At 45.7% G+C, this 72,089-nt stretch overlaps 2 protein-coding genes across 5 annotated transcripts in view; both read right to left on the reverse strand.

Annotated features, from left to right (window-relative positions):
- Nucleotides 1-18,833: 18,833 nt before the first annotated feature.
- On the reverse strand, nucleotides 18,834-46,776 carry LOC307084081 (uncharacterized protein). 4 transcript variants are annotated; one of them, XM_079748236.1, is made up of 16 exons: nucleotides 46,729-46,776; nucleotides 40,658-40,754; nucleotides 40,397-40,513; nucleotides 40,115-40,237; nucleotides 39,924-40,040; nucleotides 39,701-39,767; nucleotides 39,321-39,549; nucleotides 35,691-37,503; nucleotides 35,141-35,314; nucleotides 29,485-29,658; nucleotides 26,781-26,954; nucleotides 25,368-25,541; nucleotides 24,712-24,885; nucleotides 23,222-23,395; nucleotides 23,000-23,046; nucleotides 18,834-20,807 (listed from the first exon to the last, which is right to left on the reverse strand). In XM_079748236.1, exons 2-16 carry the CDS (start codon nucleotides 40,738-40,740, stop codon nucleotides 20,218-20,220), a joined length of 4,230 nt encoding a protein of 1,409 aa, XP_079604362.1. In that variant the 5' UTR covers nucleotides 40,741-40,754; nucleotides 46,729-46,776; the 3' UTR covers nucleotides 18,834-20,217. The 4 variants fall into 4 exon arrangements, with proteins under 4 accessions (XP_079604362.1, XP_079604363.1, XP_079604364.1 ...); XM_079748237.1 differs by lacking the exon at nucleotides 46,729-46,776 and adding an exon at nucleotides 41,040-41,368; XM_079748238.1 differs by lacking the exon at nucleotides 26,781-26,954.
- Nucleotides 46,777-63,998: 17,222 nt separating this feature from the next.
- LOC307083653 (uncharacterized protein) overlaps nucleotides 63,999-72,089 on the reverse strand; it is a gene marked incomplete at its 3' end in the record, with an annotated part of 14,051 nt that continues 5,960 nt past the window's right edge. Inside the window, exons 5-6 of the mRNA XM_079747603.1 lie at nucleotides 71,632-71,937; nucleotides 63,999-64,036 (exon numbers count right to left, since the gene is read on the reverse strand). Coding sequence (XP_079603729.1) covers nucleotides 63,999-64,036; nucleotides 71,632-71,937 — 344 coding nt within the window. The remainder of the gene's footprint in view (nucleotides 64,037-71,631; nucleotides 71,938-72,089) is intronic.

The raw sequence follows: 72,089 nt of genomic DNA on the forward strand, positions 1-72,089 counted from the left end.
GCTCGATTTTTCAAGGAAGCACATCCAAGGAATCCTGAAGTTTTCTGCAAATGACTTGAATTGTATTCTTACTCTGCCCTTTAACAAAGGATTCGATGTAAGCTTCGCAGCGGCAACATCCCTCAAAGAATTTTGGACACGCTACGACACGGTAAAAGACCAGTTTTCAGCATTTGAAGTGGAGAGACTAAATGACGATTCCATTAAAACCGTAATCGTCAGGATGTTCAATGAAACGGTAAATGCTGATGATATTTGTATATGGCTGGCAAGATACTGCACTGTGAGGGCCCAGGCCACCAAGGTGAGAGATGAGGACGGCATCTGGAATTGTTCATGGAGGGTCCCCATACAACAATGGCGGGACCCACATGGCTTCCAGGGCCTGAAACATCTCCCATCCATGATGGTTCTTGGAAAGAACAGGGGCTACATTCACTACCATGGACAGCCCAAGCTCTGCCGCAAGTGTGGTGAGCAAGGGCACCTGGCGGAAGCGTGTACCAAGGTTGTTTGCGGCAAATGTAGAGAAATTGGACACTCTTTTGAAGAATGTACCAATGGCAGGAAGTGCAACCTCTGTGGAGACTCAAACCATCTCTTCAGAGATTGCCCGAAATCTTTTGCTAACAAAGTAAAGCAAAATGCAAGGAAATTGGCAGACGGGGGTGCACAAACAATTGAAGACACCAGGCTGGAAGTAATAACTCTGATTGGGGGAGAGGGGGCGGGGCCTGAGGTTGCCCCACCTAGTGGTGAGGTGAAAGAGGCTGGTGGGGCCCAGGCAGCCGGTGGAGCTGAGATGGACTCCACTTCAGACTCTGAGAAATCCGTGAGTCTAGAAACAGACAGCCAGGGAGAAGAGTCTGAAGTGGAGACCAGTGAAGCCTCCCTCCCAGGAGCCCAGCCTGGTAAGAGAGCAGTGTCAGAGTTGTCAGAGTTGTCCTCTGAGACTCAAGGAGCCTCAGAGAAAAGGGGAAGACCTGGCTCCTCAGACAATCCATCTTTCGAGTGTAACCCTTGTCCCATGTAGTTAAATAATAAATCTAGAGTGGTTAATACAATAAGACTGGGCCTGGGCTCGTTGTAGGAAACTACAACTTTTGATTCATATGTTACTGTTAGATAATTTTAATAAATGACCACCACAACTGTATTTTAAATGTAAAAGTATTCATTCACATATTTATTCACAAAAATGAAATACTAGTTGAATGTATTTTAGGAAAAGAAACAAATAAAATCAGATGCACGGGATACCCCTCTCTTGGGGATCCCAGAGTACCTCGATTGTCCTCGACACAACATTCACAAAGCCCATTTCTCTTCTTCTGACCAAAACTATTACCCTCATGACCCTACTAACATGCCTACTCTACAAAGTATATTGTGTTGCATTTAAGGAGTTTTAACCCACTTATTGTTTAACAAACAGACACGAACCAAAGCTTCCACTAGTCTTGCTTGCAGGAATTATTCGGCGGTAACGTGTCCTGTTGTGTTAATGATCCCCTGGGCGCCGTGCGCCATCTAGTGGCTTGGAGAGTCATTCTAGCGAACGCGACATTATAAAATTTGATTATTCGATTATTATAGTCGAAAACAAAAAAATAAAGTGTCTACTTTTATATTTTTACTTATGCCCCAAATGTATTTATATTTTTAACCCTTTACACACATTGTTGTGCATAATATGCACAACAATCAGTTCTATACATTGCGCCTTTCTTTTGTTTGGCGCACAGGACTGGCTGGCTCCGCCTGCCAAAAAAATAGAGCATAGCCTATTTGTGAATAAATGTTTTGAATTCTGAATACTGGACATGGTGAGCTTAAATTGTAAAACAAATCAAAATTAGATTTTTTTTCATTTGCAAATTATCAAACTATTTAGATTCACAAATAGGCTATGTTCTAGTTTTTTTTCAAGCAGAGCCAGCCTGTCCTGTGCGAGTGTGCAAATTAGCCATGTGCGCCTTGATCTGCAATAAAAATTATTTTAAGTAACAGTTATCTGCACGTCTCTTGAAAATCTCTTATCATCATGCTGCTGATTTTGTGTTTGTGCGTGTGTGTGCTTACACTTATTCAGAAATGTCTATGATTCTGGCCAGTTTGTAATCATGTACGACAAACAATTTCTGATATCTGTACACTCGGTTGCGGGATTTTCTTACGACTTGTGAAGTGTGGCTGGCTCAAAGGGTTGCACGTGCGTACCAATAATCTTGTGAAGCGGTTGAGACATGAGAAGACATGAAGGTTAAAGAGTTACTCTGACTTTGTCACTTGGCCAATTTATTTTTGGACAAACTATCCACGGAGGAGAGAAAACATGCAACTCATTTCATTTTTCCCGGAGCCTTAACATTTAACATTTAGCCTTAATATGTCAAGGGCAAAGTGCCACCGGAGCTGGATTTTGACGGTGCAGGCTTTAAAGCGTATTGAAACCTCACTGAATTGATGCCGACAAGGGACCCCCTCACTGTCATCGGACTGATGCTAAGTTCGACCTGATCCTTACTTCGCAAAAGCTGTCAACATCATAACACAGAACCGTAGCCTAGCGCAGCTAACTAGCCAGCCAGCTAGTGCAGCTAACTCTCCAACTGTTAGCAGACAAACGCAGGGACTGGACGATAAACGTGGTTTTGGAGGAAATACGTCTTGCAAAGCATCCGTTCTTGTTCACCTTTCGATCGACGAACGATGTCTGCCGCAAGCATGGACCCCAAGCGAAGAAATGAAAACAAGCGTGCAACGCGGAAGTGGGGTGTGCATGCTGGACTCGGATGATGCGATGCTGCCATTTATGCCAGCCTAACCAGCCTGCCTGCTTCGGGATTACAGCAATGAAACATCGAAACACAGTGCTCACCTGGGATGTTAACGTGGTTGTATTTGTGTGAATGAATCATGTATTGCATAGAGAACCAGGATATCATTGCACTGAATGAGCTGATGTTTGTTGATGCACAACATGCATCAACAAACAACATAACAGGCATACACTACAATAATCTGAGGCCTCAGATGGGAGTTCGCCCTGCGTCTTACTTCATACTCTAAAGCAGGGGTATTCAACTAAATTTCAAATAGGTCCAGTTAGAGATAATGTCCTCAAGCAAAGGTCCGGATCATTATTTCTAACTTGCGTTATGATTCAGTGTGATATATATTGAAGTAGCCTAGTAGTTGTATCAACGTCTGCATGTAATCAACAACTGACAGATCAATATAGGAAGAACAATTCAAAAACCTTTCGACAATATTTATTGTCACTTTTATACAATTATACAGATAATACTGAAGATATGTTTTATTTAAGGAGGTTCAACTGACTCAACTGAAACTAATCTCTTCAAGTAAAAGGGCTGCATTTAAAATCAAAATGGTGAACGTAAATTTAATAATAATCTTAAAATAAAGATAAAATATATTATTATTTTTTTTTAAATTAAATAAAGTAAAGCAGCAGCTTGAGTGTCCCCTTTTTCTTTTTGAACGTTTTAACAGTCTCAACCAATTTCAAAAACAGATATCTCAACACAATTGAACAGTTTTAGCTTCTCTTTCTTTCCATCTTTTATGCACCCCCCGCCCCCCACTTTCTGTTGTTCAGTGACAGAACTGAGCTCTAGCTTGTCCTGCCAGGAGTTTCAAGCTAGGCTGGAATGATGTCAGGGCCATTCTCATGCACATGTGCAGGTGCTCATTGGTGAGCCTGGATCGAAATTTACTTTTAATTATGTTCATTGCAGAGAAAGCTGCCTCGCAGCTGTATGTGGAGCCAAACATGGTGTGAGAAAGAGTTTCCTTCACGCACAATGTTGTTGGAAAAAAGCACATTTTTTACTTAAAAAAACAAACAATAGCACAACGGTCGATTCACTTGCACAACTCGAGCCTCCCCCAATCTAGAACTCTGGCCCTCTTAAGGAGCACCAGAATGGGTGTGGCTCAATTAACCTATGAGCCACAGCTGCAGACTATTACGGCTAACAGCCGGACAGGGTCATGTACATCTTTTAAAACCTGGTTTAACACAGTGAAGATGCCATTCACATCTTCACATTACCTTCCCCCTCTTTTAAGCTTGCAAACACAGTTTCAAGCGCAGTAGATAAAAAAGGTAAAATATTGTGTGGTAAGTCATTTGTGCTAAATAAACAGTTCAAAAAGACTCTCAGGTGACCTCCAATCTTCATTCCAAGAGCACTCCTTTTTGGCCAAACACTGCACTCTTCACAGTAAACAGCCCAGCTCTGAGACTTCCTCCATCCAGACCTCCAGACCACCTGCAAAATCCGCTCAGGCCTCTGCAGTACCAGCAGATAACTTGGCCTCTGAGCACCGGCCCTTTCCCTGGGCCGCAGACTGGTCCACCACTGGATCTCATCAGGAAGTCCTCAGCCGTTGCTGTCCTCCGCCACTGCTGTTCTGTCAAGGCTTGGCGATAGCTCCCCACAAGGCTCACGTCAGCAACAAGGGGTTCCCAAGCTATTCCTCCTTCAGGCTCTGGCCAACCCCATAGGATAGCAGTTCAACTCCACCAGTGATCTCTTCTCCTAGCAGGTCTCTTTGTCTACCTGCTCACCTTTCACTGCGGTCCACCCTAACCCTAACCCTAACCACAATGTTTATCGAAATGTGGGTCCCCTCCACTCGGCTAGAGGACTCATCCCACCGCTGCCACCAAATGTGAGAAACAGTTTCTTTGACGCACAATGTTGTTGGTAAAAAGCACATTTTTAACTTAAAAACAAACAATAGCACAACAGTCGATTCACTTGCACAACTCAAGCCTCCCCCAATCTAGATCTCTGGCCCTCTTAAGGAGCACCAGAATGGGTGTGGCTCAATTAACCTATGAGCCACAGCTGCAGACTATTACGGCTAACAGCCGGACAGGAACATGTGCATCTTTTAAAACATGGTTTAACACAGTGAAGATGCCATTCACATCTTCACACATGGTCAATGTGTACAGGGCTACTTTCCTCAGACCTGGGAAAGCTGTCTCAGAGACCATTTGGAGGCAGAGAGTGGCGGGGTCAGTTAAAAATAGAACATAGCCTATTTGTGAATGAATGTTTTGAATTCTGAATACTGGACATGGTGAGCATAAATTGTAAAACGTATCGAAATTAGATATTTCTTCATTTGCAAATTATCAAACTATTTACATTCACAAATAGGCTATGTTCTAGTTTTTTGGAAAGCGGAGCCAGCCAGTCCTGTGCGAGTGTGCAAATTAGCCATTTGCGCCTTGATCTGCAAAAAAAATAATTATAAGTAAGTTATTTGCACGTCTCTTGAAAATCTCTTATCATGCTGCTGATTTTGTGTTTGTGCGTGTGTGTGCTTACACTTATTCAGAAATGTCTTATGATTCTGGCCAGTTTGTAGTCATGTACGACAAACAATTTCTGATATCTGTACACTCGGTTGCGGGGTTGTCTTACGATTTGTGAAGTGTGGCTGGCTCAAAGGGTTGCATGTGCGTACCAATAATCTTGTGAAGCGGTTGAGACAAGAGAAGACATGAAGGTTAAAGAGTTACTCTGACTTTGTCACTTGGCCAATTTCTTTTTGGACAAACTATCCACGGATGAGAGAAAACATGCCACTCATTTTATTTTTCCCGGAGCCTTAACATTTCTTAACATTTAGCCTTAACATTTCAAGGGCAAAGTGCCACCGGAGCTGGATTTTGACAGTGCGGGCATTAAAGCGTATTGAAACCTCACTGAATTGATGCCGACAAGGGACCCCCTCACCGTCATCGGACTGATGCTAAGTTCGACCTGATCCTTACTTCGCAAAAGCTGTCAACATCGTAACGCAGAACCGTAGCCTAGCGCAGCTAACTAGCCTCAGGCTCCGTGAATAGTGGGGAATAGCCCCCTCAACCTTCGGTCTCGGGGGCTATTCCCCACTATTCACTTCGCCTTCGGCAAATAATTGTTAATTAATAGCCTAGATAGATAGATAGCCTAGTCAAGTCTTTATCAATACCAAAGTACACATATCGTCGGGAATTCATTTAGGTGGGTTAGGGTTAGAGTTAGGGTTAAGGTTAGGGGAGGGGTTAGGGGTAGGTGTGGGGAAGGGGGAGAGGTTAGGGTTAGGAGAAGGGGAAGGGTTAGGGTTTGGTGTGGGGAAGGGGGAGAGGTTACGGTTAGGAGAAGGGGAGGGGTTAGGGTTAGGGTTAGAGGTTTGGGTTAGGTCAAAATTAAAGCCGGCGACGGCGGGTGCACGGGCCATCATCAGACTAAACCCCGAGATCCCCGACCCACACCCACATTCAATCCCACAGGTTGCAGGGAGCCCAGTCTGGCGATCCAAATCGCCTCCACTCTGCGGCGCTTGGCGACGGACCAGACGGGGTTGGCCTCGAGAACAGTAGCCATAAGGGCAGGCCAGCCATGTAGCACGAAGTGGTTCACCAAAGGGAGGTGAGTAGCCTTCTTGCTTCTTACATCTATGCATCTATGTTGTGTGAATCTGGTCAGGAAGACTTCTGCAGAGAGTTTGATGACGGACGTACTCCCTCGTTGCGTGTTATCAGACGCGGGAGCGGTCAGTTTAAAGCCTCAACCCAGTGGTCCAGGATGAGGCTAGCCGTATGCAGAGACCAGTGGAACCCGTCCCGGTCAACAACAAAGGAGTTCCTAGCCAGGGCGGGGACTGATTCGCACCGGGACTCGATATAATCATTGAGTCGGCGGAGATTCTCTTGCTCCCTGTGTGGGAGGGAGCAAGAGAAATTAACAACCGGTACCAGGATGCTGGCCCGGGGGAAGGGCGCACATGCCTTTTTAAGAGCATTAACTTAATTACGAATGCCTGTCTGAGCGGCCAGATGAGACCTGTCGTTGAGGCCGAAGGCTAAAACGACTTTAAGCACGTTAGAGGTGATGGTAGTCTTGGCCAGAATGGAAGCGGCGTGGGCGAAGGTGGCACCGGGGAAGCTATCTACCTGTAGATTGGGGTGTTGGAACGGGGGGAACCTGGAAAGGTTAGAGTCACCGATGATGATGTGTCGCTCCCTAGCTCGGAGGGACCACTCTATGTCCTTGTGTGCGGTGTTGACGTGACGCGTGGGCCTCCGGATGGGCGTGTCCGGGGTGACGCCGTCGGCAGGAATCTCGGGCGCGAGTCTGGCGTGGGCCGAGCCAAGGGGGGTGGTGGTGGCGACGGCGGGGGGGGGCAGCGGAGACGTCACGATGAGGAGTAGTCTGGGCAAACCGAAAGCCGGGTGTCGTGCCGGGAGACCGAGGAGACGTCCAGAGGAGAGCGGAGACGCCACGACGAGGAGCAGTCTGGGCAAACCCAAAGCCGGGTGTCGTGCTGGGAGACTGAAGAGAGGTCCGGAGGAGAGCGGCGAGGGTCCGGCGCTGAAACCGGGTGGAGGCTCGCGCCTTCATCGTCTGCGTCAGCGGTGCGGCCGGACGGGGTCTCGAACCTGCAGTGGAAGGTCGAGGAGATGGAGGAGGGGGGGAGGGCAGGGTCAGAGGGAAGGGGAGGAGGGGAAGGGAGGTAGGGAGCCTGGGGGTGGGGCAGAAGGGAATAGACAGGGAGGAGGTGAAGAGAGAAACGGAGCGGGCTCGGGACGGGGAGCGCTCGAAACATCCATCGCTGTCCAGGGGTCCGGGGTCTGATCCGACCGGTGGAGACGGGGAGAGAGGCGGCTGGCCGAAGGCAGGCAGGGAGCCGTCCATGGAGAGCCCGGAAGGAACCGGGGCGTCAAGCTCCCGTCGGAGCAACGAGCGGACGTCCTCCAGGGTCTCAGGACGGAGGTGGCGCCCGTACTGGCGGGTGGCCCAGGAGGACGCCACCTCAAAGTTCCGATGCCACGACGGGTCTGTGAGTTCGGCGAGAGCACTCACCCTGTTCATGATCGTGGCCTGGTAGTGGTCCCGCAGCACCATGGTCGTGGTGTGTCCCCAGTTCCGTGCGTTGGCGTCTATCCACGCCAGGGCCTCAGCATTGGGAACCGCAGGGCGGAGAGACGTCCTCAAGACCTCGGTGAGCCTGGCGATGATCGGGAGGGGCTCAGGACCGGTGGCGTTGGCGAGATGGTGGGACGACTTGATAACCGCAAAGACCAGTCTATTTTTAAGTGAGAAGTCTGGGTCGTCTGATCGCGAAACGTCAGGAGTACGAGGCGCAGCGTGTGTGGGTGGCAGGCGCGAAGGCCTAGCACGTGCGTTCGTTGCCTCATGCGGTCCGGGACGTCTGGGGGGACGGGGTCGGGTCCGGGGTCTGGGATCAGGACGGGGAGGCGCCTGGCGTTGGAGCCGTGAAGCGTAATTAGGGAAGTCTCGGTCATATGAGTTCTGGCGGAAGGCCTCGTGCTCGTCAACTAGGCCTGTGTGGCGTTCATCGCGACGCGTTGAAGGCGCGGGCCAGTAGGTATGAGACATGAGAGGAGGAGGGTAACGGGTTGGCCCGTGAGGGGACCGACCCCTAGCGGGACGTGTATAGTTATCCCACGCCCGTGGAGAAGAGTCACGGGGGTCCCAGTCGCGACCGTAAGGGTCCGCGACTGCTGCGTATGAACGCCTCATGGTAGGTTCTCGTCTAAATGATTGACTAACCAGTGGTGGAATGTTCTGGGGTCAGTTCTGGCGTCGTCCGCGCTGCACCAGTGTCCATTCGTCATAACGGTTCGGGGCAGGCATCCTCTACGGTAAGAATGTAAAAAATAAAATAAAATAAATCGATGATGGAAGGTTCAAAGCAAGAAAATGCAAAGTGGTCCGATAAATTCTGTGGTTTATTACAAACGGATAGATATCGTTGTTGTAGTACAACGTTTCGTCACAATGGGTGACTTCATCAGGTACAGGGTTACAATTCAAACCGTGAAATAGTCCGAGCACTTTTCAAAAAACCGAGCCGCGGTGACAGGACACAGGTAGACGCACGCAGAGACAGAACAGTAGTGACAACAGGAAACACGAAAAGAAGTATATCCGAGAGCTCCGCGTGACCCTGAGCCAATCAGGGCCCCCCACGGGGGCGGGGCCGTGGGACGGTGGAATAAACAATTATGTTTTAAACCTTGGAGCAACGTATTAAAAAATAAAAAATACACACCAGCATAATAATACTACTGGTAAGGGGACAGGGGGGTCAATGGGGCGTCATATCAGGCAATAGAATTAAATTTTAAAACATCGTAAATAGTAGTGCCGCGTCACAAGACCAAGATGGCAGCCCGGGGTGGGTGACCGATCAAAGATCGCGACGGGTAAACCAAATGGTATTAAATATAGCATGAATAGAGCAATGGGGAAGACACAATGTGTGTCACGATGTTAAACAAGGCTTCTACCTCATAAAATGGATATTGGGTTATTTAAAGGATGTTTGATCAATGGTAGTCATTATCATTACCCCACAGCTCTCTCTGCATAACGCTGGACTCGTTTCAATAATAGCAGGAGGCTGCAGTAGCACGCGTATGCACACGTGTCTCAGATTGAAACAGGCGATGTTTGAAAGGACATAGATTTGACTTATTTAGGTCATTAATTGTATACAGATTGAACAGTTGACTTGAAGGTTAAAACTGACAAGATTATATATTATGTGTCTACATTGAAAGATGGCCTATAGGCATTTAAACGGCCATACCATTACTTATGATGTGATAGTTCGCCATGTAATTGACCAATAAGATGTTAAAGTCAGGTATAGATTTCCTATGTCCAGTTTGCTTTGACATGATTCATTCAGTGCAATAAGATAGATAATTGACTGTCATTTTCAGTTAAAGCCTATTGTGGCAATTCGGACACAAACTGTAGCCCTTTATGTTCTTTTACTAATTCTGCACAGGTTCAGGGGTGCTTCAGGCAACAGTAACAACACCCCAATAAATGACTCTTTAATATTCTTGTTAATGTGATGAATTTTCACTTGTATGATTCATACCATTAATAAAGGATTCAACTATCATATGGTTAAAAGTTATTTCATGAAGAAATCTGACCAAAATCCTGTGGGAAACTTCATGTATGTCACTTGTCACGTCCTACAGAGACTATAAAATACCAAGGATGTCGATGACACTGATGATATATCTGCTTGTTGTTCTATACATATACACAATTAGCAAAGGAACCAAGCAAATAATACACATAACGGATAGTTAAAGTATACTTTTAATAATGACCATGATCAAATCTAAGAATGTGATAGTGAGCTTTTATACAATGTATATTTAAATGTTTGGGGGAGGGTGGGGGGTAAGAGGGACTTGAACATTTTTATTTTAATATTTTGTAACCATTATATAACTCCTCAAGATTCCTCAATAACAAACATCTGTCTTTCACGCCCGCATACAAACATACACAAGGACAGGACACACACATTCACCTGTGATTATAAGCAGGGCTGCTGACAGGTTTGGCTTGGCCCGGGACAAAATTCTCCCCCCCCCCCCCCCCCCCCCCCCCCCCCCCCCCCCCCCCCCCAAAAGAAAAACCACACACACCTCTACTTTCTCAGTCCCTACCCTACCCTTAAATGACGGAAATTCAAAAAAATACTCATTACTCAACAAACAATTTATTTGAACATTTTAACATTAACTTTGTGTGCAACTATTTAGGTGCGAAATGCCATGCGCCGGACTTTTGTGGTGGCAAAGTCATCAATGAGGTCATTGAAGTCCAGCTTCTTTGCAAGCTTGTGCTCTATGGAAAGCATTGCCAGCCCGTTGAGCCTCTCCTGTGACATCTTTGAGCGCAAGTAGTTTTTTATTAGCTTCAATTTGCTGAAGGCTCGCTCACCTCCAGCCACAGTCACAGGCATGGACAGGAAGATCCTGAGCAAAATGCAGAGGTCCCCATAAATGCTCTGAAGCCCCATTTCGTATATGGCATTCAAAAGATCCAGGGATCCAAGATTTTCTTTGAATGTTGCACTGTATATTTTTTTAATGTGCAGGATTTGGTCTTGAATGGACTCCGTCAGGTCACTCTTGTACTTTTCAGTGAGATTTTTGCAGGCTTCCTTGATGCTGTCCTCCGGCATCTCCCTGAACTTCCAGAGGACACAGAACTCACTGCAGATCTAGTAGTTGCCTCTTTCAAAAAATTGTTCCAAGAGGAACGCAATAATGCAATCTCCCCCTCCAACTCTTTAATATTAGCTGCTTGGACATCCAATGAGATTGTTGAGGACTGACTTATAATGTTCCTGTCCTCGATACATTGTAGCACCTTCGTCCAAAATGTCATTGCTCAGGTTTCCTGTTGAAATGAGTGTGTCAAGTGCCTGTATCACGCTTGGCAAATGTTTTGCCACTGGGCGCACAGCTTCAATCCGAGCACTCCATCGCGTGTCTGATAAGAGGTGAAGACAACATCCCAAAACTTTTTTGAGGATTCCCCACCGTTGAGGACTTCCACTGAACAGTTTGTACAGCTGATTTACAAAGCCAAAGAAAAGATCAACTTCTGGGCAAGCTCTGGCAGCATGGACACCAACCAAGTTTAAGGTGTGAGATGCACATGGGGAGATTCTGGCCAAGGGGTTCTTATCTAGTATGCGCGCTTGCACCCCTTTTACCTTTCAAGCCATGTTTGCACCATTGTCATAGCACTGACCCCTACAATCAGCTAGGTCTATTCCATGCTGGTCAAGTGCTTCCTCCATCATGTTGGCTATTTCCTCTCCTGTTTTTTTTGGAAAAATCTTTGAACTGAAGGAAACGCTCATTAATTTCCCATGCATTTTCAGTGGAGGTTTGACTGACATACCTCAGTAACAATACATTTTGCTCCACATTAGAGATGTCTGGGGTTGCATCACACATAATTGAATAAAATGAGGTCTCTTGCCTTTCCTTCAAAATAGCCTTCAGGACACGTTGTGCACAAAGTTCAATGAACTCGTTTTGGCTGTCAGGTGAGAGGTAATGTGCTTGCAGCCTTTTGCCCTGTAGCCGCTGCTGTCTGATGTTTTCCACATGATCCTTTAGGACAGCGTCATACCTCGATAATAGCTCAATTAAGCCCATGAAATTACCATTATCTGGTTCATCAATTTTGTTTGAGCTGCCCCTGAATGGCATATTTCTGAAGGCCAAGTACAGGGTCACATCCAGCAGTCGCTTCAGTAGTGCTTTGTTTTTTTCAATTTCTGTGTCCAGCAATATCCGTTGTTCACTATCAATTCCAGCTGTATGCAAGACAGAATGTTGCAGGTTTTTCCATTTCCAATAGCAATGTTTGTGTGCCACATTTCTTTCATGTTCTGGGAATCTTTCATATAATTTTTTGTATTTGACTTTGGAAATCTGCATTCCATTTGTAGAATTTAGTGCACTTGTTGACCTTTTCTCTACTTCATGAGAGAAAAGTAAACATGGAAGGCAAAATAAGGCTTTCTTCGTCCTGCTACAGAGAATCCAGTCCCTATCGTTTTTTTCCCGTCCATTGTGAGAGGAAAAATATGTTAAATAGTGGGGAAATGCCCTGCCTTCTGCATCTGCTGGCAACTCTTTTGCCATCTCTGAAAATGGGATTCTTTTCGCCATTGCACGCACAACGGTTACTCTGTCAGCATCTTCCATTTTTGCTGGCCATAATGCAGGGTCATGGTAATCAGGGGAATGAGCCCCTCCTCCTTCGCTGTGACTTTGTCTCTGACTGGTAACCTCTGACTCTTCCTCTACTCTGGGGGATGGATCCACTCCTCCTGAATCACTGTGTCTTTCTCTCTCTCTCCCTTCACTCTCCTCCCCTTCTCTCTCACTGGTAGCCTGTTCTTCCTCTATCTCATCCTGTTTGGTAGCCTGTTCTTCTTCTCTCTCATCCTCTCTAGCCTCTCCTATAAAGGTGAACATATTTTGATAAAAAGGGCTATATCTAAATTAACAGGGGTCAAAATGAACCATTTAAAAAATAACAAATTGAAAACCCCTTAATTTGACGATTTAACACAGAAAAGAATAGACTGATCAACTTGGCTAACTCTATCCCAAAGACTACAAGTTTAAAAATCTAAGGTTTTTTTTTTTGTTCCCAAAATTGTCAAACGCCGAAACACAACCACAGAATTCCCTTGTGCAGCTCCCAAACACATGACGTCGGGATGACAAGCCCATTTATTACGGATAAACCAAAAGGATTATTTACAACTTTAATTGGATAGGCTATGGATATGGACTGAGTGAAGTTATGGCTTTCAGAATCATACCACAATAAAACTCACGCTATTGTATTCACTAAGAGCTCATTAACTGCACATTTCATCGACCATTTTTCACTTGACCAAGGGGAATCATGTCAAGGGTACTTTTATTTATCGCCAGACCCGCGTCAGAAACAAAGTTACAGGCTACCCCAAAACGTCACGTTTATAACCAGGGCTCTAAATTAACTTTTTTGATCACCAGCCAATGTGGCTGGTAAGTTTCTGAAGTTACCAGCCAATCAGAATTTCCACTAGCCACATTTTTTCCCGTGCAAAAAAGACAGATTATGAGAGCCACTGAATTCATTTGATCATTTTATTAACTAAAGCTTTAAATTCATCTTACAGTGAAGTTGGGAATGTATATCCAATTAAAATTAAATCCTAACCGCCAGAAGGTGGGGCTGGGGCCAGCGTTTTTAAACTTAAAACTTTAAACAGCTCTAAACATATTTTAGTGCAGATAATGTACAAAATTACACAAATGTATTATGTACAAAGAGACAGGTTAAACATCATCAGAGGCAGAGCTCTCTGAGGACTCTGACTCAGAGCCCCCATCTACATCAGTTCCATTTTTCTTCCTCACAAAGTGTGGCCGGTGTGTACGCACACTGTCACCATGCCAGATTTCTATGGCTTTGCGTGGGTCGAAGTCTTTGATGTCCGGTGAGCACAACTGTGTTTTCAAAAGGTCAGCTAGTGTCTCCCCTTTCAGGCTTGAGCGCCAGTCACTCTTAACCTGCTTCATGACACTAAACCCCCTCTCACAGTCAGCTGTACTTGGTGAGCAGGGCATCAAACAGGTGTAGGACATCAGGACACTCATGGCGCAGCATTCTGTTTACTGCAGTTCATGTCTTCTCAATGGTCCCTGTTGCAGGGTCAGACAGACAATACAAAATGAGATGTTACGGTATGCACTTTCAGTGACTTTCAAGCACATGGAAAACAAATGCAAATTTAGTTAGTAAAAGATGGCATCACATTTGGATTGTACCTTTAACAAATGACCTACTCAAGACTATTTTTAAAGAGTCACATCAGACTTCATTTTCTTAAACTTCATTCAACAGTACCTTGGCTGAAACCTGCAGTGTAAAGTTGTGTTTTCAGAATGGTCCATTGATCTGGAATCAAGTCAATATCCACTCCAGCTGTCAGTAGAAGAGGTCGGAAGTGACTAATAACCTGGTCTACATCATCATCATCAAAATCTGAGAACAAAGGGGAAAAACATTGATACAAAGTTAAAGCTGCAGCCTATAACTATTTTTGTGTTATATTTGTTATATTTATATCTGTGGAGAGGGTCTTAGAAAGCAGAGCTGCAGCACAGCAGAGAGGAAGGAGGAGGGACCTGGAGGTTGTACTCATTCAAATTTTCTGGCTAAGTCCACTTTAACTACAGACTGCAGCTTTAAGGAGTTGTCTTAAAACATAAAATGGGAATATATTTGTTCATTACATTTTAATTATTACTGACCTGCACTTGTGTCTGTCTCTGGCCAGCACTGGAAATTTATCAGTCGCATTGCCTTCAGGACACCACTGTTTACATCGGCAAACCTAGAAGCGATGCACTGGCACATGGCATCTATGAGATCATTCTTGGACTTGTCATGCTGGTCAGGCTTTGTCGGTTTCAGAAGGACTCCCTCATAGATGTCCGTCTCCTGTGCTGCTCTCAGCTTAGGCCCGGGTCTACAGTTGTGCAGAGATGAATGGATGGATTTGATTAATTATCTATCTTTACATACATATTGTGAAAAAAGTGTGAAAACACACTAACACAACCTAAAATCAAATAATGAATTGTATGACATATGATACATATCTTATACATACATATACATAATACATACTCACCATATTTTAGATGGTGATTTTAATTAGTATTTATTGTTTTTATTTATCATTATACCGAGACCTGAGTTCTGCATTTTGTTCTTTTCATGTCTCATGGGCAGAATGAAAAAAAGTATTCTATTCTATACCTTGACTTGTACTTTTCTATGACAGCCTGAGTGGAGGACAGGCAGCTATGAGCCTCAGCCAGGGTTACTGCTGACTTCTGCAGTGACTTGGAAAGGTTGCTCAATTGAAAGATGATGTCATGGAGAAGACAGCAAAACCGTAGGACTCCGCCATCCTTTGCTATGTTAAGGAAGCCCTTGGCCTTTGCCCTCTGAACACTGACAGTGGTCTCCTCCTGGGCCTACAAACAAAACAACAGCATTAAATCACAGACAACATTTACACTGAATTCCAAATTATTATGCAAATATGATTTTAGTCTCATATTTATTTTGTTTTTCCAATGCAATTCTTGGCTTGTATTGTGTCTCCTACCTGTTTATATCACTGACAGACATGTGTTTGACATGTAAATGTATTAAGCAAGGCACAAATATTAAATTATCCACCTACACTGTTGGTTTTAGTAGGCTATAAATTATCATACCTTTTCCTGTAAGTGGCGTACAACAGCAGCATAGCCCCTGAGGAAATGGTCTAGTGCTTTGAGGAGATGTGGCAGCCACCTGGTTCCACCTACTCTGGTTGGCATCAAAGCCTTCATGTGGAGCTCCCCGAAGTGTTGCTTTAGGCTGGCCCTGTTTACTCCACTCTTGTGATACAAGGTGTAGAGTCCACTCAATAGGTGCATCTGAAAAGGCGAGCTCAAGTCTATGGGCCATGCAATGGATCCCCAGCACATACGATCGGTCTGCACGCAGCTTGGTAACTACACCATTGTTGACTCCTGTCATTACAGCTGCTCCATCTGTGGTGATGGCCTCCAGCTTGCTCTTCCAATCAGTGCTGACTTCACTCTCCATTACATTACACACAGCTTCAGCTATGCTTGTAGCATCTGGCTTTGAAACAGCTTTTATCCCGACAAAATCAACTTTGATCTTCCTTTACTGGCACTCCTGGCATAGACCATCTCTTCTTCAATCACTGCACTTTCCAGGGATCCGTCTGACATGACAGAGATGAAATTGACATCTGACAATCTTGCCCTCATCTTTCTCCTCACATCCTTCGCTATGTAGTGAATGAACTCTTTTGCCTGATAGTCATTTGTGTATATCTCTCCTATCTTCAAGCCTTTCTTTCTATCAACCCTGAAATAAATAATAACCAAAAACACATACTTAAAAATGCTTGTATGAGGGCAATCGTGGTGGCCACATGATATATTCATGTTAAACCTTTGCATGTTATGTGACTGATAAAGTATGAGGCTGAACTTTAAAATAGTTACTAAAATAGTACTGTCAATATACCGTATAAAATGAAACATGTAAATAATAAAGTTAATCCACTTACTGACACAACCATGTGAACTCGGTGAAAGGCCTGCCTTTTTTCCCGATGGCGTGGGCATTGCGAAAAAGTAGCTCCATCTTCTCGAACTCGGACGTCTTCATTAAGGCAAGGCTCCTTCCAGCTTCACTCTCTTCGATACGACACGTCTTGGCGGTTTTCGTCCTCAGGCTCTCCTGATGACTTCGGGCACTCTCATGATCCTTTACTGCTTCTACTTTGAAATTATTGGTTGCTACCACGAAATTATTCGTTTTGTGTTTTTCTTTAGCATACATTCGGCAATCCTGACAGAACATTACGCTGTTTTCGTGATCATACACGAGCCACTCACGACCAGTTAGCCATTTACAGTTAAATTTCCTTCTTTTTTTTTCGCGAGGTCCAATATCCTCCTCCTCCCCTACCTCTTTGGTAGGAATATCCTTTCTCTTGATGGCCGGCTGTCCCAACCATCGCCACATCTTGTTTGTGTTTGTGTCTGTATTTGTATTTGTACCGGCGTCTATCGTTTTTTCCAACCCAAGAGTGACCTACCCCCCCTCCCCTAGTACGGCAGCCTCGACGGACGCGTTCCCATAAAAACCGTGCTCACGCGTCCCGCGAAATAGATGGTAAAGTAACTCATTTATCACCGGCCAAGCCGGCTAGTGAGTTTTTTTTAATACACGCTAAAATGAATTTTCACCCGCATTTGGCGGGTTGGCGGGTGTTAATTTAGAGCCCTGCTTATCAGTATAAAAGACACCTGTCCACAACCTCAAACAGTCACACTCCAAACTCCACTATGGCCAAGACCAAAGAGCTGTCAAAGGACACCAGAAACACAATTGTAGACCTGCACCAGGCTGGGAAGTCTGAATCTGCAATAGATAAGCAGCTTGGTGTCAACTGTGGAAGCAATTATTAGGAAATGGAATACATACAAGACCACTGATAATCTCCCTCGATCTGGGGCTCCACGCAAGAACTCACCCTGTGGGGTCAAAATGATCACAAGAACAGTGAACAAAAATCCCAGAACCACACGGTAGGACCTAGTGAATGACCTCCAGAGAGCTGGGACCAAAGTAACAAAGGCTTCCATCACTAACAAACTACGCCGCCAGGGACTCAAATCCTGCAGTGCCAGACGTGTCACCCTGCTAAAGCCAGTGCATGTCCGGGCCCGTTTGAAGTTTGCTAGAGAGCATTTGGATGATCCAGAACAGGATTGGGAGAATGTCATATGGTCAGATGAAACCAAAATTGAACTTTTTGGTAAAAACTCAACTCGTCGTGTTTGGAGGAGAAAGAATGCTGTGTTGCATCCAAAGAACACCATACCTACAGTGAAGCATGGGGGTGGAAATATCATGCTTTGGGGCTGTTCTTCTGCCAAGGGACCAGGACGTGTGATCCGTGTGACGGAAAGTAGTTATGGGTAATAAATAAAGACGGGGGGGGGGGGAGAGGGAGACTGGAGGGGGGAGAGGGAGAGGGAGAGGGAGACGGGGGGGGAGAGGGAGACGGGGAGAGAGACAGAGGGTGTCCGGCCGTCTGTCTGTGGTTTCTTTCGACAACCGACACAGAGACACTGAGAACCCCCCCAACCAAAACCCAGGGAGGAAAAACATTTGTGGTTTTATTTATAATTTCTGATTAATATTAGGTCTGTCAAGCGATTAAAAAACATAATCTAATTAATTACAGCATCTGTGATTAATTAATCTAAATTAATCTCATACTTTCATTTTTCCGAGAAGGTATTTCAAAAATAATTTAATTCAAGTAAATTATGGCAGATGAGTGTCTTTCATTAACATACGGTGCATGTTAAGATCAAATGAATAACATTTCCATCTCACTCAGGATTCAATGCATCTCAGTCGAGTGTGGCTTGACGAGGCTGGCTGCTAGCGCCAGCTTCAGGGGCGGTGGCAGCTCGTACCTGCCAGCTTGCTACCAAACGTTTTGCGTTGAGGTGATATTTAAGGGTTGATGAACTCGGTGATAGGAAAATTCCTTACTACAGAGATTGCAGATAACGGTGTTCCTATCTACAGTTCCGTCTGGGAGTTTAAACTTTAACTTTTCCGTGCACGGACCGAGCAGCGTCTTCTCGTCTGTCTCCATTTTGTTTCAACGCAAATGACGCACCGGGTCAAAGGGCACTATAGAAGCGTGATTAATCTGCGTTAATTTGACAGCCATAATTAATATATTATTTTTCTTAAGGCACTTATGGAAGCATTATTCACTAAAAAAACGAGAAATCATCAGCTGAACACACAAGAACATTCAGTTGGATCCACCGAGTTGTTTATTGCAATTATGTTTCATTAATAAATACAACAGAAAAATAGTCCCTTTCATGTACAGAATAAACACAAGGACTAAAACAACAACATGTTCTGCGGCCGTTTTTTTACCATCAGAACACAAAAAAATCAAGATTCAGTTTAAAGTAATTTACAACATACAACATTATCCCATTAACCTCTTGGTTATTATGAATAAAATATAAAATCTGCATTAAATCAGGTCGTACATCAGGATTATGTGACTTTCGGGGAAATGAATGGGTCAATGGAGGCTGAGGGAGGGACGTCCTACCTGAAGTACTGTCAATAGGCGATAGGGGGTGCTAATGTCCCTTTACAGAAAAATAGTCCCTTAAAAAAAGGACTTACTCAAAGAGTCTGACAAGGAAACTGAGAGTTGCTTTAGTGGTGGAGGGATGAGACACTGTTCAGACAGTGACCCGTGATGGGCACCTTTTCGAGGGAGAAGTTAATTGTTATTTTTTTAGATTTATAGCGCGTGAAGCTGACTTTCATGTGGCGTAATATAAGTCTACGAAATAAAGTCACATGTTCGTCACCTGACATGGAAAAAGATGTTACAGTCTATGGTTAGTAAAACAATAGAAGCAGCAGACTTTACAAATCATCAACAGGTTTGGACATATCTTTAATAACTGAGCATGTTCTGCGGCCGCTTGGTTCTCAACAGAACACGAAAAATCTAAAAAATCAAGATTTAGTCTTAAGTAATTTACAACGTGCAACATTATCCCACAGACCTCTTGCTTATTATTAATAAAATATAAAATCTGCTTTAAATCAGGTTGCAAATCAGGATTATGACAAAAATGATGATATCAGAGCCCTTAAGACCAAAACTGGTGATGTCTGAAAATATACAAACATTTACCATCAATAGGTATTTTATATACATTTCAAATAATAAATGTGCTTCTCTAACTATGGAAGATCTTAAAAGTCTTTTCATGGTTTATCATACTATACTGTCTAGAAGAGGGAGAGAGGGAAAGAAAAAGAGAGAGAGAGAGAGAGAGCGAGAGAGAGAGAGAGAGAGAGAGAGAGACACACACACAGACACAGACACAGACACACAGTGAGAGAGAAAGAAAAGAGAGAGAGAGAGAGAGAGAGAGAGAGAGATAGAGAGAGAGCCTCTCATCCTCTTACTAGTGTGTGTGTTTGTGTGTATGTGTATGTGTCTATGTGTGTCTGTGTGTGTGTTTGTGTATGTGTCTGTGTGTGTGTAGGTGTGTGTGTTGGTGTGTATAGGTACGGGGGCACATTTTTTTTTTCTACAACCAACGCAGACGCTGAGGCCCCCACTGAGGGCCCCCACCCTAATCCCCCCGCTGAGAGATCACAGAGATGCTGGTCCACAGCTTCCGTACGATTTTTTTTCTACAACCAACACAGACGCTGAGGCCCACCCCCATACCCCCAACCCAGGGAGGAGGTCCTCCTGGGTGAAGGAGGACCAGAAGGTGTGGAGGTGTGTCAGTGTGTCTGAGGACCCTCCTCCACCTGGGGACACTCTGTAGAAGGACAGAGAGCCAGCAGGCCGGTCCAGATACACTCCTACTCTGGTGGAGCCAGCGGGGGGGAGAGGGAGGACTGTTACTGTACCGTTGTGCTGGGCAGAGTAACCATCATCATAACAATAAAGACACCAGGACTTGTTGTTCAGTCCAAGCCTGCTGTCATCACCCCGTCCTCTCCTTGTGATTCCTCTGTATGTCACTCCTATCTCAACAGGTCCTTCCCTCTCTACCTCCCAGTAACAGCGGCCAGTCAGAGCCTCTCTACCCAACACCTGGAGCCGGGAATCAAATCTCTGTGGTCGATCCGGATACGACTGGTCCTCTCCAAACAGCGTCACCTTCCTGTTGTCCTCAGACAGAGAGAGGAGTCTGTGGGCCGTGTTGGGATCCAGTGTGAGTTCACAGGCATCTGAGGGAGAACCAGACATGATGAGCTGCTGAACCGCTCTTCATACTCATCATCATCATCATCATCATCACTTGTACTGTTCTCCTGTGCTCTTCTTCTCTTTATTCTCTTTCAGACTTTTTTTGTGATCGCTCTCTTCTTCAAACATTAACATAGAAAGACAAAAAAAATCATAGGTACTATATTGGAATCAAGTGCTGTATATTTTCCAAGCAATAGGACACATTGTGTTTAAGATAATTAAAGTTAAAGTTGATTGGAAATCCCATGTGCGAGTGAGTGGCTGTCCCAATCAAAACATTGAAATGAGGAGAAATTTGTAGAGTGCATTTACTCCCTCAATATTTACTTCACATTAACATATCATACATAGGAGCTCCAGGTGACGCATCCTTCAGATGCCCTACTAAGTGCATCTCCACGCGTGCCTATACAATTCCCCTCCTTTTGCTTCATAGAGACTAGTTCAAACCTTTACCAAATACAGTTAGCTAAAAGCGATCCTTACTTGGCAAACTATTTCCAAAAAAAACACAGCGGTATGTTTCTATGTATGTATGTAGGTAGGTAGGTAGGTAGGTAGGTAGGTAGGTAGGTAGGTAGGTGGGTGGGTGGGTGGGTGGGTGGGTGGGTGGGTGGGTATGTATGTATGTATGTATGTATGTATGTATGTATGTATGTATGTATGTATGTATGTATGTAGTTTAGTTTAGTTTAGTTTATTTGTTTATAGTTTTGTGGACAGTCCCCTTTGAGAAGGAGCAGCTTTAGCCTATTTGGCTAATTTCCAGCTGTAGTCCCCAGCCAGTTCTCAGTAGGCAACCTTCAATACATAACAGTAAAAAAAAAAAATACATTACATATATAATTACAGCAGGCCTGAGCAAAAAGGGGAAAAAGACAAACAAACATATTGCACACAGTTGGAACAAGAACAAACAGGCAAGCACAGATGATGGCAAAGATATCAAGGCAGTTCATGCAACAACAACACAAACACACAGGAGACAAGGGAAAATAGGCCACAAAGATCACATTGAAAGCACATAGGGCAGAACATGCAGGCAGGTAGCAGAGATGGAGCGGCAGCAACAATGACTAAGACTATGTTACATCAAACGCACACATCACGTCTGACAGAAGTTGATGTGTGCAATTATAGTTGTCGGACAGCCATGTTTTAAGGTGTGCTGTAAAGGTGGAATATGTATGTATATCATTGATAGTGGTAGGCAGTGAATTCCAATTTTGCATTGCTCTAACAGAAAATGATTGTTGTCCAAATGTGCTTTTTCTAAATGGGATTAGAAGGTCACCCCGTGTGGCGCTTCTGGTGATCTGATTGCTGCTGTTACGTTGGATCATGAATGACTTTAAAGGAGGAGGAGCGGTGTTATGCAGAATTTTGAAAACCAGGCAGATGTTTTTATATTTGATTACATCTTCCCAGCTCAGCAGTTTACGGTTATTTAATATATTACAATGATGTGAACTGTCAGGCTTCTGGTCCAACACTTTGAGTGTTCTCTTATAAAGAGTTGCTAATGGCTTCAATGACAAACTGTTAGTTTGCCCCCAGCTTGTCATACAGTATGTAAGATGTGACATAATCATGGCATCCATGTAAAGTTTGGCAACATTAAAAGTTAGGGAATTTCTAATATATTTAAAATTGGCTAGGCTAAACTTGACCCTGTTGCAAACTTTCTTAATGTGTGCTTTAAAAGAAAGAGCAGAATCAATGATAATGCCCAGATACTTAAATTGTGGCATAATACTTATGTTTTGACCTGATATTTTTATGTTTGACATGGTGTTACATTGTCTTTTGGTAAAAAACATTCCTACGGTTTTATTAACATTAAGTTGGAGGCAGCAATGGTTTAGCCAATTAGTGATCTGGTCCATAGCTGTGGTGAGTTTAGCAGCAGCCAGATCTTTTGTTTTGGCATGCACATATACTACAGTGTCGTCTGCATACATTTGTATTTTGATATCAGGGCAAACCAACGGCAGATCATTAATATACAGACTAAACAAAAGCGGGCCAAGTATCGATCCTTGTGCATGTATGTATGTATGTATGTATGTATGTATGTATGTATGTATGTATGTATGTATGCATGTATGAATGTATGTATATATATGTATGTATATATAAATATATATACATAAACTAAAGCGACACTTACATCTCTGTGGAACTGGTTGCAGCCTCCACACTCCACCGTGCTCCACACTGGGGGTAAACAAAGTGAGAGCAGCATGTTGAAACATTTTCCTTCATCATCTGCCGTCTCATCACGTTCTACACAACATGAGTGACAGCTGCCTCTTCAAACCACTTCATCTAGCAGCGGCTTGAATCCTCGTAGGAGACTTTGTCCCTGAGTGGTGAGCTGTCTTCTCCATACCTGAGAGTGTCCAGTCTCCAGCGTGGATCCTCCAGTCCAGCAGAGAGCAGCGCAGCTCCAGAGTCTCCTGGGTGATTGTAGCTCAGGTCCAGCTCTCTCAGATGGGAGGGGTTGAAGCTCAGAGCTGAGGCCAGAGAAGAACAGCCTTCCTGTGTGACCAGGCAGCCAGACAAGCTACACACACACACACACACACACACACACACACACACACACACACACACACACACACACACACACACACACTTTATTATATTTATTCTGGTTGAGAGCAGTTCATACTAAAGTAACCACATTTATAAAGTGTATTCATTCCATTTGGAGGACAAGGAGAACAGGAAGAGGAAGTGGGGAGATGACATCATCACAGACATCAGAACTTCCTTCACTTGGATGTGAAACAGGATCTTAAACAAATGTTCCTTTCTCAATAGCTACAACTCAATGAGATATTGTTTGGATAGAGTCAGGAGAAATCCGCTCTGTTTGGTACGCTGAGACCATTTCTTCACAGGTTCTAACATTGTGTAGAACAAGGGAGAGTTTTGTCAGCAGGCAAAAGAGCAACAGAAATGCATCGGACAAGAGCAGCACTACACCAAACTAATGTGAAGTTAATAAAGTCCATCATTAATGTTCAATATGATTCACTTTACCACGGCCAGTGATGTTCTATGGTGAGGTGTACATTATATTCAGATCACAGCACAGCTAAAGCCTCATCCCCATGTCTACGCTAATGACAACTCCTCAGCTCACATATGCTGACCAGAGTTACATAACATATAACAAACATAACATACTAGTAGTTAACAGGTCAACCCCTAACCCTCACATCAGCTGGCCAGAGCTACGTAACATATAACAAACATAACATACTAGTAGTTAACTGGTCAACCCCTAACCCTCACATCAGCGGGCCAGAGCTACATAACATATAACAAACATAACATACTAGCAGTTAACAGGTCAACCCCTAACCCTCACATCAGCTGGCCAGAGCTACGTAACATATAACAAACATAACATACTAGTTATACCTTTATGGAAGAAATGAACAATTACATTTTTATGGCAAACTATGATTATTATTAGGCCTATATATCTAATAGTAGAAAGCATCTAAAACACCTCCAAGGCTTGACACAGTGCCAGAGAGTCTGGGGTCAAGGCGTGCTGACCTCAACCTTGTGTTTTAGATTAGTTGTTGTTGACCACATGCTTAAAGGAATTTATGACTGACCGGCCGTGGGCGGACATCTCATATGGGAAACAGCTTCGTTTGTGAGTAAGTCTTAGTTAGTTGAAGTGATAGAACTCGTTATTTCCTACCAAACCCTAACCCTCACATCAGCGGGGCAGAGTTACATAACATATAACATGCATACCGTTTTGTAAGTTCGTTTTTTGATAATGGTCCAACTAGTCGTGGACCATCCCTTACATATTAAACAACCCCAAGACCCAGTTTGAAGAGGCTGAAAACTGACCTGAGAGTTTCCAGTGTACAGTGTGGACTCCCCAGTCCAGCAGAGAGCAGCTTCACTCCTGAATCCTGCAGATCATTGGTACTCAGGTCCAGCTCTTTCAGACTAGAGGAGTTGGAGCTGAGAACTGAGGCCAGAGCATCACAGCATCTCTCTGACAGATTACAGCCCTTCAGCCTTTACACAAAATAAAGAGGACAGGTTAGGAACTTTGATTAAAATAACTTACATCCTCAACTTATTACATAATGAAGAAATTGTGGTTATTCAAATTAGGTGTAAAATGTATAACAATAAGATAGTTGTTTTGCAGTGTTTGAAAAGTCGTTTTGTATATTAATATTACTTTTAGTTGCAATATTATGTATATTATGCATTGTATTGTAATACATGTTATCAGTTAATCTAAAGCGATATTTTGTGTGTAGTTGGAAGTTTTATTCCAATATTATGCATATTGTGTTGTGAGGAGAATAAACATCATAGCGATCAGGAAAACACTTTGGGAGCACGAGAACTAAGACATTATTTGTGCGCTTGGGGGTGTCAGTTGCGTGCTGCTTCACTTTATGTGTGCATTTTTATGGATGTTAATCTGTTAAATGTCTTCTGATATTGAACCTTGTGGTGTAACTGTTTGACCATTGGGTAAAACGGACCTGAGAGTGTCCAGTCTCCAGCGTTGATCCTCCAGTCCAGCAGAGAGCAGCGCAGCTCCAGAGTCTCCTGGGTGATTGTAGCTCAGGTCCAGCTCTCTCAGATGGGAGGGGTTGGAGCTCAGAGCTGAGGCCAGAGAAGCACAGCCTTCCTGTGTGATCAGGCAGAAAGACAAGCTACACACACACACACACACACACACACACACACACACACACACACACACACACACACACACACACACTTTATTATATTTATTCTTGTTGAGAGCAGTTCATACTAAAGTAACCACATTTATAAAGTGTATTCATTCCATTTGGAGGACAAGGAGAACAGGAAGAGGAAGTGGAGAGATGACATCATCACAGACATCAGAACTTCCTTCACTTGGATGTGAAACAGGATCTTTAACAAATGCTCCTTTCTCAATAGCTACAACTCAATGAGATATTGTTTGGTTTGCGTCAGGAGAAGTCCACTGTGTTTGGTACGCTGAGACCGTTTCTTCACAGGTTCTAACATTGTGTAGAACAAGGGAGAGTTTTTTCAGCAGGCAAAAGAGCAGCAGAAAGGCATCGGACATGAGCAGCACTACACAAAACTAATGTGATGTGAATAAGGTCCATCTTTAATGTTCAATATGATTCACTTTACCACGGCCAGTGATGTTCTATGGAGAGGTGTACATTATATTCAGATCACAGCACAGCTAAAGCCTCATCCCCATGTCTACACTAATGACAACTCCTCAGCTCACATCTGCTGACCAGAGTTACATAACATATAACAAATATAACATACTAGTAGTTAACAGGTCAACCCCTAACCCTCACATCAGCTGGCCAGAGCTACATAACACATAACATACATAACATACTAGTAGTTAACAGGTCAAACCCTAACCCTCACATCAGCTGGCCAGAGCTATATAACATATAACAAACATAACATACTAGTAGTTAACCCCTTATGGAAGAAATTAACAATTACATTTTTATGGCAAACTATGATTATTAATAGGCCTATATATCTAATAGTAGAAAACATCTAAAACACCTCCATGGCTTGACACAGTGCCAGAGAGTCTGGGGTCAAGGCGTGCTGACCTCAACCTCGTGTTTTAGATTAGTTGTTGTTGACCACATGCTCAAAGGAATTTATGACTGACCGGCCGTGGGCGGACATCTCATATGGGAAACAGCTTTGTTTGTGAGTAAGTCTTAGTTAGTTGAAGTGATAGAACTCGTTATTTCCTACCACACCCTAACCCTCACATCAGCGGGGCAGAGTTACATAACATATTACATGCATACCGTTTTGTAAGTTCATTTTTTGATTACGGTCCAACTAGTCGTTGACCATCCCTTACATATTAAACAACCCCAAGACCCAGTTTGAAGAGGCTGAAAACTGACCTGAGAGTTTCCAGTGGACAGTGTGGACTCCCCAGTCCAGCAGAGAGCAGCTTCACTCCTGAATCCTGCAGATCATTGGTACTCAGGTCCAGCTCTCTCAGACTAGAGGAGTTGGAGCTGACAACTGAGGCCAGAGCTTCACAGCATCTCTCTGACAGATCACAGCCCTTCAGCCTTCACATAAAATAAAGATAACAGGTTAGGAACTGCGATTAAAATAACTTATATCTTCAATTTATTACATAACGAAGAAATTGTGGTTATTCAAATTAGGTGTAAAATGTATAACAATAAGATAGTTGTTTTGCAGTGTTTGAAAAGTCGTTTTTTATATTAATATTGCTTTTAGTTGCAATATTATGTATATTATGCATTGTATTGTAATTCATGTTATCAGTTAATCTAAAGCGATTTTTTGTATGTAGTTGGAAGTTTTATTCCAATATTATGTAAATTGTGTTGTGAGGAGAATAAACATCTTAGCGATAAGGAAAACACTTTGGGAGCACGAGAACTAAAACATTATTTGTGCGCTTGGGGGTGTCAGTTGCGTGCTGCTTCACTTCATGTGCGCAGTTTTATGGATGTTAATCTGTTAAATGTTCCTTTTTCTCTTCCCTCCTCAACCCTCCCTCCCCTCCTCCTCCTTCCTGCCTCACTGCTGATGACTTTGTTACCTACTTTACCCAGAAAGTAAAGGACATTAGCTCCTTTTTTATTACTGCCACCATCCTCCCTCCCTCCACCCCCACCTCTGTCTTTACCCAATTTATCCCTCTCACCTCAGACGAGGTCAACGGAATTATAACATCTAACCATGCCACCACCTGCCCCCTTGACACTATACCTTCCTCCCTCCTCCAGGCTGTGTCAAACGACATCCTGCATTTCTCACCGCACCTATTAACTCCTCCCTCGCTTCTGGCATTGTTCCAACGTCTTTCAAGACTGCCAGAATAAATCCTCTCCTCAAAAAACCAACCCTTGATACCACTGACATCCAGAATTACAGTCCGGTATCTCTTCTTTCATTCCTCTCTAAAACATTGGAACGTGCCGTCGCTAACCAACTGTCCTCCTATCTCTCATCTAACAACCTGCTTGACCCTCACCAGTCAGGCTTCAAAAAAGCACGCTCCACTGAGACTGACTCAGTCTCCTCGTGGTGACTGAGTCCCTCCGTACGGCCAGAGCCTCGTCCCTCTCATCGGTTCTCATTCTCCTTGACCTGTCTGCAGCATTTGACACTGTGAACCACCAGATCCTCCTCGCCACTCTCGCCGAACTTGGCATAGCTGAATCTGCCATTTCCAGGTTCACATCCTACCTGATGAATCGCACTTATCAGGTAACATGGAATGACTCCTTGTCCAAACCTTGCACGCTTGATACTGGTGTCCCTCAAGGCTCTGTACTGGGGCCACTTCTGTTCTCCCTCTATACCAGATCTCTGGGCTCTGTAATTACATCTCACGGCTTTTCCTATCACTGCTATGCTGACGACACTCAGCTATTTTTCTCTTTTCCCTCATCTGACAAAGCCCTGATTGCAACACGCATATCTGAATATCTGGCAGAAGTCAGCACCTGGACAATTGCCCATCACCTGAGGCTTAACCTCAACAAGACTGGGCTCCTCCTAATACCAGGGAAAGATTGCCCACACATGGACTTACTGGTCACTGTTGAGAACATCATTGGATCTCCTTCTCCAACTGCCAAAAACCTTGGTGTAGTGTTGGACCATCAGTTATGCTGCACCGCAAACATCACTACGGTGGCCCGATCCTGCAGATTTGCACTTTACAACATCCGCAGGATCCGGCCCTTCCTCAAAATGGAAGCAGCTCAGCTTCTAGTCCAATCACTGGTCACCTCCAACCTCGACTACTGCAACTCGCTCTTGGCTGGACTCCCTGCCTCTGTGATTAAACCCTTGCAGCGCATCCAGAATGCGGCAGCGTGCCACGTGTTCAACCTACCAAAGTTCTCACATGTGTAACCCCCCTCTTCCGAGACCTCCACTGGCTCCCTGTAATAGCTCGCATCAGATTCAAGATGATGGTACTGGCATGCAAGGCATTCGATGGAACTGCCCCTGCCTACCTCCAAGCATTAGTAAAGCCACACATCCCAGCTCGATCCCTCCGCTCAACTACCTCAACTGGACGTCTGGTACCGCCATCGCTAAGAGCAAGCAAAGGTCGATCAGCGAAGTCACAGCTTTTCTCTCTTTTGGGACCTCATTGGTGGAACGAGCTCCCTACCGATGTCAGGATCGCAGAGTCGCTCACCAGCTTCCGCAAAAGACTCAAAACTCACCTGTTCAGAGTTCACCTCGACTCTGCATAGAAACCAATGCACAGCCACCATCGAACGTTGTACGTCCTGGCACTTGTACATTGCACTTATTCAAGGTACTTAATTGTGCAGCATCTACAGTAGCTGCTATCATTGCTTTACACGGGGAATGGGTTAGCCTAGCGATTGTAATACTTGCACTTGGTTCTATGAACATCGTTACTGTATCGACAGCGATATATTGTTTCACTTCTTATGACAAATGTACTTATTGTAACAAATGCACTTATTGTAAGTCGCTTTGGATAAAAGCGTCTGCTAAATGCCCTGCTAAATGTAAATGTAAATGTCTTCTGATATTGAACCTTGTGGTGTAACTGTTTGACCATTGGGTAAAATGGACCTGAGAGTTTCCAGTGTACAGTGTGGACTCCCCAGTCCAGCAGAGAGCAGCTTCACTCCTGAATCATTCAGCCGATTGGTACTCAGGTCCAGCTCTCTCAGACTAGAGGAATTGGAGCTGAGAACTGATGTCAGAGCTTCACAGCATCTCTCTGACAGATCACAGCCCTTCAGCCTTCACACAAAATAAAGAGAACAGGTTAGGAACTGTGATTAAAATAACTTACATCTTCAACTTATTACATAATGAAGAAATTGTGGTTATTCAAATTGGGTGTAAAATGTAGAAAAATACAAGATAGTTGTTTTGCAGCGTTTGAAAATTAATTTTGTATATTAATATTACTTTTTGTTGTTGTATTATGTATATTATGTATTGTAATGTTATCAGTTAATCTAAAGCGATGCTTTGTATTGTAGTGCCGAGAGACGGGATTCGGAGGCGGAGTATCCAGCACTGAGTTTTAATTAACAACTTGAAAACCAGTACATTCCAAAAACCAACAGAACTGAACTGAGACGGTCGTTCCGTCTGCTAAAAGAGTCCATGCTAAACACGCCCCCCACCCATAGTTCCGTGGGTGAATTATGTTAACCACCACACAAGGCCCCCAGAATTCAACCATAGTCAAAGTCCTTGTGACGGAAAGGGGCGACGACCCGACCCCGTCGCGAGCGGATGACAAGGGCCGAGGCAGAGTAAGCAGCAGGCACGTCGGTGCCGTCCACCAACTCGGAGCTCCCGGGGGTCAACGAGGTCAAGGGAGTCTCAGCGGTCAGTGTGGGGGGCGGCGCAGGCGGACGTCCCCGGCGTGGTTGTTGCGCCACCTCCACCTGTCTGGAAACGTCCACGTTAGCTGGCTTAATCCTATCCCAGGAAACAGTCTCAGGCCTACCCCCGACGTCTGCCACCAGGCACTTGTCGCAGTGGCGTAAAACCCTGAACGGGCCATAGTAAGGAGGACGTAGGGGACCACGGTGGGCGTCGTGGCGAATAAAGACCTAGTCCACCGCGCGCAGATCGGGGGGCATGCGGAAAGTGGGTGTGCCGTGTTGCGACGTGGGAACGGTGCTTGGCTGCCGACCATGATACCGAGGCGTCAGGAATAAAACCCCCTGTCACCCATAGGGCCTGCCCATAGACCAGCTCTGCCGATGAGGACTGCAGGTCCTCCTTAGGGGCGCACCTGAGGCCGAGCATAACCCATGGCAGCCTATCCACCCAGTCGCCATTCTTCAAGCTGGCCCATAAGGCTGCCTTCATGGAACGGTGGAAACGTTCGCACAAGCCGTTGGCCTGGGGGTGATAGGCGGTAGTGTGGTGCAGCTTGACCCCATACCCCTCAGCCACCGCATTCCAAAGTTCCGAGGTGAACTGCGAGCCCCGGTCCGAGGAGAGGTCTGAAGGATTCCCAAAGCGCGTGACCCATGTGCCGATAAACACCCGCGCCACGTCAGAAACCGACGTCGAGGAGAGGGGAACAGCTTCAGGCCAGCGGGTCATCCTGTCCACCATGGTGAAGAGGTAAGTAAACCTGTGAGATTAGGGAAGCGGTCCAACCAGGTCGACGTTGACCTGGTCAAACCTCCTCTTGGGAACAGTAAACTCTCCAAAGGGGTCCTTAATATGGCGGTGCACCTTGGGCCGTTGACAGTCAACGCATGAGCTGACCCAAAAACTAACGTCCTTTCTAAGCCCCTGCCACACAAACCTCTGGGAAACCAATTTCACCGACGGCTTCCTGCCGGGGTGGGAAAGGCCATCCAACGCCTCAAAAACGGGCCGGCGCCAGGTCACCGAGACCAGCGGTCGAGGCTGGCCCGTGGAGACGTCGCACCATAGCCTCACATCTGAGCTGCCAACCGCAACCTCCTCCAGGCGCAAACCCGTATCCAAATTCCTCAGGGTCTGGACCCCATGGTCGGAGGCCTGGCTTGCGCTCATACGGACATAATCCAGGCCCAGTTGGACGGCTCCGATGACTGTTCTTGAGAGGCAGTCTGCGACCACGTTGGACTTGCCAGCAATGTGTTGGATGTCCGTGGTGTACTTGGAGATGTACAAAAGCTGGCGCTGCTGGCGGGCAGACCACGGTTCTGCCACCTTGGACATGCAGAATGTTAGTGGCTTGTGGTCCATGAAAGCCGCAAACTCTCGGTCTTCCAGGAGGAACCGGAAGTGGCGGATCGCCAGCCAGAGTCCAAGGAGTTCCCTGTCGAATGCGCTGTATTTGTGCTCCCTGGGGGTCAACTGGCGACTGAAAAAGGCGAGCGGCTGCGACCCATTGTTCGTGCATCGCGCCAACGGCGTAGTCAGATGTGTCGGTGGTGATGGCGATGGGGGCATTATGTGACGGATGGGCCAACATGGCGGCTTGGCCCAAGGCGGCCTTCATGGCATCGAATGCCTTCTCCCTCTCCGCCATCCAGTCGACAGCCTGGCCAGGGGACTTGTCCTTGAGAGCCCCGTACAGCGGGCGCATGACATGAGCCGCCTGGCGGATGAACCGGTGGTAAAACGTCACCATCCCCAGGAATTCCCGGAGCGCCCGAGCTATGTGTGGGCGGGGGAAAGCAGAAATCGCCTCCACTTTCAACGGAAGAGGGGCGGCCCCATCTTTGTTGATGAGATGCCCCAGGAAGTGGATGGAGGACAACCCGAACAGGCACTTTGCCGGGTTGATGATCAGTCCGTGCTGGTCGAGCCTCATGAAGAGGTCGCGTAGGTGACCCTGGTGCTCCTTTTCAGAGGAGCTGGCGACCAGGATGTCATCCAAATATACGAAGACGAAAGGCATCCCCCTGAGCGCCGAGTCCATTAACCGCTGGGAGGTCTGAGCGGCGTTTTTGAGTTCGAACGGCATACGCAGGAACTCAAATAACCCGAAAGGTGTCACTACCGCCGTCTTGGCGATGTCCGAAGGATGCACTGGCACCTGGTGGTAACTGCGCACCAGGTCCAACTTCGAGAAGACCCGCTTGCCCGCCAGGTGTGCTGAGAAGTCCTGGATGTGCGGGATTGGATAGCGGTCGGGCGTGGTAGCATCGTTCAGGCGGCGGTAATCCCCACAAGGTCGCCACCCACCGTCTGGCTTGGGAACGATGTTAAGGGGTGAGGCCCAGGGGCTGTCTGAGCGGCGGATGATGCCCAGGCGCTCCATGTTGGCGAACTCTGACCTAGCGACCTTCAGGCTGTCGGGGTTAAGTCGTCGGGCCCTAGCATAGACGGGTGGGCCTTTGGTGTCTAAATGATGCTGTACGCCATGTTTCGCCGTGACCATGGAAAAGGTATGTCGGGTTATACCGGGGAACTCCCTGAGCAGGCGTTGATATTCGTCTCCTTCTGAGAGGGAGCTGGAATACCCGCCCTAAGCTGCTTGACCGCGGGCACATGCAAATGAGGAGAACGTCCGTGCGTCCACCAGGCGGTTGTTTTTGACGTCTACTAGTAGATTGTGCACACAAAGGAAATCCGCGCCGAGGAGGGGAAAGGAGATGTCGGCCGTGACGAAATCCCACCTGAATTGCTGGCCTCCAAAGCACAGGTCCGCAGTCTTTGTACCATACGTGCGGATGGGTGTGTCGTTAGCGGACCTCAACTGTGGGCCGTGGACACCAGGCGCGGTGTCCTCCACCGTAGCCTGCAGGACGCTTCTCTGAGTGCGGGTCCTCGCAAAGAAACTCGCGGCCGGAGAGAGTGTCCCTGATGAAGAATAGCCGGGTTGACGTGCCTGCACTCACAGCCACTAATGAGCGCAAGCCTTGGCGTTACCCGTCGGTTTGAAATTGCACGGGGACTGGCACCTCTTTGCCTTAGCGCCGAAACGCGCGTGAAAATAGCACACACCTGTGCTGGCGCGGCCCTTGGCGGCCACTGGGGCTCTGTTAGCTAGTCCGTCATTGTCTGGGGGATAGACACTGCGTGTTGGGGCTAGCACCTCGGGTACGAAACTCCGAGCAGCCTGGAAAAACCGGTCGGCTTCTTCTGCCAACGCGCGTGGCTCAGTAATCCTCGTGCCCGTGAGTGCCGTCCGGACCTGCGGTGGCATGTGTTGGAGGAACAGTTCTATGAAGAGGAAGTTAGGCTCTTCCGCACCTGCTGGGTGCGGAAGAGCCTAACTGGTGCATCTTCATATGCTCAGAGTGTTTGCTGTCCCCGAGGCCCCGAATAGCCAACAACCGTTGGGCCTGCTCTGTCTGCGAGAGCTCAAAAGTCTTCAAGAGGAAGGCTTTGAGGTCTCTGTACTTGCCCTGGTTCGGGGGATTCGCAATGAAATTCGCTGCCCGGGTCGCAGTTGATCTCCCCAGCGCCGATACGACGTGGTAATAGCGTGCGGTGTCGTCCGTGACGTCACGGATGGCGAACTGCGCCTCCGTCTGCGCGAACCACGCCGTCTGTGAAAACTCCCAGAACTCCGGCAACTTGATAAAAGCGTTTTTTGCCATGTTCGTTTTGGTCCCTGAAGCTTCAGCGAGACCTACGTCACCAGTGTAGTGCCGAGAGACGGGAGTCGGAGGCGGAGTATCCAGCACTGAGTTTTAATTAACAACTTGAAAACCAGTACATTCCAAAAACCAACAGGACTGAACTTTTAGCAGACGGTCGTTCCGTCTGCTAAAAGATTCTGCTAAACACGCCCCCCACCCATAGCTCCGTGGGTGAATTATGTTAACAACCAGAGTATATAATTAGAAGATTTATTCCATCATTATGTATACTGTGTTGTGAGGAGAATAAACATCACAGCGATCAGGAAAACACTTGGCGAGCACGGAAGAACTAAAGGTACAGCCACACTGAACGCGTTACGTGCGTAGGATTAGGCCTAACCTGCCGTTTCATCATTGTGTGTCACAAAAATGGTTCAACGCACCTACGGAGCTAGATGAGCCCGCCCAAAACTTATTTTCCCCCGCTACTTTTCATTTGCTCCACAAACATGGCTGAGATCACCACCATCGCTGCTCTGTATATGTTGTGGGAGTTTGAGGAGAGTATGAAACCCAAATGCCATCGTGTTTGGGTGCATGACATCCTCCGTAGGTGCTCATAGCTGGGTGAGTTTCACCACCTCCTCCAGGAACTCCGCCTGGATGACGGCCGGTTCCAGCAGTATTTTCGGTTGACTGGGGCCATGTTCGATGACCTGCTAGCCCGGGTTGGTGTCAGGATCTCCCGTCAGGACACCAACTACAGGCGCTCCATATCAGCTGCGGAGCGCCTGTCCTCCGTCTCTCTGCCGGTGACGTCGGGTCAAGCTCAACGCTGATTGGCTATCGCGGCTAAGCGTCACGCGTAGGAGCCTAAAAAGTTCAATTATTTGAACTCCGCGCATAGGTGCGTTTGGCACGTAGGTGCGTTGGGCACGTTATATAGGTGCATAAAACGCGTCTAACGTTCCTAAAGTGCTACTTTAGTGCATGTAACACATGTACGCCCCAAAAACCAATGGTTCCCAATGCAAAATTGCGGATTTTCAATGCCTTTAACGAGGATGTTCAGTGTTGCCGTACCTTTAGACAGCATTTGTGTGCTTGGGGGTGTCAGTTTCGTGCTGCTTTACTTTACGTGCACACTTTGATGGATGTAAATCTGTTGAATGTCTTCTGATATTGCACCTTGTGGTGTAACTGTTTGACCATTGGGTGAAACTGACCTGAGAGTTTCCAGTGTACAGTGTGGACTCCCCAGTCCAGCAGAGAGCAGCTTCACTCCTGAATCCTGCAGATCATTGGTACTCAGGTCCAACTCCCTCAGACTAGAGGAGTTGGAGCTGAGAACTGAGGCCAGAGCTTCACAGCATCTCTCCGATAGATCACAGCCCTTCAGCCTTCACACAAAATAAAGAGAACATGTCAGGAACTGTGATTAAAATAAAATACATCTTTAAGTTATTCAATAATGAAGGAATGTTATTAGTTTAACAAAAAACCTAAATAATTAGATGTATAAATGAATACTCCTTCTATATTCTATTGTTCTGAATATTCTCTGATGTGTACTATAATACATTACACGTTAATAGGACACCTACAGAGATGTTTTGTATATTATTATAACTAGTATGTTTATTCTGTTATGAGCAGAATAGTAATAGATGTTGTACTGAACCTACAGAAATCTTTTTCATATTATTTTAACCTTATATTCCAGTTGTATTTATATTGTGCAGTGTGTATTGTAATACATGTTATTAGTGAACCTACAGAGATGTTTTGGAGGCTTTGACCACTGGCAGCAGCCTGAGAAGACCATCTTCTGAAGCAGAATATTTTTTCAGGTCAAACACGTCCATCTCCTCTTCTGATGTCAGTAAGATGAAGACCAGAGCTGACCACTGAGCAGGGGAGAGAGATTCTCCGGAGAGACTTCCTGATGTCAGGTACTGTTGGATCTCCTTCACTAGAGAACAGTCGTTCAGCTCATTCAGACAGTGGAACAGATTGATGCTTCTCTCTGGAGATAGGTCTCCTTTTATCTTCTCCTTGATGTAAGACACTGTTCCCTTATTGGTCTTTGACCTACTTCCTGTCAGTCGCAGCAGACCTGTTTTAATCGGAGTGGTCAGTAATCTTTTTTTCTGTCCCAGCAGACCTCGTAGGACAATCTGATTGGTCTCCAGAGAGAGGCCCAGGAGGAAGCGGAGGAACAAGTCCAGGTGTCCGTTCTCACTCTGTAAGGCCTTGTCCACAGCACTCTGGTAGAGGAGGAGTTCATCTTTCCTGGAGTTTGAGAGCAGATTTACACCAGTATCGATGAAGGACAAAAAGACATAAAGGGCAGCCAGAAACTCCTGGATGCTCAGATGGACAAAGCAGAACACCTTGTCCTGGTACAGCCCACACTCCTCTTTAAAGATCTGGGTGAACACTCCTGAGTACACTGAGGCTGCTCTGATATCGATGTCACACTCTGCCATATCTGCCTCGTAGAAGATCAGGTTCCCTTTCTCCAGCTGGTTAAAAGCAAGTTTTCCCAGAGAAACAATGATCTCCTTGCTCTCTGAACTCCAGTCTGGATCTGTTTCAGCCCTCCCATGGTACTTCCTGTCCCCCTGTATGGACTGAACCCTCAGGAAGTGGCTGTACATCTGAGTCACGGTCTTGGGCATCTCTTCGATCTCGGATTTTTTGAAGATGTCTTCCAGAACTGAAGCAGTGATCCAACAGAAGACTGGGATGTGACACATGATGTGGAGGCTTCGTGATTTCTTGACGTGGGAGATGATTGTGCTGGCCAGCGTCTCCTCTCTGAATCTCTTCCTGAAGTACTCCTCCTTCTGTTGGTCGGTGAACCCCCTCACCTCTGTCACCATGTCAACACACTCAGCAGGGATCTGATTGGCTGCCGCAGGGCGTGTGGTTATCCAGATGCGAGCGGAGGGAAGCAGGTCGCCCCTGATGAGGTTTGTCAGCAGCACGTCCACCGAGGTGGACTTATTGGCATCATTCCATATCGGGTTGTTCTGGAAGCCCAGAGGATATCGACACTCATCCAGACCATCCAAGATGAAGACAACTTGGAGCCTGTCGAATCTGCAGATTCCAGCTTCTTTGGTCTCAATAAAGAGGTGATGAAGAAGTTCCACCAAGCTAAACTCTTTCCCTTTCAGTAAATTCAGCTCTCTGAAAGTGAGGAGAAATGTATAGTGTATGTCCTGGTTGGTTTTGCCTTCAGCCCAGTCCAGAGTGAACTTGTGTGTTAAGACGGTTTTACCAATGCCGGCCACTCCAGTTGTCATCATTGTTCTTATTGGTTGATCGTGTCCAGGTAAGGGTTTAAATATGTCTTCACATCTGATTGGTGTTTCTTCCTTGGCTGGTTTCCTGGAAGCTGTTTCAATCAGTCTGACCTCATGTTCCTTGTTGATCCCACTGCCTCTCTCTGTGATGAAGATCTCTGTGTAGAAGTCGTTCAGATCTGTTTGCTTTCCTGCTTTACCGATTCCCTCAAACACACACCTGAACTTCTTCTTCAAATGAGCCTTGATTTTATTTTGGCAATTGACAGCATCAGATCCTAAATTAGAAAAACATCAGATGACATCAGTTAGTGGATGGTGATCAGTGGGGCCAGGTCAATATTTCCTGTTAAATTATCAACTTCATGATATTTAGTGGCTTCATTACTTGTGTTCGGAAAAGCTGGTTGTGAAGGACTGCATGTTACAGATACAAAATGGTAAGGACTATTATTTCAACAGCAATATGATTGGTCTAATGGTAGTAATAATGATAGTGAATCAGTGTAAAGTGATTTGCTATGCTGATACAACAAGACAGGGTTTCAGACAGAGTTGTTCTGCTGTTGATCACCAGTATAATGTTTAATGTTAATGTGGCTTCATAACTTGTGGTCGGAGAAGCTGGTCGTGACAAAGACTGCATGTTACAGATTCAAAATGTTCAGGACTTTTTTTTTTCCACAGCAATATGATTGGTCTAATGATAATAATAGTGATAGTGAATTGGTGTAAAATGACATGCTGATATAACGAGATAGTGTTGCATCTCTTCCAAAGAGTTATTCTGCTGTTGATCTGCAGTTTATGTTTAATATTATTAATAATAATAATAATAATAATTACATTGAATAACATTTTATTTCAAGGCACCTTTCATGACTCCCAAGGTCACCTTACATTTCATTAGACAATCTAGGGTCAAAAACATCAAGAGCTGCATCGCCAACAGCATGATCAAAACAAGACATAAGACCCAAGTAGGAGGGGGTAGGAACAGTGAGGAGACCCAGGTAGGAGGGGGCAAGAACATGGAGGAGACCCAGGTAGGAGGGGGTAAGAACAGTGAGGAGACCCAGGTAGGAGGGGGTAAGAACAGTGAGGAGACCCAGGTAGGAGGGGGTAAGAATAGTGAGGAGACCCAGGTAGGAGGGGGTAAGAACAGCAGTGAGAAGACCCAGTAGGAGGGGGTAAGAACACTGAGGAGACCCAGGTAGGAGGGGGTAAGAACAGTGAGGAGACCCAGGTAGGAGGGGGTAAGAACAGCAGCACAACGGGGATACGAGGGGAACCCACGGTAGGGGGTCATAACAGCGAGCAGGCCAGTGGAATCACATGTGTTTTGAGGAGTGATTTCAATGTTGTCAGGGTGTCTCTTTCAGTTCAGCTCAGAGCCCTAGCACCCACGGTGCTGAGAGCCCTACATTTACATTTACATTTAGGGCATTTAGCAGACGCTTTTATCCATAGCGACTTACAATAAGTGCATTTGTTACAATAAGTACATTTGTCATAAGAGGAGAAAAAATATATCGCTGTCGGTACAGTAAAGACGTTCATAGAACCAAGCCCTAGCACCCACGGTGCTACGAGCCTTAGCACCCACGGTGCTGAGGCGGGAGGTCGGGACGGTGAAGACCAGCTGAGGATGACAAAGGGAGCGGCAGGGCCTGTCCTCCTGGAGGAGGTCGGGGAGATAAGTGGGGGCCACGTTGTGGAGGGCTTTGTCGGTGAGCAGAAAGGTTTTAATGTCAATTCCGGTGTTGGACAGGGAGCCAGTGTAGTTGGACGAGAATGGGGGTGATGTGGTCGGTGGAATTGGTGCTGCTAATGATGATGTTTAGCATTCTTTAAGCTGAGACCCCCACTATTACCCTTTATATCTGGATCAAACCATTTAACCTGATACCCCACAAAAACCCCACATACTGGATCAAACCATTTAACCCCAAAGAGGAAAGATTGTCTCCACATGGAAGTGTGAAATGTAAAAGTCTCACATTATGTCATTTAGTCTGAAGAGAACAAATAATAATATCCTACTGCTCATCAAAATGTGTATTTCTTCTCTGTTTTCAAGATAAGAGTCTCTTACCGCCCCCCAGTGTGTCGGCCAGTTCCTCCTGGTTCATCTCCATCAGGCAGAGCTTTGTGATGTCCACCACTCCCTCTATGGCGCGCCTCCTCTGCTCCTCATTCTTACCATCCACCTCCTCCTCCTCCACTCTCTGACCCTCAGAGCATTGTGGGTAATCTGAGAAGAGATCCCTCCAGAGCTTCTTCAGCTCCTTGTCTAGAAAAGCGTGTGCGTTCTCCTCAGCCCTCTGGAACAGAACAACCATCAAGGAGAACTTTACTCTGAACTAACTGAGACATCAGAAGCATCTGTCCTGGATCCATGTCCCGCTGGACAAGAGATGCTTTCTAATGTCCATGGAGAGCTGAAGTCAAACGTCTTGGTGGACATTTACACACCTTGATCAGCTCTGTTTGATGCTGCTGTAGAGACTGAGCGCTGGTAACCTTTGACCTCTTCTGGTGTCTGTGGGGGATCACGTGCACACACGCACACACACACACACACACACACACACACACACACACACAATTATATTTCGCCAGACTTGTAGACATCAGTATCAGTAGAGTCTGATAACAACCAACTGGTCCGGTTTCCTCGTCTGTTTGAATGTCCTACCTCTCCTCTCTGGAGGGGCGTCCATCTTTAAAGTTCAATGGTATACCCATAGAGCGGTCACTCTTCATGGAGACACAGCTGGGTCCAGGGGAGTCTGCTCTCTCCTTCTTGGCTCTTCTACAAAAACAAAAACCAGGATTTATGGACTTTTGGTAGAAGTTGTATCTTTATGATCTCTGATAAATCCTCACCTCCTCTCAATAGACTGGTTTCCATCTTTAAAGTTATCACAATGTTCCATAGGGGGGGCACTCTCAAAGGAGTCACAGCTGGAGCTGGATCCAGGGGAGTCTGCTCTCTGCTGCTTCTCTGGGCTTCAACACCCCCCCACACACACACACACACACACACACACACACACACACACACACACACACACACAATTATGTTTCCCCAGACTTGTAGATATCAGTATCAGTAGAGTCTGATAACAACAGACTGGTCTGTTTTCATCGTCTGTTTGAAACCCCTACCTCTCCTCTCTGGAGGGGCGTCCATCTTTAAAGTTCAATGGTATACCTATAGAGTGGTCACTCTTCATGGAGACACAGCTGGGTCCAGGGGAGTCTGCTCTCTGCTGCTGCTCTTGGCTTCAACACACACACACACACACACACACACACACACACACACGCACACACACACAGCTTTTACTCAGGCTAATGATGTCATGATGTATGACTGCTGAGCTCTGAGATGGACAACAGTCACAGACAGAGAGATCCTCTCCTTACCTCTTAGCTTTGCTCCGGCGGCCATGTTCCCCAGACAGAGTGGTCTTAGAGGCAGGACCCCCCTCCTCTCTCTCCTCATCCATAGTAGACTGGAGACCTGGACACAAACACAACTCCATATTGTTTCTACTGCCACTCAGCGTTGGTTTACTCTCTGCTTTTATATGAGCTGTGTATTCTGCTCACAGGGGGCCGTTGTCTCTGTTAACTTTGGACAAGACGCAGACACAGACGCAGATTCATAGACGCCGATTCATAGACCTTCTCAATCCCAGACATTTCTCATATACTCTTTAAAAAAGTATCATCATTCAACAAAGAAGGTCTCTAAAGGCTACAAAATGTGTCTGATAAGATCAAGTTCACCATGCGGATATCATACCAACTGATCCCTGTGCTGGTTAAACCGCTCTGAAGGCAGGACCATACATGGACTTCCTCATGTGGTGACATCACAACCAGATCTGGGAGGCAGGCCCACAGAGAACAAGACCCGGTAAGAGAGGACGTTTAAACACCTTCACAAAGCAAGATGTCAAGAAGATATCATAATACTGCACCACAAATATAACAGCTGTACATTCTGTCCTAAGTACCTTTAAAGTCACCCAAGGACACAAGGAGACACAAGAAGAAAAAGTCATTATTAACGTCAACCTGACACCTGACTCCATCATGCGCGGAGCTAAGGGGTGGCTTTCGGGACTGAAGCCCCGAATCTCACGTCAAAAGCCCCGGATCTTTTTTAAGCTTTTGAAGGTATGACAACCCTGACATGTTCCCTCATGTTTCGACTGGTAGTGATTTTCACCTCTTGAATTTGATTTATTTTAATTTTGAAAGAAACAACACATGGAAGCAATGGAAAATGCTATCTCTCGTTCGGTTGTTTAGAACGGTTGCCAGGACAACGTGACGTTTTCTAAACATTCACGTCTCTCAGCAGTCTTGGTAAAGTAGCCTCAGGGTGTGTAACAAACATTACCATGGACGTTAGAAATTATTGTTCTAAACCAACATCCAGTGATACCGTAGTAGCAGCAGCCCCTGCCAATGACCTGTCAAATGTTTCAGGTCAGTGAGATCACCTTGATGTGCTGGTGCTAGTGCTAAATAGCCTGCATCGGCTAGCTAGGCTGCTATGATAATTACTCCTTTCACACAAAATAGATTACCAGCGTTGTTTAAAATGTCAAAAATCTGTTTTTCTGATTGCGATTCTGTCTCAGCCAATATTGTACAGTGTTGTGTGTTACCAAATGTTACCTTAAATTTAATGTTGAGGTCCACTGAACATCATGAAGAGGTAAAAAATATCCATGTCTGACATATCGGTTATTTTAAACTCAAACTTTATTAATGATTTAGATAAGAAATGTACAGATATCTCGTTGCTGCATTCGCTGTTTGACCAGCAGCCAACATGTTACCGATGTTACCGATGCGCGGCGGGTGCTAGACCGTCTTGTTGACTTTCAGCTTGCGTCCATATCCACGTTCATTGAACTTTGACCCCTTTTTAAATGAGTTCTACCAGAGTGATAGATGCGGACCAACTTCTAAAACAATGTAGTACTTATTTGTGTGCATATGTTTAATACTTCAGTGCATTATCATTATCATTTTAAATTAAAATAAAATTGATAATGATAATGCACTGATATTTCAGTCAGTGAGTAGGCCTAATGATGTTGTTAATCTAGATGGATTCATTTTAAAAAATAATATTTATTTTGATCTACTTTTAGCCCTATTTGTATTAATTATATTATCTGATATTATATTATATATTTAAATTTGATTGTATCATATCATATTATATAGTCCAAATTTTCATGCGTCTACTTTGTTACACAGATGAGTCAGGTGAAATCAGGGAAGAGGCAGAAGAGACGTCACAGCAAGGGACAGCCAGTGGAATTGCTAGGTGTTTGATCCCAGAAGGAGACCAAAACAGGGCAGTGGAAGAACAGGCCGAGCTAGGGGCAGCAGGTGGAATGGCAGGGTGTGACCTAGGATCTCCAGAAAGTGGTCCGAAGCAGGTGCGCCTGTCACAATATCCCTTCAGCCAGTTTGGATCTCAGAAAAGAGCTTTCAACAAAAATTGGTTTGAACAATTCAAATGGCTTGAGTATTCTGCAGAGGGCAATTCTGCATTCTGCTTTTCCTGCCGTGTATTTGGAAAGCAGAATAAAAGCAATAATAAAGATTCACTCAGTGGATCTGGTTTTTCCAACTGGAAAAGGGCTTTGGATACATTCCGGGAGCATGAAAAGAGAACCTTCCATGTCTCAACCATGTCCTGCTGGCATGGCTTCAAAACCACAAAGAGCAAAGGAGATGTGATAACGCAGCTTCATGCTGCAAATGCAGCTGAAATTTAAGAAAGAAGAGAATACCTTCGGCGAATTGAAGCCATCACCACCTTCCTTGGCAAACAAGGAATTCCATTTAGAGGCCATGATGAGCAAGAGTCTAGCCTTAATCAAGGCAACTTCTTGGAATGCTTCAAGTTCCTTAACAAATTCGATCTTTTTTTACAAAATTACACTCCGAGTTAAGCTGCCACCAATCTTTCTCATTTTTCCCAAAATGAGATGATCACAAGTGTTTCAAGAGAGGTTACAGGGAACATAGTGAAGCAGATAAAGGCGGAAGGAATGGACTCTGTAGTGGCAGAGGAGGCCAGAGACGGACACACTGAGCAGCTTGCTGTGTGGGCGTTTCGTGACCAAAGAGGGCCAAGTCACAGAAGGTTTTCATGGGCTATGGAAACTGAAGGGATTTGATGCCAAGTCCATTACAGATGCAATTGAGGAACTGTTGCAGTCACACACGTTGGGAGGTCTGCTGTGTGTTGCCCAAGCTTATGACGGTGCATCCGTCATGAGTGGAGAAGTGGGGGTGTGCAGGCCCGCTTCAGGGAGCTACACCCTGAAGCAGTATATGTGCACTGCTATGCACACCAATTGAATCTTGTTTTGTGCTATACATGCAAAGCAGTACCAGCGGCTTCCAAGTTCTTTGAGCTGTTGGAAAATCTGTACACCACTTTCAGTACTTCCCAAGTGAACCACGACAAGTTCCTAGAAGTACAGAAAGAACACCATCTGAACTGGTGCAGCTCTCCACCACAGGATGGGCATGCAAGCTGAGGTCTATCAAAGCTGTGCTGAGAAACCTTCCTGCCGTCCTGTCCTGCCTCAGCTCAACAAAGACCTCCATGAACAAGGGGATCCTATCAAACCTCTGCAGGCCAAAGACGATGTACATGCTGCTCATGTTTTCCAAACTCCTTGGAATAACGGAAGGATTACACAGGTATCTTCAGGGGGAAAGTGTGGACTTGGGCAAAGCTGCCCAGTAAGAAATGGCAGTACATCAGACTTTGAAACGGCTCCGCACAGATGATAGTGCTGAGGAGATGTTCAGAAGTTCCATGGTCTTATGTGAGGAACATCATATTCAGCTTCCAGCTGGTCCCAGACAAAAGCAAAAACGCTTTGGTGATTTTGTGGTGGAGTCAGCCTGTGGATCAACCTCAAGCATGACCAGTTCAGATGATTTCAAATGTCAGCTTTTTTATCCATGCCTGGACAGGATGTTGGAGGAGCTCACCTGTCGGTTTTCAAGTGTGGGAGAAGAGATTATGTCCGGTATTCAAGCCTGCAACCCAACATCTGAGGTCTTTCTCTCTGAAGATTTCCTCAAAAACCTTGCCCTCCATTACAAGATTGAGCTGAGGTCAGAAGAAGTTCTGGTGGGTACAACATTAATCAGGAGAAAGATGGAAACCCAGACCATCCCTGACACTGCTAGTGTCTTCCAAATGCTGGATGCTGACATGTTTCCCACTCTCAGAGCTGTAGTTAAAGTTGCTTTGACTATTCCAGTCAGCAGATGTAGCTGTGAGCGTTCCTTCGGTGCCTTGCGGCGCCTTCACACTTGGCTTAGGAGCACTATGGGGCAAGAAAGGCTCAACGACCTGGCCGTTATGATGATTGAAAGAGAAAACGTGTCCGTCATAAGCAGGGATAGCGTAATTGACAGGTTTGCTAATCTCAAACCACGCAGTTATAGCCTTATGTTGCCACCACAAAACTAAGATAATCACTGCGGTAGGGTAGACAATAGTTGATATGGAGTGTGAAGAAGAAATTAAATGAGTAGTGTAAGAATCCATAGAAGAACAGACAGATAAGAGAAAAAAAATGGGGTCGGAATAAGATGAATCATTTTTAGACTTGATTCCTTCAGTTAAAACATTTTGGCTCAGCTTTAATACAGTTAATTGAATCAGTCTCTCACCATAATTCATTCAATATTTTATGCATTCATTCAGTCATTCAATTTGTTCTCATTTACAATAAAGAGATGTACCAACTAAGGAATGTGAATCTTGTTTCACAATACTTTGCATTTGTAATATGTTTTCTTTCCATTAAATAGAGTCGCCTTATCGGAGAAACCTTTCAGTCTCTTCCTTTTTTTAAAATAAAAAATAAAAATGGCATTTAACATGACAAGGCACTTTGAATCTACTGAAAGTTAGTCTCAAATTATAAGTCTCAATTTTCCCATTGTAGTTTACATAAAAATCTCTAGAAGTCAATAGTTAAGTGGTTATTATTTCTTTCCATTAAATAGTATTGTCTTGAGCAGGCCCTGCAACTGAAAAGGTAGACTATGAATTAGAAGAGATTTAGGATTTGCTAATGTCCAGCAGGTCACCCTAAAATGGACTAGAATGCAGGAAATTGCAATTTAGAAATTCAAACTTTTCAGGGGGAGGATCCCCAGACCCCCCTCTGGGCTAAGCCCCGGATGTACACAAAGTCTGGCTCCGCCTCTGGACTCCATGCTGGAAGGTTCTGGGTTCGATCCCCAAAGCCCACAGTCTAACATGTATCATTCTACAGAGCAGAAATCTTAAAAATGTTCAACCGACTGATAAGATTCAAAGTTATTCATATTTATGATCTATTACAGATAAGAGTGGACTACAGTATCTTAATCTTCTTCCTACAGTGATAAAGTCAGCCAAACCAAACCATCCGACTCATAACAAGGAAATGGTGAACCAACCAGTTGGACCAGTTCCCCTCCCAGTTCATACTCCTCCCAGACTAACCTCTTATAGGCGGCTGATCCATGACCTCATTCAGTGATGAATAGTAATCACTGTTTTAAATATGAAGAATGGACAGAGAGCTCTGAGCTCTGTCCACTCTGAGTACAGAATACTCAGTGGACAGAGTACTCAGAGTGGACAGAGTACTCAGAGTTCACACACACACACACACACACAAAAGAAAAAAAGGCACAAACGGTCTACTCTTCTGCAGTCTGTGATTCATTCAACACCGGTGGTAGTAAAGTGGATCATTTTGCTAGGTCCGTTTTGAAACGCTCGAAAAGGTGCACTGCAGCACCACCTGCTGGTGAGAGGATGTCAGTGTGATTGGCTGAGCTGAAGAACACTAACCAGTCGTCACCAGTGACTTCTGTGTTGAGGAGGTCGTGGCAGTGTTAATTGACCTTGAAGGTCATATCCCTCTCATACAAGTCATGCTCTCAGATATAGAGTAGGCCTACACTACTGCAGAATGATGCAGGCCCACAGAGAACAACACCCAGTACAAGATGACGTTTAAACACCTTCACTAACCAAGATGGCCGTCTTCCTGTTGAAATAATGTAATAATGATACCGCACTACACTAACAACTGTCCATTCTATCCTCAGTACCTTTAAAGGTAACACAGGACTTTTGATTAAGAACCAATACTGAATCTGACAAAACAGTCATTATTAACCTCAACCTGACGCTTGACTCAAGGCTGAAAGTTTCTGGGTTCGATCCCCAAAGCCCACAGTCTAACACGTAGCATTCTACAGAGCAGGAATCTTCAAAATTATTCAATAGTAATTTTGACAAATAGCAATGTATCCATACATTGACTAACGTTTTTAACCATGTGGTTTTACAGGAAACTAACTATCAACCTATTGATAAGACTAAAAGTTATTCATATTTATGATCTATGATGGATCAGAGTGGACTACAGTACCTTAGTCGTCTTACTGCTGTGATGAAGTGAGCCACAAAAAAAAAGTATGACTCATATCAAGGAAATGATGTCCAACCAGTTGGACCAGTTCCCCTCCCAGTTCATACTCCTCCCAGACTCTGCTTTTATATGAGCTGCGTTTTTCCGCTCACAGGGGGCTGTTGTCTCTGTTAACTTTGGACAAGAGGCAGGGTGGTCTCTCCTAGACGCAGATTCATAGACCCTCTCATTCTCAAGGAGGGCAGGACCATATATGGACTTCCTCGTGTGGTATGACATCACAACCAGATCTGTGATGCGGGCAAACAGAGTACAAGACCCAGTACAAGATGACGTTTAAATGTCTCCACTAACCAAGATTCCTGTCTGAATAATGTAATCATAATACCGGACTGCAAATATAACTGTTCATTCTGTCCCAAGAACCTTTGAAGTCACCCAATGCCGCAAGAAGGCACAAGAAGAAAAAGTATTTCTTAACTTCAACCTGACAGCTGACTCCATAGCTGCCTCTTATAGAGCAGGAATCTTAAAAATGATCAACCTACTGATTCAAAGTTATTCATATTTATCATCTATCACGGATAATAGTGGACTACAGTATCTTTGTCTTCTTCCTGATAGACCAGTTCCCCTCCCAGCTCAAACTCCTCACAGACTAACCTTGAATAGGCGGCTGATCCATGACCTCACTCAGTGATAAATAATAATCAGCTTATTGAAGCATGGACAGAGAGCTCTGAGCTCTGTCCACTCTGAGTACAGAATACTCAGAGTGGACAGAGTACTCAGCGTACACAGTACTCAGACTACACAGAGTACTCAAAGTGAACACACAGACACACACACAGACGCCACCGTGGGCGGTGAGGCTCTCGTATCTCTGGAATCTCCCGACACCATTACAGGTCCTACTTCACTGGACGCCATTGTATTGGCAGTTTAGGTGTCATGAGGCTGGTGACGGTGTTGTCTCTTCACCCTGCTCCACCTAGGGAACACAACACAATGATAACCTCACTTTAGTACACAATATAGCACAACGATAATCTCACTTTAGCACACAATACAACGATGATCTCACTGTAGTACACAACATATGGATGATCTCACTTTAGTACACAATACAACACAACAATGATCTCACTTTATTACACAATACAACGATGATCTCACTTTAGTACACAACACAATGATGATCTCACTTTAGTACACAACACAATGATAATCTCACTTTATTACACAACACAATGATGATCTCACTTTAGTACACAATACAACGATGATCTCACTTTAGTACACAACACAATGATGACCTCACTTTAGTACAAAATACAACACAATGATGATCTCACTTTAGTACACAACACAATGATGATCTCACTTTAGTACACAACACATTGATGATCTCACTTTATTACACAACACAATGATGAACTCCCTTTAGTACACAGTACAACACAATGATGATCTCACTTTAGTACACAACACAATGATGATCTCACTTTAGTACACAATACAACACAATGATGATCTCACTTTAGTACACAACACAATGATGACCTCACTTAAGTACACAATACAACACAATGATGATCTCACTTTAGTACACAACACAATGATGAACTCCCTTTAGTACACAATACAACACAACGATGATCTCCCTTTAGTATACAATACAACACAACGATGATCTCACTATAGTACACAACACAATGATGATCTCACTTTAGTACACAATACAACGATGATCTCACTTTAGTACACAACACAACGATAATCTCACTTTAGTACACAATACAATGATGATCTCACTTTAGTACACAATACCACACAATGATGATCTCACTTTAGCACACAACACAACACAATGATGATCTCACTTTAGCACACAATACAACACAATGATGATCTCACTTTAGTACACAACACAATGATGATCTCACTTTAATGCACAACACAATGATGATCTGACTTTAGCACACAATACAACACAACGATGATCTCACTATAGTACACAACACAATGATGATCTCACTTTAGTACACAATACAACGATGATCTCACTTTAGTACACAACACAACGATAATCTCACTTTAGTACACAATACAATGATGATCTCACTTTAGTACACAACACAATGATGATCTCACTTTAGTAAACAACACAATGATGATCTCACTTTAGTGCACAATACAACACAACAATGATCTCACTTTAGTACACAATACAACACAATGATGATCTCACTTTAGTACACAATACAACACAATGATGATCTCACTTTAGTACACAATACAACGATGATCTCACTTTAGTACACAACACAACGATGATCTCACTTTAGTACACAATACAATGATGATCTCACTTTAGTACACAACACAACGATGATCTCACTTTAGTACAAAACACAACGATGATCTCACTTTAGTGCACAACACAATTATGATCTCACTTTAGTACACAACACGATGATGATCTCACTGTAGTACACTTTTTTGACGTCAGGAGACAAGATGGAGGCCGGTGTTGTGGCAGTTTGTACAGTTGGTGTTGTGGTGCTCCTGGTCTCTGGCGGGAACCCAGGCTGCAGCTACTGGGGCTTTCCACAGCCAACACTCAGCACACCATGTGACCCAGGCAGCCAATCAGGTCACCCAGGCAGTTTCCAAACCAGTCAGATCAGTCCTGGGCCAGCAGCCATCTTGGTTCTACACGCTAGCTGGGTGGGGAACTGAATAAGGATTCATACATTATATTATTTGATCTGCAGAAAGATTATATCTCTGTTTTCTTGATGTTAAACAAGACTTGACTTCCAGAAAACATGTTTTTGAAGCTGTTTGCCTGAAATAGCTTTTAGGAAAAAATAATTCTCCTACTAGTATTCCCCTCTGTTTCAGTCCCTTCAGAATGCACTGTTTCTGGTGTCTGTAGATTTAATGCAAATGAGCTGCTGCCCATTGACCAATGAGCTGTCAGACTGAACCACAGCATGGAGGAGAAGGGATTGTTTCCGTTTGCGAACTCCTGGAGCTCTATATCTATATAACATAATAATAATTATAAAATTATACATGGGTATTTATTACTTCCACAACAAGTTAAGACTAGTAGTGAGGGATATCTCGGCCATGGTTGAGAAGAATTGGGGGAAAGGAACTTTGGCCTTGACTCTCTGAAGTCCATGAACCGCGACATGGAGGAGAAAGGGATTGTCAGCCAAGCTCACACACACATACACACACACACCTACACACACACACAGATCTGACTGGGGATAGGATAGGTTGATTCACTTAAACTGTTTATTCTCTTGCCAGAAGGACTATCTAGACTAGGCTACTTATAAATATTTGTGTATATTTTTACTTTTATTTAATTTATTTTACCCAAAAATTATATTCAGGGCTAATTAAATAAAATCTGGGGCTTTAGCCCCGAAAAAAACAGCATGGTGACGCCCCTGGATTCTGGGTTCAGGGTCTGTGTTTAGGATGTCTGGGTTTAGGTTCTGGGTTCAGGGCCTTATCAACCAGGTAAACACGCGTCCTGCCGTCCTCTGAGCTCCAGGAAACGCACCAAGTTCCAGGTGGTTAATATTTAACTCAGACTCGTTCCCTCAATACATTCATGATCCAAAATGTGACAGCAGCTGACCTCAGATCTGGTGAATTGGGCTTTTATTTCTTTCACTTCATACGTTTTGACCAATCCGGTTGCTGGAGGCAGAGTTATTTGCAGATAAACTAGACCAGCACATGAACATTTTAAAATGTAAATACACACACACATTCCTGTACAATTAATTGAGGTGTATGACAGCTCCCTCTGCTGGACAGTTTGGACAACAGTCTCACACCAAACTACATTTTCCGTTTGAACCAACGTAGCTATAGTACATTGACAGTGTTGAGAAGGATACTTTTAACATGTGTCCAGTTACCGAATACAGAATACATGTCCAAAAATGTAATATGTAACGTATTCCTTATCATCACTCAATCTGAGTCTTGTATTCTGAATACTTGGATTACTTCCACATTGAATTGCATTGTATAATGGTAGGAATGCGGCATCAAATCCTGCTTACTAAACAGGCCTATTCTGGTGTGTTCTTCTGTTCAAACTGGCTGAATGTGTCCCTGAAAGTGCACTATTTTATATAATTTGCTGTAGTGGAACAAAGACTATAAGGGTATGTTCATGCGAAAGATATTTGCTATTACATCTAACATTTTTTTCACTGAACTAAGTGCATAGGGGTTGCCTATAAAATTGCCTTAAAATAGAGAGAGAGAGAGAGAAAAGATCGTTCAATTATTGGACAAAAAGGTCTGGGGCGGTGTAGTGGACCGGTCGAACTCCTTCTCCCTCATCCTGGTGCTGAACGTGTTAAATGCATCTGCATTTTTATGTGTTTTTTCCAGCATACGTTTTATGTGGGTGTCCGTCCAAATTCCCAGATGGTCCGACAATTTGCTGCTAGTCTTGGAGTTACCTGTTACGTCCAAAGAGGCATATACTTTGTAGAACTGGATCGGACCGAGGTGCGTTCGCTTTCACATCTCAAGCGAACCGTACCAGGGTTCGTTCGGAGGCGAACCGAGACCAGCTGTTCAGGGAGGTATCGGCCGGCTGATTTGGTTCACATCGAAGTGAGGTGGTTGCATTCACACCAATGCACCGAACCAAGGGACCAAACTCATTTAGTGCGCACTAAATGCTGTTGGTGTGAAAGCACGAATATACTGCTGAAACAGAAGTATCGTCATGTAATCCATTGATTTCAACAAACTGCATTCTACATAGCAACTATTTAAATTGTAACTGTAACAGAATACAGTTAGCTATAATTTGTATTCTGAATACGTAACGCCGGTACATGTATTCCGTTACTCCCCAACACTGTACATTGATGTGAGACCGGGTTGAATGTGTTGTAGTAGCAGAGAATGGCCTGCGGGGGCAGTATGTACATTGTTAAATACATGAATAGGCTTGAATTTAGTAGAAATATGGATGTTTTATATTTTTACAAAAAGGATTATGTGAACATTGCTGAATAACATTCATCATGTATATTAAATGTATTGCAGAAGTTTAGCTTGAAATTAACCAAGTTAAAGGACAATTACTGAACCGCACCAGACATGCAGAAGTCAATGTAGGATTTTTAATATACAGTATAAACAAAAACACTTGACAGAAGTTTAATACATGCTTTTGTAAAGGAAAGCAGAGGAAAACATTTTCCTAAATTAATCATTTCAAAATGTCCCCACCATTCAGAAAGCAAGTGAAGAGGTTTGTGTCAAACCAGTCCTCCCTGACCAGCTCTGTCCCTGACTCTAAACCCTGACTCTCAACCCTAACGCTGAACCCTCTGAGGGCAGGAAGACGCTCCTTCAGTGTAAAGGTTCAAGAAGACACTACTTCAGAGTAAAGGTTCGAACCACGGAGAAGGAAGAAGAAGGGGAAGGAGTAGAGTAGTGAGGTTAGTGACAGACGTGAGGGAAAGGCGTGTGGAAATGCACGGGTACATGTGGGGTCAATAAGATCACTCCCACTGGAGGTCATTGATCCATCAGCCTCAGACCGCTGAGCTCAGCAGGTCTTCTGGAGGATGAGGCTCAGGTGAACTGAGGAGACGGGACCAGCAGGATGTCAGGATCAGGTGGGGTTCAGCTCAGGTGAGTCTGCCCCCGACCAAACAGGATCAGGTGGGGTTCAGCTCAGGTGTGTCTACGTGGGCCAAACAAGGAAATGGATTAGGTTCAATATTCAAAAGATGCAACATTATCTGAACCAAGAGACGTCATTAAGGAGCAGGCAGGCTTTAGGGCACCTTGCTCAGGGACGCATCACTGTATTGAGGACTTGAACCCGGCACCATTGGTCTGAGAGTTGATCCCCCCAACCCCTTACCCAGTCCACTAGGTCCAGATAATGTAAACTTACGAGAAATCCTTGATGGTAGAGTCCTGGTCGTCCTCAGGATATGTCTTCCAGATGTATGGCTTCTCCGTCAGTCCTCCAGATTCCTTGTCTGGTTACAAACGTAATTTGTCTCTACTGTAAGGTAACAAACACAGTAGTAATTGGGCTCTAATGTAAGGTCACAAACACAGGAGTAGTTGGGCTCTAAAGTAGCAGCTGTAGTTTGTCTGGTAACCAACCACAGTAGTATGCCTTAACTTGTACTGGACAAACTAATCCTGCGTTACAACATGTCTACTCTGTTTACTTTATGCAAACTGACGAGGATCCTTGTTGGTGGAGTGATGGTCCTCCAGATTCACGCCTCCCCTACCAGCTTGCCTCAGCTCCAGAAACACGTTCTAGTAAGAAAACGCAGCGGTAGTTTGTTAACGCATGTCAAAGAAACAGCAGTATTTTGCCCTTTAATTCAAACATGTTAAGTAAATACAAACTTACGAGGAATCCTTGTTGGTTGATTCCTAGTCGTCCTCCAGCGTCTCAGCTCCTCCACCAGCTCTCCTCAGACAGAGTCCTGGTCTGGAACAAACAGCGGAAGTCTTGCTTCAACGTGTGGTAAAACAGATGTAGTTGTCTGGTATATTAACCAACACCGGTAGTTTGTGGTAGCAGTATTCTACGAGAAGTGGCAGTGAGTGTGATGATCACTTCAGAGTCAGGCTCCATCTACCCCACGACAGACATCATCAGCTCCTCCACCAGCCTCCATCATGGCCTCCATCAGCTCCTCCACCAGGGAGGGCCTTCAGCACGGCTCCTCCATCAGCTCCTTCAGCCATGGATTCCTGGTCTGGTTACAAACCCAGTTGGTCTCAGCAGTCAATCACCTGGGGACGCAACACACCCCATCTCCTGCATCTGAGCTTCACTTATAAATGGAAGATGAATTTAACATCTGGCAACACGTCCTGGCACTTCTGTACGTCCTGGCACTTGTACATTGCACTTATTCAAGGTACCTAATTGTGTAGCATCTACAGTAGCTGCTATCACTGCTTTACACGGGGAATGGGATAGCCTAGCGATTGTAATACTTGCACTTGGTTCTATGAACGTCTTTACTGTAACGACAGCGATATATTGTTTCACTTCTTATGACAAATGTACTTATTGTAAGTCGCTTTGGATAAAAGCGTCTGCTAAATGCCGTAAATGTAAAAGTAAACATCTGCAGATTGACGCGTTCAGCAATTCATCCACTATGGTCGTAGCAGCACTAGTAACAATAATGGCTCATATGACTCCTACATAACCCCGGTATGAATTAACTCAAATCACAGCTTGGCACAGATTTAAAGTCATAAGATGATCAAAACCAGACCTAAACTACTAAGGATTTTAGTGTTTAAGATGAGCTTGGTGATGGTTACCCTCTGGTCCGGTGCTGCAGGCCCCTGGTCTCCAGCCTCAGTCTCCGGTCCATCCTGGCACCACAAGCCTCCGGTCCCCAGCCTCTCAGCTACAGCAGCAGGTTCATATCAGCATTTGCCCAACAATAAACGTATTTGACTCATCCGAAACAGAGTTACACAATTAATTTAACTATTATTTTATAACTCAAGGCTAGACTGGACATGAGCATCCCATTTTGGGAATGAAGACAGAGCAGTCCACAAGTTTAAAGAAGTGGTTCAGCCCATGCATTGAGACTGACCTGAGAAGACTCTACTCACACACCAGAGCACTGTTTTGGAGGACTTCTGACAGGAGGTGGAGGTCTGGCTCTGGGTGAGGAGGCAGACACCTTGGGACAAACTACACATTACCTTTTTGACCTTGTACAGTTCTAGAGTTTCTTCTACTGTAACATGTGGGAACGACGGCCATTATTTTAGCTTTGATATTATCCGGTTGGTAACTCAGTACCAACGTCATTCTTTAACGTCATTCCATTGGGTAGGGTTTAACTTCTGTTGCAATTAATGACACCAGATATTTAGAACGTACAAAAGCTGAAGTAACAAACACTAAGCAGTATCGATATTAAATCAAATATACTCAGCCATATTCAGGTGCTGGGTTCCGTTGAAGAAATGCCAAATTGTCTTCCACCTTGAAATGATTTTCAGCCTTCACTGATGGTGAGAAATGGGCCCGCAAGTAGAGCGCTGTTTTGTACGCAGCGAGAGTCCCGTCAACGTGGTTAAAAGTACGCCGCAACGTCGGAAATTAACATATTGTACGATGTACGCGTCAGTATGCATTTAATATCAAACTTAAGTTGTTTAAGATAAGGGGTAACAATTCCTAATGGAAACCGATGGAAAAATAGTTTCCATTGGCAACGGCTCGAGGTTAAGCAAATACAATCCAGAACGTTCCACCTGATTCCCTCAGGTGACTCACGTCCAACTAACTGCCAGGTGGCTTCTTATGGTTGTCAAGACTACAACGTTCTATGCTAACCATTGAGAGTAAATCAAGTGACCACACTCAGAACCTTCCACGGCGGGAAGCTCAAACCGCCCGACTGGAATCCGAACATTCCGGCCGGAACCAACCAAAGAAAAAACAGAACCAGCGCCTCACCTTGAGCTGAACGGAGGATGATCCTGAAGTCCAGCGATGGTCTTCATTAAAATACAGCCAACAGACTCACATTGATGTGATCTGTTTGTTGCTGTTGGTCATTACTACTATTCAGTGTACCTTTACATTATTATGCACCCAGTGTGTACAAGTTATATCACTCAAAACCATACGAAGAGCTACCATGTATTACCCACAACAACTTTAAACCTCAAATCCTTGCCTAAAAACAAAAGGAATCATTCAATACAAAACTGTCTACATTTTACAATTAACAGAACAATTATCTAGATTATTCAGGGTACAAACCATACAGAGTAAATCTAAACGTTGAGCTCAGAGAGCCGACCATAGCCCTGCAACGTCACCCTGACCGCCTCATCACCAACAGCAAATCATGCCATCCAGCAAACACATGTACAGGTCCAGTGAGAAGTGGGCATTTGAGCGAAAGGACTGCCCATAATAAAATGAAGCCCAATTCCTGAACTATCTAACCATCTTCATGGTTTAAAGATTTACAGATTGACATGCCATTGTGTTCTAATAACCTTTGTCTGCTACCTTGTTACTTATAAAACTCTACATCGCTAGAGTTTTTCATCCTACTCATGAGGGTGTGGTCTGAGTGAGCAGAGATGCATGCTGGGATACAGTGCTGTCTGAAGTCTTCAGTTCTATAGACACGCCCCTCAGGAGAAACGAAGTGTTTGAGAATCTGTCGTGACATCAGTTACATGAGCTGGAAAATCCTTCAAGATGGTGCCAGGATTCTCAGAGGAGAAAGGCCAAGAGAAAGATATGAGGGTTCTTCCTCTCAGCCAGTGGAACACAACAACGGTCTTCATCAGAGTACCATGGAACACTTTGAAACGTCCTCTTCTATACACCGTGAAGCCCCAGTGAAGGTTTCCTTACCTCCTCAGCTGAAGAGTACAACTTCAGCTTGAAGAGTGCACTACTTGGAGTTCCCAGATTGGTTCTGATTTAAGGGAACCAATCGTTCAGCTTGTCCTGTACGAAACAAATACAGTTCACCCTGAGAAGACGTGCAACTGAGAGCCAGACAAGATCCACCGGGCTCTCCATCAATCCAGACAGGTAGGAAGAGCCGCCTCACTACAGGTCTGAAGGTCATCTTGAATATCCATTGAGGTCCCTTTCCAACTTCAGACTCTCCTTGTGGAATGCCTTTAGGTGTCCATCCTCTATTGATCCTGATTGGTGTAGTCCTAGTTTGAAGTCACTGATCTGAACACGCCGCTCACATCCTTTTACACTTGATTTGGATACTCTCCTTCCTGCCAAGTGTGTTGGATATCGCTCCGGAGCGTCGCTCCGGGCTCTTCATGTCTAATGGAGGCCTCAAGCAAACGTGTGGACGTCCATCAGGTAAGATTTAGTTGACCATTCCAATATCCCAAGCCAACCACATAGACCCCCGTAAGAACATCACTGTCAAAGCAAGCAGGAGACACACAAGTAGAACCCAGGACACACACATAGAACCGCATTGGTGATGGATTATGCTTGGTGCCTCCAAAATGTGTCCCAGGTTGATTCAACGTCTCTGAAGTCATGTCTTTGTAGTCCAGTGGTTTCCTGAATGAGGGGCCTTCACAGATGAAAACGGTGCAGCTTCAGTCAGCCTGAGGACAGGAAGGAGGTATTCTGTTCAGAATACCACCCAGTGGAGGGGGGTGGCTCTTGAGGAGCAGGATCCTTCTTGGAATGGCCCCGAATAAGACCTTCTTGGAAATGAAACTGCCCCTGAGGAGTCACGATGCCTGGAGGGGACTGTTGAATGTGTTCCATGGTTCTGTGTCAGACTGAAGTTGTGTTTTAGTCGTTGAGATGAGGAGCCCCCTCATCTCCCCCTGGTGTTTCTCCTTCTGAATCCCTGTCACCATCTTAAAGAACATTCTAGTTCATGGAACTGACGCCACGACGGTTTCTCAAACACTCGGTTTCCCCTGAGGGGGCGTGTCTACAGACCTGTAGACTTCAGACAGCTCTGTATCCCAGTATGCACCTCTGCTCACTCAGACCACACCCTCATCAGTAAACCAACACTCATGTGATGAAGATGCAGAGCTCAGGAGAGTAGCTGGAAAGAAGACTGAAGACATCAGAACCCAAACCATTACCTCGGCTTACAACAATAACTTAGTACCTGTAACCATTTTAACAAACCATTACAACCAACATAAACCAAACGCCTAAGTAACCCATGATCCAAATAAACATCCTTACTCCTCAGATCAACCTTCAGCTAAAGGGTTAACTCACCAGGAAGCCAAAATACATCAATGTGCCCAAGAGTAATTAGATACTAATGACTTACAGTTCGCAGTCCATCTTCATGTTTAAGTTGGGATACTCACAGAACTGCAGGTAAATATCCATGATAGACCTTTGAAGGAACGAACAGTTTACTCATTATTATCCCCAAACTTGGCCACTGTCCCACAGTTCAACATCTACCATCTCCATTAAATCAGATAAATTAATGACAGTATAAAGTCAGGGCTTTTGGGATAATCCAACATTTAAATAATGATTAAGATAATTAAATAATCCATCTTTTTAATATAAGTTATACAAATTATTTGACTGTCATTAGTCAAGAGTGATTTTCCTCTTACTTTAACAAGTTTGAATGTATAGTCTCTAAAATGTTACTTTCAGGTAGAATCATTATTTAAATTGGAAATGAGAGTTAAACCACCACAATCCCCGATTTCCTTCACACATTATCAGTGATTTATATTCAACATACAACTCAACGCAGTTGTGCTTTGCTACACATTTCTACTCACATCAGGTCCAGATGAGATACTCCTCTTTACTTCAAAAAGTGTTTAACCTGTGAAACAGGAAGAGATGACAAATAAGTCACAACAAAGCTCAACAGAACATTACACACACATTCTGGTTTCTGGGAACACAACAACATACCACGTTTGGGAGACGCTACACTGCCAAACAGTGGAGGACACCAACGTACTGTCAGGTTCCCTTTTAAGTGAAACGCACCAGATGCAACCAATTAACGAATTAAGAAAACCACTTGCCGCGCGAGCTGCGGCAGGTGAGCTAATTAGTAAAACTCAACGCAGGTTTGGCACCCTCTGGTCACCTTGGTAACAGTGAGAGTCTATTCCAGCTCTGTATTCGATCTTAAATGACCTCCCTCATTTTAATTAAAGGCATGAGTCTGATATGACTGATTAAGATTCATACTTCAAAACGAAGAAAGTCTTCATTCAATTCACCTTACTGTGTGTGTGTGTGTGTGTGTGTGTGTGTGTGTGTGTGTGTGTGTGTGTGTGCGCGTGTGTGTGTGTGTTACTACTGTTTGATGTCAAGTTGGTGAAAAGTGAGAAAATGTGGACAGCAGAGGGCGATGTTTCCACACGAGAACATCTGCTCTCTGCAAGCTCTGGGAGCAGGGACGCGGGAAGTCAGTCCGAGGGGGGAGTGCTGAGAGAGAGTATAAAATGACGTCATAATAAATGCTGCGCAACATCCATTACTGGTGTGTAAAAAGACTAACTCTGCCAACTAGCCACTGTTATTCACAAACGTTAGCAAGTAAACAATGTGGAAATTAGAGTCAACTCGGCTGCTACTGTGCTGAATTTCACACACTAACAACATGCCGATAGGTCCGGGATTATACACAGCGTTATAACAAGGATTCAGGAGGTTATTTCTAAAGGTTTACAAAGGAAAGTGACAATATAAGAAAGCCTTCATTTTCATCCAGAGTTACGAGTTGTCTGATATGAGGAAAGTGACGGTTTCTCCGTCAAGTGAACCGTCCGTCATTGCTCTTTTTTTGCCAACCAGTCTGTCCAGAACTCTGCGCAGTCATATGCTCCTTACCTACTGCTTGTGACATGAGCACATTAATTGGGGTCCTTTTCAATGCCGCCAGCTCGCTTGTGGCTTCTGTATGGAAACGAGATTTTTCATGCTCCCAAAACTTTTCACCTGCCTTTTGCCAATTGCCAAACCCTCCTTTAATGAAGTTGCCAGCATTAATTATCCCGTCTGCCCTGACAAGCTTTTTCTCTATTGCAGAGCAGCACACGAAGCATAACGCGTGTCGGTTTCCCTCACGTAGTGTAGCCACGTCCACCGGCCAAACCAACCAACCTTAAATGACCGGCTAAAGTTCTCAAATGCCGATCGCCTGACTGGGAAGTGAAACTCCTTTGGCTGGCAGGGCTCTTCACCTACAGAATAACTAGTTGTTGTGACTGCCGGCAGTTGCACGTTAGCCAAAGCCAAGATATTAGGATCGACCGGAGGGGGGTTAGCGTCATTGTGGCCGGCGCAGTCGATGTTAGGCTCGACCGGAGGGCGGGGGCTAGCAATAGCCCCATTGTTGCCAGCGCCGTCTTGCAGCAATAGCGTCTGTGAACATGAACTCTCTTCCTCAGGGGCGCTGGGGAGACAGCGGGCTGCTGACAGGGAATCGGATGACCGGCTGCTGTTTTGATGAAGTTTTGCTTTCTTCGGGCAAAAAAAAATCTGATATGCATCTTTTCTGCGACATGTTGCTCTTGTAACAAGCTTGACTTTTTGAATTTTCCCGCCGCGCATAGCATTGTTCTGCGATGTGCGTCATAGCCTACATCAGCCTACACAGACAATGTTCTAAATAAAATGAAATGATAATATGATAAATATCATAAAAAGGGTGGATGTCAATAATTTATTGAAAATTCATGTATGATAAAATTATACAAAAAAAAAAAAAGTGTTGATTTGTTCAGAAAGCTTTCTCACTTGCAGTTACAGCCAGGGGCCGCCAGGGGGGGCGGTGCTGCAGCACCCTAAGCACCCCCACTTCCCACGACCCTGTCTAGGAGATACCGTCTCCATAGCAACCGTAACTTGGCAGCATCCTGAACGGCCCTTTGAGGAGTGGGAAGGAAGCCTTCATCAAAGAGACCAGAGAGACTCATTAACTGGTTAAACTGGAGTCATCGCACACCACCACACATGTCACATGGGGCTCCAGGTGGGAGGTCAGAGGTCAGAACATGTCCTTCCTGTATCTGTGGATCAGCTCTGAGACGTCCTCCTTCATGTGGTACAGTACACACACACACACACACACACACACACACACACACACACACACCATACAGACATACACCAATACACCATATAGATTCACACCATATGCACGCACACACCACAGATACACACATACAGATTAACACACAATATCTATACACACAACACATAGATACAAATATATATATATTTATTTATTTATTTTGAACCAAAAATAATATGCGGGGCTATTAAATAACATCAGAATAAAACAGCATAGTGACGCCACTGGTCAATGCATTGTGTGTGTGTGTGTGTGTGTGTGTGTGTGTGTGTGTGTGTGTGTGTGTGTGTACCAGGGCGCACATTTGGGTGGGCTGAGGCCACCCTTGCCCCTGGCTACCGCCGGCCCTGCTATAGACCTGACTCCAGCCCCTATGGCCCCCCGGTGGGGGGCCCGGAGCCTCACCGACCCAGCCACTACACCTTGGGGACCAGGACTCCGGAGCTGGCCCTCCCGCTGGGCCTGGACGTGAGTCTCTTCTGAGGAGGTCGCTGCTTTTACCGCGTTCTCCGAGTCTGCTTCATCGCGTCATGTGCTGCGCGCGGAACGCGTCCGTCGGCCCAGGTGCGTTTTGAGGCGTTTTACGCGCCTTGTTTTCACGGGTCCGTGCCCTTACGTCATCAAGCTCCATTCAGACTTTTCTTTCACTTTCTCCCAACTCCAGTTTAGAATCAGTAGGGAACGTGTCACACGCGAGTTGATGAATGCGTTAAGCGTGTCCACTAGACCGCTAGAGATCCACTAGATTACACCCACTGCTGGTCCTCCACCAACACCAACCACCATAGCGGACGTCAGTCCTCACCAACCCATTTATACAACAGCAATTACTAGTAACTCACCCATATCAGGATGCCCGCCCTCGACCACGCCCCCCCTTTGGTCACTGGGCCTAATGGCCTCTCACTGGGACAGCGCCAGCCCCCCGTCGTCCACCAGAGGGCGCCTGTACCTTTGGTTTCTCCACCACTCTCCCGACTAGCAGAACCTGCTCCTGAAAACAACAAGCAGAGTGATATCAGCACTGATTTAAATAATGAACAACCAAAACTGTTCACCTTTACTGCCCAAATTCATTCTCATCCTCACTCACCCCCTCCAATAACTATTTTAGATGCAAAAAAAGTCTCCCCTTATCGTCTTTATTTTATTTACATTTGCATAAATTATCACAGGTATTTATTTTGATTATAGTTTTTTTGTTTTAAGGTTGCAAAAGCTACAGGTCCATCTTTAGTTGCTTATGCCCGTGCCTATCTTCACTTGTACCACCAGATGGGGTGAAGGGACTGATCCTCTATCCCTAATCCTCACCCTGACCCTCACCCTCACCCTGACCCTCACCCTGACCCTAACCCTCACCCTTACCTGCGAGAGTTACCTTACCTAGCCTCTGAAGAAGTTGTTGTACAACGAAACGTCAGGTACCTCTCTTTTTACCTTTTTTATTTATTTTATCATCCCTAGTTTTTCAAAGGCCAATCCTTTTACGCCATTAGGGTTTTTATCACGTTTATTCATTTTATTCCTTTTTAAAGAAGCTTGTCAAGCTAAGTGACAACCAAACAAATACCTTCGCCGGGCCGAGCTGTTTAAAGCTAGGGTGGGTAATTTTTTTTACTGTATTTTGCAAAACTGTCATAATAGCCAGTCAGCTATATGTAGGTGAGTGCTCTGAGAATATCTGCCCATTACTTTGCTCTCCCCTGCCTCTGTGTGCCGCCCCCAAAAATTGCCACCGCTCATGTACACTTTGACCGATCAGATCGAGGCTCTGATTCTCCGTTCTTATTGGCTGTGGGACTGTCCGTTCACCTTGGTAACGACGTTGGTGCGTCCCTGCGTGAGCGTTCATGAGCCTAGCAGTCTGACAGTTTTGCACTACTACGGCGACAACAAATGAATAGCAATGTCTTCATCAACGGCCCCTAAATTTCCCATTCCCCGGATACCAACAACTAACACCGCTAAGACAGCGAAAAAAAGAGGAAAGACACTTGTTGAAAGGACAGCTACTAAAAGGGAGGCGGAGAGAACTCGAAATAAAACCAGAGTAAACATCGGCGTGGCTTATGAGCGATGGAGAGAGTTACGTGACCTGAGAAAGGTAAAATCGGATGCTGAGATGGCTACATTTCTTATAGACAGGTAAGGAATAGTGTTATCTCTCCATGGTATATTGTAAAGAATATGTAAAGTGTCGGCTGGTATGGTTTTTTACTAGGCAGAGCCACGATAACTGTTACATTACGGTTCTGTAATGTAACAGTTTCAATACGGTTCCGTAGGATGTCTTGCATCGGCCCATGGTTCTTTTCCGGTCCGTTTTATGTGTTAGTTATGGTCACACTAACCTGTCGGAATAACACAGAGATTGTGCTCACACGTCGCCTAGGCCTCAACACAACTGTGGATAATGTCCGAGTCACGTTTGTGTAAAAGCTAATTTGACACAACTGCCAAGATAAGCACAGCGAGGGAAGTGTAGCATATGATATTCCATGAATTGTTATAACGTTGTTGCAAGCTAGCAGCAGCTTTGCTAAGTTTCGTGATCGCTTTAAAGTGACGGTTCCCTTGTGTGTAATCTGGATTTCTGTGTCATTTTAACAAATATATAATCATATTTTTAATTCAGATGTTTTTCTTTATTGTCCAATCACTGTTGTGCTTGACCTGTTTTGATGTTGATGCAGCTCAATATGTACTTATGTAGTTATCAGCACTAATGTTTAATTACCTCGAAATCTGGCATGGTGTTTCGTCTTCCTATCAATGTAAATGAATTCACATGAACGCGCATAACTGACGTTGGGAGGGAGGAGCTACAGCAGGTAGCGCGTGGCAGGGAGGGACCAGAGAGAACACTACGGAATCTCAACGGCTGTTTTCTCCAAAATTACCCACCCTAGCTTTAATGTTTTTATCTTTTTATTCCTTTAAGTTTTCTTTGGTAAGCTCTTACCTGGGGTGTTTTAAGTCGGGCATGTGAACCAGCTCCCAGGAGACCTCCAGAATACAGCAGAACCACAGAAAAACTCTTCCCTGTTGGTTGGAGAAGCCAATCACGGGCCCCCACTGACCCCCAGCAGGCCTCAGGAAAAGGGCCCCCAACAGGGACCACCCGTCCCCAGGAATCTAATATTCTAAACCTATCCACCGTCTTCCATCTGTCAGGAACGGAGACTCAGCTGCTGCAGAGAGGCCTTAGTTTCATCCCCACCCCCCGTCCACCATTACAACCGGTCACTTAAATGATCAGAACCCTTCCATGGCCGGGCGCGGCCCGCCCCTGCCCTAACCTTAACCCCGCCTCCCCCTGCCCTAACCTTAACCCCTCGTCACCCACTCCGTCTCACCTTAACCCCTCGTCACCCACTCCGTCTCACCTTAACCCCTCGTCTCCCACTCCGTCTCACCTTAACCCCTCGTCACCCACTCCGTCTCACCTTAACCCCTCGTCACCCACTCCGTCTCACCTTAACCCCTCGTCTCCCACTCCGTCTCACCTTAACCCCTCGTCACCCACTCCGTCTCACCTTAACCCACCCGTCCACAGGCTGGCTGAGGGGGGCCCCCACTAGGAGGGCCTGGATCCCTGAGTCAGGTGGTCTTCCCCAACAGGTTCCCTGAGGGGACCCCTGACATCAGGAGCGGAGACGATCAGGGGGGTCAGCCACACACACACATCATACCCCTCATCAGCACATTGACACATAACATTACACACACTCCACACTGAAACACGCATTCACACGCACACAACACAACAATCCCACACTCCAGAATATTAGAATATTACAGATATTAGAAGCCCCCCTCTCCACACCAAAGCCACTTTCAGCAGCTGGCGGTCTTCAGGAACCAGCACGCCTCCACCTCCAGCCCTGTTACGCAAAAACTCACCATACTGGACAAAAACATCATCTACGCCATCACATGCTCCGAATGCCACATCATTTATGTCGGCGAAACAAAGCCCAGGATACTCACCAGACTTAAACAGCAGTTATATACTATACACATAGGCACACTCAACACTCAAACGGTCCAACACTTCCAAACACACCCCATCACCTCACTATTCATCACCGGTGGAGATGAAGGCGTGCTGGTGGGACAGACAGAGGAAGGCGGCGGAGCATAGGTGGATAGCCAAGCTTAGGACCCTTCCCCCCTTGGGCCTGAACATCAGGGAGTAGGGGCCGCGCTGGGACGCTGCTGGGGGCGCTGGGGGGTCCTGGGACTCCTCCTTGGGGGTTCCCTGCATGGCGTCGGGTCCACTGTGTGTTTTAATATGTTGCATGTTTTTATCTTTACTGTGTGCTTCCTTTGCATCATTATTTAACTGAGGCCTTCCACCTCTTTCACTCCCCCATTCATTACAACGGAGGCTTATTTTATGTGAAAGGATGTTATGAATGTGTGAATGGTTTTTGAATGTGTGAATGAGCACTTATTTTTCCCTGTGTGTTTTTAATACTTCTTGCATGCTTTTACCATGTTTTTATAGATATGTATATTTGTAAATTGTTACATTAAAGGGGTTCCTGTATTTTTCACCCATGAATTCCTCAGATTGCAGTGTGTGTAACGTGAGCGTTTGGCTGAACCCAAGTGCACAGACGGGCGAAGAGCGTGGAACAGTGTCAATCGTTTATTCGGATTCAGGATCGGCAGGCAGGATAGTCAGACAGGCGGGGGTCAGGAGCAGGCAGGATAGTCGGACAGGCGGGGATCAGGAACCGGCAGAATAGTCAGACAGGCGGGGGTCAGGAGCAGGCAGGATAGTCAGACAGGCGAGGATCAGAGAGCAGGCAGGATAGGTGGTAGGTCAGGATTCGAATCGCGGGAAGGCACTGTGAAACACAAGAGTCAATCTGACAGGGAATGTTTGGGAGGAAAGGACTGATATAGGGGAAACACAGGTGAAGGTGGTTGGGTTAATTGGGAGTGATCAGGGTGGCAGGCAGGTGAATGGGAAAACCAGGGGCGGATCATGACAGTGTGCTCCTTTTTATTCCTATATTTTGTATTCATGTGCAAGATTTACTATTTATGAGAGAATGTGTATGGATGAGTCTGTATGCGTGGATAAATGTGTTTGTGTGTGTCTCTCTCTCTACACATATGTTTATATATGTGTATATAAATATATATATATATATTTTTTTTTTTATTTATATGCATGTTTGTGCGGTCTTCAGATCCCGCCCGTGTGTGTGTATTTGTGTGTGTGTGTGTGCGTGTGTGTGTGTGTATGTGTGTGTGTGTGTATGTGTGTGTGTGTGTGTGTGTGTGTGTGTGTGTACTGTACCACATGAAGGCGGACGGCTGGGTGAAGGTGTATAAGGAGGACGTCTCAGAGCTGATCCACAGATACAGGAAGGACATGTTCTGACCTCTGACCTCCCACCTAGAGCACCATGTGACCCGGCCAGAGGACGGGCTCTGACCTCTGACCTCCCCCCTGGAGCCCCATGTGACCCGGCCAGAGGACGGGCTCTGACCTCTGACCTCCCCCCTGGAGCCCCATGTGACCCGGCCAGAGGACGGGCTCTGACCTCTGACCTCCCACCTGGAGCCCAATGTGACCCGGCCAGAGGACGGGCTCTGACCTCTGACCTCCCCCCTGGAGCCCCATGTGACCCGGCCAGAGGACGGGCTCTGACCTCTGACCTCCCACCTGTAGCCCCATGTGACCCGGCCAGAGGACGGGCCCTGACCTCTGACCTCCCACCTGGAGCCCCATGTGACCCGGCCAGAGGACGGGCTCTGACCTCTGACCTCCCCCCTGGAGCCCCTTGTGACCCGGCCAGAGGACGGGCTCCTGATCAACTCTCATCATCACATCACTCATGATCACCGAGCGTCGTGTCCAGGAATGTTTTAATAAAGCGCTGAGAGAAGAACGCTGGGACTCCTGTGAGCTCATTACACCAAACATACCCAACACCTTTAGTTTCAGGACGTTTTCATCTAAAAGCTTCAGTTAAAACCCCTAAACAGCATCGCTCTGGTACATTGGAACTCCCCTGAAAAGGTGATGAGTGATTAGTGACTTTTCCTTTGTTTTTCCTGACCTTCCAAGCCCTCTAAGACAGACTTCCAGTGGTGGCGTCAGATAAAACATGAAGTCTTGGATAAAGTGAAGAGAAGATTCAGTGAAGCCTGTTAAATGTGCATCCGAAAAGTTTATACACACAATTTCAATGTGTTTGAATCACACATTATAGCCAAGCTTGTGTTGTTAGTGTAGGATCAATAGGTCGATTAGTGAAGCTCCAGATTGACAGATTGAGGGAGACGGGGGGGGGGAGACGGGGGGGAGAGAGAGACGGGGCGGGAGGGAGACAGGGGGGGAGAGGGAGACGGGGGGAGAGGGAGACGGGGGGGGGAGGGAGACGGGGGGGGAGAGGGAGACGGGGGGGGAGAGGGAGACGGGGGGGAGGGAGACGGGGGGGAGAGGGAGACGGGGGGGAGGGAGACGGGGGGGAGAGGGAGACGGGGGGAGAGGGAGACGGGGGGGGGAGAGGGAGACGGGGGGGAGAGGGAGACGGGGGGTGAGGGAGACAGGGAGAGGGAGAGGGAGACGGGGGGGAGAGGGAGACGGGGGGGGAGGGAGACGGGGGGGGAGAGGGAGACGGGGGGGAGAGGGAGACGGGGGGGAGAGGGAGACAGGGGGGGGAGAGGGAGACGGGGGGGAGAGGGAGACGGGGGGGAGGGAGACGGGGGGGAGGGAGACGGGGGGGGGAGAGGGAGACGGGGGGAGAGGGAGACGGGGGGTGAGGGAGACAGGGAGAGGGAGAGGGAGACGGGGGGGAGAGGGAGACGGGGGGGAGGGAGACGGGGGGGGAGAGGGAGACGGGGGGGAGAGGGAGACGGGGGGGAGAGGGAGACGGGGGGGGGAGAGGGAGACGGGGGGAGAGGGAGACGGGGGGTGAGGGAGACAGGGAGAGGGAGAGGGAGACGGGGGGGAGAGGGAGACGGGGGGGGAGAGGGAGACGGGGGGGAGGGAGACGGGGGGGAGGGAGACGGGGGGGAGAGGGAGAGGGGGGGGAGGAGAGGGAGACGGGGGGGAGGGAGACGGGGGGGAGAGGGAGAGGGGGGGGAGGAGAGGGAGACGGGGGGGAGGGAGACGGGGGGGAGAGGGAGACGGGGGGGAGAGGGAGAGGGAGACGGGGGGAGAGGGAGACGGGGGGGAGAGGGAGACGGGGGAGAGGGAGACGGGGGGGAGAGGGAGACGGGGGGAGAGGGAGACGGGGGGGAGAGGGAGACAGGGGGGAGAGGGAGACGGGGGGGGAGAGGGAGACGGGGGGAGGGAGACGGGGGGGAGAGGGAGACGGGGGGAGAGGGAGACGGGGGGGAGGGAGACGGGGGGGGAGAGGGAGACGGGGGGGAGAGGGAGACGGGGGGGGGAGAGGGAGAGGGAGACGGGGGGGAGAGGGAGACGGGGGGGAGGGAGACGGGGGGGAGGGAGACGGGGGGGGAGAGGGAGACGGGGAGAGAGAAAGAGAGACAGAGTGTCCGTCCGTCTGTCTGTGGTTTCTTTCCACAACCGACAGAGACACTGAGAACCCCCCCAACCAAAACCCAGGGAGGAAAAACATTTGTGGTTTTATTTATAATTTCTGATTAATATTAGGTCTGTCAAGCGATTAAAAAACATAATCTAATTAATTACATGCTCTGTGATTCATTAATCTAAATTAATCTCATACTTACATTTTTCCGAGACGGTATTTCAAAAATAATTTAATTCAAGTAAATTACGGCAGATGAGTGTCTTTCATTAACATACGGTGCATGTTAAGATCAAATGAATAACATTTCCATCTCACTCAGGATTCAATGCATCTCAGTCGAGTGTGGCTTGACGAGGCTGGCTGCTAGCGCCAGCTTCAGGGGCGGTGGCAGCTCGTACCTGCCAGCTTGCTACCAAAGGTTTTGCGTTGAGGTGATATTTAAGGGTTGAAGAACTCCGGTGAAAATTCCTTACTACAGAGATTGCAGATAACGGTGTTCCTATCGACAGTTCCGTCTGGGAGTTTAAACTTTAATTTTCCGTGCACGGGGCCGAGCAGCGTTTTCTCGTCTGCCTCCATTTTGTTTCAACCCATATGACGCACCGGGTCAAAGGGCACTATAGAAGTGCGATTAATCTGCGTTAATTTTTTTTAAAGCGTCATTTTCTGTGATTAATTAATCGGAATTAACGCGTTAATTTGACAGCCATAATTTATATATTATTTTTCTTAAGGCACTTATTGAAGCATTATTCACTAAAAAAACAAGAAATCATCGGCTGAACACAGGAGAACATTCAGTTGGATCCACCAAGTTGTTTATTGCAATTATGCTTCATTAACAAATACAACAGAAAAATAGTCCCTTTACTTGTACACAATAAACAGGAGGACTAAAACAATAGAAGCAGCAGACTTTACAAATCATCAACAGGTGTGCACATATCTTTAATAACTGAGCATGTTCTGCGGACGCTTGGTTCACATCAGAACACAAAAAATCAAGATTCAGTTTAAAGTAATTTACAACATGCAACATTATCCCATAGACCTCTTGGTTATTATTAATAAAATATAAAATCTGCTTTAAATCAGGTTGTTAATCAGGGTTATAACAAAAATGATATCAGAGCCCTTAAGACCAAAACTGGTGACGTCTGAAAATATACAAACATTTACCATCAATAGGTATTTTATATACATTTCAAATAATAAATGTGCTTCTCTAACTATGGGAGATCTTAAAAGTCTTTTCATGGTTTATCATACTATACTGTCTAGAAGAGAGAGAGAGGGAAAGAAAAAGAGAGAGAGAGAGAGAGAGAGAGAGAGGGGGAAAGAAAAAGAGAGAGAGAGGGAGAGAGAGGGAAAGAAAAAGAGAGGGAGAGAGGGAGAGAGAGAGAGAGAGAGAGAGAGGGAAAGAAAGAGAGAGAGAGGGAGGGAGAGAGAGAGAGAAAGAAAAAGAGAGAGAGGGAGAGAGAGAGGGAGAGAGAGAGAGAGAGGGAGAGAGAGAAAGAAAAATAGATAGAGAGAGAGAAAAAAATAGAGAGAGATAGAGAGAGAGAGAGAAAAAAATAGAGAGAGAGACAGAGAGAAATAGAGACAGGGAGAGAGAGAGAGGGAGAGAGACTATAACTGCCACAGAGACACTTAGTCATCAGTCTTCTCAGTGTGTGTGTGTGTGTGTGTGTGTGTGTGTGTGTGTGTGTGTGTGTGTGTTGTGTGTGTGTGTGTGTGTTGCAGCACTGCAGCCGACGGTCCTCCTCCCCTGCGCCCGCTTTTTTTTTTTCTACAACCGACACAGAGTCGCTGAGCTCCCCCTCTCCTCTCCCCCTGGGGTCCCCCCCTGCCATACCCCCACCCCAGGGAGGAGGTCCTCCTGGGTGAAGGAGGACCAGAAGGTGTGGAGGTGTGTCAGTGTGTCTGAGGACCCTCCTCCACCTGGGGACACTCTGTAGAAGGACAGAGAGCCAGCAGGCCGGTCCAGATACACTCCTACTCTGGTGGAGCCAGCGGGGGAGAGAGGGAGGACTGTTACTGTACCATTGTACCAGGCAGAGTAACGATCATCAGAACAATCAAGACTCCAGGACTTGTTGTTCGCTCCAAGCAGGCTGTCAGGACTCCATCCTCTCCTTGTGATTCCTCTGTATGTCACTCCTATCCAAACACCTCCTTCCCACTCTACCTCCCAGTAACAGTGGCCAGTCAGAGCCTCTCTCCCCAACACCTGGTCCCAGGAGTCAAATATCTCTGGGTGATCCGGATACGACTGGTCCTCTCCAACCAGCGTCACCTTCCTGTTGTCCTCAGACAGAGAGAGGTCTCTGTGGGCCGTGTTTGGGTCCAGTGTGAGTTCACAGGCATCTGAGGGAGAACCAGACATGATGAGCGGCTGAACAATTCTTCATCCTCATCATCATCATCATCATCACTAGTACTGTTCTCCTGCGCTCTTCTTCTTTTTATTCTCCTTCAGACTCTTTTTGTGATCGCTCTCTCTTCTTCAAACATTAACATAGAAAGACAAAATATCATATGATAGGTACTACATTGGAATCATGTGCTGTTATTTTCTAAGCAATAGGACACATTGTGTTTAAGATAATTAAAGTTAAAGTTGATTGGAAATCCCATGTGTGTGAGTGGCTGTCCCAATCAAAACATTGAAACGAGGACAAATGTATAAACTGCATTTACTCCCTCAGTATTTACTTCACATTAACATATCATACATCAAAATGTTCAGTATGATGAGTTGATTACACCCATGAAATATCTAAACAATATTTGTAACATCTTCCAAGATATTCCACTTTTGGATTTCCCAATACACATACATGGCCCTCAACCTTCAAAGGGACACCTGTGTAAAGAACAGACTGAAAGAGCTGAGCTCACATACAGGCTGGAGATGGACTGATGAACCATAGAACTGGTTCATTTATTATAGATATCTACTCAGACATACACCTGCTCACCTACACATACATATACACATCACTGGGGGCACTTGGCTAGGATTCATATCTATATCATCATACACACACAGACAGGCTGGAGATGGACTGATGAACCATAGAACTGCTTCATACATCAGGCATGTATTTATTCATGTGTGCATAAGTACACATAGTATAAATACACACTATATATATACAGTATAGTTTGTATCTGTGTGTGTGTGTGTGTTTGTGTTTGTCTGACTGTGTGTATATGTGTGTGTTTGTGTGTGTGTGTCTGTGTGTGTGTGTGTGTGCGTGGGTGCGTGCTATGAATACATCAACAACAGTGTTATGAATACATCAACAACAGTGTTATGAATACATCAACAACAGTGTTATGAATACATCAACAACAGTGTTATGAATACATCAACAACAGTGTTATGAATACATCAACAACAGTGTTATGAATACATCAACAACAGTGTTATGAATATATCAACAACAGTGTTATGAATACATCAACAACAGTGTTATGAATACATCAACAACAGTGTTATGAATACATCATCAACAGTGTTATGAATACAACAACAACAGTGTTATGAATATATCAACAACAGTGTTATGAATATATCAACAACAGTGTTATGAATACATCAACAACAGTGTTATGAATATATCAACAACAGTGTTATGAATACATCATCAACAACATTATGAATACATCATCAACAAACACCTCTCTTTGGATCCAGGACTTACCAAAGACAAGCAGTTGAGCGCTGTGATTGGCCGTGCCAGCGCTGTTGCTCGCCATGCAGCAGACCGTGTTCACGCCATACCCCACCCCTCTGACGAAGAGGAAGCCCCTCTCCACCCAGGCCTCTGATTGGTCGTCTGTGCCGTTCCTCTCAAGGGGCCGGCCGTTGTGGAGCCACTCTACTGTGGGCTCCGGCGTGCCGCCGGCGTGGCAGGTATAGCGGGCCGTTTGGCCCACGGGCAACACGTGGGTAGAGGAGTGGAACTCTGTGATGCTGGGGGCCTCCTCCTCCGTGGGCATCACTGAACCTGAAGAAAGCAGGAGGAGAGGAGTGAACGTTTACAACACGGATCTAGAGATGCAGCGTCAGACACTCCCTTCACTCTGTCCTAACACCTGTCCACTAGAGGGCGACCCGGGGGATTCACCCCAAGTATTCTCGCCTGCCTCTTCATACATG

Source organism: Pollachius pollachius (genome assembly GCF_949987615.1).
Source record: "Pollachius pollachius genome assembly, chromosome: 12".
Classification (NCBI taxonomy): Eukaryota; Metazoa; Chordata; class Actinopteri; order Gadiformes; family Gadidae; genus Pollachius; species Pollachius pollachius.

What these genes read in the sequence shown, in the direction of transcription:
- LOC307084081 (XM_079748236.1), bottom strand. Translation starts at nt 40,740, where the DNA reads ATGGATGAGGAGAGAGAGGAGGGGGGTCCTGCCTCTAAGACCACTCTG. An exon ending in CGCCGGAGCAAAGCTAAGAG is followed by an intron (nt 40,514 to 40,657) that starts GTAAGGAGAGGA and finishes TGTGTGTTGAAG; the next exon opens with CCAAGAGCAGCAGCAGAGAG. An exon ending in TGTACACTGGAAACTCTCAG is followed by an intron (nt 26,955 to 29,484) that starts GTCCATTTTACC and finishes TTTTATGTGAAG; the next exon opens with GCTGAAGGGCTGTGATCTGT.